We start from the raw sequence: 71,658 nt of genomic DNA on the forward strand, positions 1-71,658 counted from the left end.
CTGCGGTGGGTCATGAATATTTCAGCATTCTCTTCCATCCGTGTGTGCCTGCAGCACCAGCTGATTGCAGCATGAAAAATTCAAAGTGCAGCAATCCCGGGCTGGGCTGATGGAGACCTGGGCTCCACTGAGGCGCCTCTTCTCACGAGCTGCAGCACCATGGAAACGGCCCCAAATTGCGCCATTGTGCCAGTTTTTTAGGGGAAAATCCATTGTGGAAAGGTTTGGCCAGCCCTGGCAGTGGAGTCACTGCAGATGGAGGAAAAGTGGGGTGAAGGAGGGTGAGAAATTGCAAAATTGGGTTATCCCAGAGAGGTTGTGGATTCCCCATCCCTGGCAGTGCCCAAGGCCAGGCTGGACAGGGCTTGGAACACCCTGGGATAGTGGGAGCTGTTGGGCTTGGAATTGGATCCTTCAGGGCCCTTCCAACCCAAACCATTCCAGGATTCTGGGGTTCTGTGAATTCAGAGATTGAAAAGAAACAGGAAAAAAGACATTTTTGTTTTCCCATGGAGTGAGGGAGGAGGAGGAGTGGAATATTCACTCAAACCAAACAAACCTGTCAATAAATGGCTTTTTGGGGGGCTGAGAGCAGGGAAACGTGCAGCCCACAGCTGCTGGCCAGCAAATTCCAGCTGATTTGGGGATTTGTTCCTCCTGCAGTGGGAGAGATTGAAATCCTGTGGATGTGGCACTGGGGACACAGGTGGCACTGCTGGGGATGGGTGACTCAATGGGCTTTGAGGGCTTTTCCAGCCTCAGTGATTTTATAATTCTCTCTCTTTCCCCCTTTTTGAGGGCTGGGCTCTGCAGAGTCCTTGGAGCTGGGCAGGTTCTTGGTTTCCCATTGCAGGGATCACTTCAGGGGTGCTCAAAGATCAAATCCAGCAAAGCACCAGGTACTGGCTGAGCTGTGGACATGAGGGGGTTAATGAATGTGCTTTGGGGCTGTTCCTGTGAGTCCTTCTTGCTGTTACAGCCTAAAAACCACAACCATGGGCCCCTATCATGGGATCACTGAGTTACTGAGGCTGGAAAAGCCCTCCAGGGTCAGCAAATCCAGGTTGGGCCAAATCCCACCATGTCCATAACCCACATCCCAACCAGACTCTGGCACTGCCCAGGGAAGGGAGGGGGGCCCACAGAGGTTCCCCCAGGACAGGGATCAAAGAAATCAACCCAAAAATGGGGCCTGAGCATCCCATGTGCAGCCAGAGCAGCCCAGCGAGGGCTCTGAGATCTGGGACATTGTCAGGGGCAGAGGAGCCCAAATCCTCCCTGTGGACACTCCAAGGTGAATCCTACGGAGCTGAGGCTGGGATGGAGCTCCCAGATTCCAGGGGAGTGTGCTGAACGTGCTGGGGCGTGGGAATTGCTGGGTTCATGTGCCAATCCAGGCCTTGCTGGCAGCTGCCAGGGATGGGAGCCCTGGAAAATGGGAGTCAGCCCCTCCCGTGGCACCATCCCACCAGGGAAAAGGGATTGTGGCCTTTTGTCTGGCCACAGGAGCAATGTCCCTTGGGCAGGGGGGGTTCCTGCTGTTCCCAGGTGTGTTTGGGGAGGGAAGACCTCCTGAAGGGCTGAATTGTGTCCTGACGGGAATCATGTCCCAAAGGGGATCGTGTCATGAAGGGAATCATGTCCTGAAGGGTGTGAATCATGTCCTGAAGGGCATGAATTGTGTTCTGAAGGGAATTGTATCCTAAAGGGAATTGCGTCCTGGAGGGGATCGTGTCCTGAAGGGTGTAAATTGTGTCCTGAAGGGAATGGTGTCCTGATGGGAATCATGTCCTGAAGGGAATGGTGTCCTGCTGGGAATGGTGTCCTGAAGGATATGAATTGTGTCCTGAAGGGAATTGTGTCCCAAAGGGAATTGTGTCCTGAATGGAATGATATCCTGAAGGAAATTGTGTCCTGAAGGGTGTGAATTGTGTCCTGAAGGGAACCATGTCCTGAAGGGAATGGTGTCCTAAAGGGGATAGGTCCTGAAGGGGATTGTGTCCCAAAGGGGATCGTGTCCGAAGGGAACCATGTCCTGAAGGGAATGGTGTCCTGAAAGGAATTGTGTCCCAAAGGGAATTGTGTCCCAAAGGGAACTGTGTTCCAAAGAGAATTATGTCCTGAAGGGAATGCTGTCCTGGAGGGAATCATGTCCTGAAAGGAATTGTGTCCTCAAGGGAATTGTGTCCCAAAGGGAATTGTGTCCTGAAGGAAATCATGTCCTGGAGGGAATGGTGTCCCGGAGGGAATCATGTCCCAGAGGGAATTGTGTCCCAAACGGGATCGTGTCCCAAAGGGGATCATGTCCCAAAGGGAATGGTGTCCCAAGGGGAATCGTGTCCCAAAGGGGATCATGTCCTGTCCCAGTACTTCACTGGCAGACCCCACCACGGGGTTTTTCATTCTCTGTTAAATCACCTCATGCTCTGAGCCCCATCACGCTCTGGAGATGGGCAGGAGGGGTTTTTGGGGTGACCTAATTGAGGAGCACGTTCAGGAATTCTCAGCAGCTCTCTACCATGCCTTTCCCACCGCTGGGATCCTGGGATTTTCCTCTCCGTGATGGCTGCAAAATGGAACATGGAAAGCACATTACTGCAGAGCACTCCAGGACAGGCAAAAATAGATCCTGATGTGGAGCAGCTCATCCCTGTCTCCATGTAAGAACAGCTGTAACAGGGATGTTCTGTGAGGCTGCAGCCCCAAGCAGGCACCTGAGCTCTGTCCTCACGTGCTCTGGATGGAAATCTCCTCCAGGCTTTCCCAGCACCTCTTTCCCCGCTGGAGGAGCAGCTTTTTTATTCCATTTCTAAATTCCTGCTGAAATTGTGTGGGGTTTGTAATTTCTCCTGTTACCTGGGGCTGGGCACTCAGATGTGTTTTCTCCTCCCGGTGCCTTGGCTCAGCCCAGCCCCATGGAACCACTTTCCCTTCCCTAATGGCTCCTGCAGACACATCCATCAATATTTCAGCCTCTACTATTTTGCCCTGAGACCTTCTAAAGGCTGGGGCCACGCTTTTTGTGGAATTATTTATGGATCTCGTGTCAGGAGCAGCCTGTTAATCTCTGCCACTCTTCTGAGGGTGGCTTTGGAGGGATGCAGGGCCTGGAGGAACGCTGGGGCCTCCTGTGTGCTCAGCCCCAGAGGAGGCTGGAAGCATCCAGCAGTGCCATACCGGGGAAATTATCATTAAAGGGATGATTAATGGCACTTCTCAGCTGTTATTAAAGAAATTGGAGTGGCTGAGGTTCACATTTCAGCACAGGGGGGGTTCTTGGGGTGTCTGTGCTGGGCCAGGAGCTGGTTGATGATCCTGGTGGGTCCTTTCCAGCCCAGGATATTCCATGATTCCCTGGTTACTGATATTATTGTTACTGACATTATTATTAGTGATATTAATTATTAATACTGATATCATTTCTGATGTTACCAGCACAAGCTGGCGTGGTTAGAACCATTTTTTGGCAGCACTTTTTGGAACCATTTTTTAGCAGCATTTTTTGGGGACCATGAAGCCCAGTTTGGTGGCAGACAACCAGCAAGGTGTAAGTTCAGGGAATAAACCTTCCCTGTGAATTTTCCCCGTGAGTTTTCACATCAGTGGGCTCATCCTGCTGCCTTTTATCTCCTCCTTTGTGCAGAAGGTGATGATTTATGCATTGCTGCAAGGCTGCAGAAAATCTGCTGGCACAGGGAAGCAAAATCCTTCATTTCAGGTTGCTACTACATGAATTATTCACCTGAACAAGGGCTGCTAGGAAAAGACTTGGGTTAAACCTGACTCAGTTAGAGCTGGCTCTGGCTGTGAGGAGCTCTGAGCCTGGCCTGGAGTCACGTTTGGAGGGCTGGGATCAGTTCATTCCCTGTCTGGTGCCTCCGTGTCTGCAGACCCAACGTTCCCTGGACTCAGCCCGAGGGCAGGTGGTGCTGGCAGTGCAGAATTGATCCCCCAGCTCCTCCTTCCCCACATCCCATTGCCCTCTAACGGCCAGCACCGAATGTGCATGGCAAGAAGGGGCCAAAATCCTCAGAAACCATTTAAAGAACAACAAAAGAGGGAGGAAACCCCACCAGAGTGGCTGGAAAAATTGAGGAAAAATATGAGGCAATACTCAAGAAAGATTGAGGGAAAACATGAGGCAATATTCAAATATTGACCCTGAAACAGCAGCCAGACAAACCTTAATAAAACCATATTTTGTCACCCAGGTGTGGTTTGATATACAGGGAAAATTGGAGAAATGAGACAATTGGCAAGAAAGGGGATTGGAGGATTTCTTGAGAGAAGCACAGAAAATATACACCAGGAGGGATGAAAAGAAAGCAAAAGAAAAGGCCAGAGTGATGTTAACTGCCATTAGAGAAGGACAAATTTGGTTTTATTGTAAGAAAAATGGACATTTCAAGAGAAATTGCCGCCAAAGGGAAGGGGACCTCACAGTTTTTAAGAGGGAAGGTAGAACACTAAAGATGCCAAGGGCTCTGCCTCCTGGGGACAGAATATTATCAAAAACCCTTTATAAAATAAGTCCTCGAGAAGAAGAATTTAAAAAGTGAGCAATTCTGAGGGTGGGAGAGGAATTCCAGAGGAATTCACTCTGTTGGGATGCTCTGGATTTCCAGAACTCCCTAAAAACCTTCACAGAAAGGTTGGGTTTGGGGTGCAAGGAGAAAAGGTGCTGGGAGCATCAGTCTCAGGTGCAGATGGAGGAAAAGTGGGGAGAAGAAGGGTGGGAAATTGGAAAATTGGGTTATCCCAGAGAGGTTGTGGATTCCCCATCCCTGGCAGTGCCCAAGGCCAGGCTGGACAGGGCTTGGAGCACCCTGGGATAGTGGGAGCTGTTGGGCTTGGAATTGGATCCTTCAGGGCCCTTCCAGCCCAAACCATTCCAGGATTCTGTGAATTCAGAGGTTGAAAAGAAACAGGAAAAAAGACATTTTTGTTTTCCCATGGAGTGAGGGAGGAGGAGGAGTGGAATATTCACTCAAACTAAAAAAACCTGTCAATAAATGGCTTTTTTGGGGGGCTGAGAGCAGGGAAAGGTGCAGCCCCCGGCTCCTGGCCAGAAAATTCCAGCTGATCTGGGGATTTGTTCCTCCTGCAGTGGAGCCTTTTGAGCAGCAGATGTCACATTTGTACAACACAACGAGAGGTTGTAGCTACACACGGAGTAACCATGGGTGTCCTGGGGCAAGAGGGGCTGGAAATCAGAAACTGCTCTGGGTGGAATAAATCAGATAAGAAATGATAGAGGAATTATAGAGAAATATGGTATTTATCTGAAGTTTCTACTCCTGGTCACTCTGAAGGAGGATTTTTGATCTCAGTCCAGGGCTCACCCCCTGCTCAGGGCTGGGAATGGAGGAGTTCAGGTATGAGCAGGTGAGGATTTGGTTTTCTGCAGAAAAAAGGCAGCCCAGGCTCCCAGTTTGGAGCTGAATCTCAGAAGATAATTAAGAAAAAAACAATTCTTTAGTTTGCTTCAAATCTCACAATTCTTGGGAAATTCTGGCATACTCCCAAAGGTTGGAAATCAGGAAGAAATAGATTTGAAGGTGGCAGAAATGCTGTGTTGGAATATCCTGTCAAGCCTCATTACAAATGGAATTCAGCTTTCCTGGCTGACTTGGCAGGGCTGACAACACCTGGGAATCATCTTTTTGCTGCAAATTGGGAATTTTAGGGCTCTGGCAATGTCAGAAATGACTCCACTTCACCCTGGTTTTCCTGTGCTTCATGATGGGTTTGAAAGAACACAACAATTGCTTCCTGTTCAGACAGAACTTTAATACAGAAATCTCTGTAAATACATTAATTACAGCTCATAAAAAATAACTTCTGGATTTTTACACCCCAGTCAAACCCAGGTGGAGATTCCCATCTGTTCCTGGCTCAAATAAAGCAGCAATTATCCAAAGAGGAAGGAAGCTCTGCTTGTCCAGTAACATCCATCCTCATCCAACACAACCTCAAAGGAAGAACTGAAATTCCATCACATCCATGTTTTGCAGGGAATGGCATCCTCAACGGGGAATTTAAGGACTGTGGAGAGAATCCAGTGCAAAGGATCTTGCCAGAACCATTCCCAGTGTGTCTCATTGCTTATTCCATGTCCAGCTCAGACCCTGGGGACACACCTTCTCTCCCCAGGGCAGAGAGAATTTGTTTTTCTCCATGACTTGCAGTTGAGGGAGAAATCTTTGTATTGCTGAGGGCAGAGAGGGCTGGAAAAGATCCAGAAATGGAGCAAAAAAAAATTGTAATTCCCAAACCTGGAGCAGCCACACTGTCCCTGCTGCCCTCAGCTCTGGCCCCAGAGGAGCAGAGGAGGAGCAGCCTCATCCACAGTGCTGGGGGTGTTCAGCAGCTGTTGTAACTTACTCCCAGTTTACACCTCAGTGCAAGTGGTGGCTCTGCTCTGCTTCCCTTGGACGGCAGCTCCATGTCACCACCAGGGCTCCTCACTGCCTGAAATCCCAAATCTCCCCAGGCAGCTCTCAGTCAGTTCTCAAGGAGGAGAGGGAGATGGTCCAGGATGCCTTTGCCAGAAGTGGAGGAATCGAGGGATGAACTGTCCCTGGAAACTTCAGGTGGCCCAGCCAGCTCTGCTTGGGAAGCCTCAGACTCTGGGGTTCATGGGGGGCTTTAAAGCCTGCAGGGAAAAGCAACAGTTAAATCCCAGCAGTGAAGGAATTCCATCCCCAGGGAGCTGATGGGAATTCCATCCCCAGGGAACTGATGGGAATTCCATCTCCATAGAACTGATGGGAATTCCATCCCCAGGGAACTGATGGGAATTCCATCCCCAGGGCACTGATGGGAATTCCATCCCCAGGGAGCTGATGGGAATTCCATCCCCAGGGAACTGATGGGAATTCCATCCCCAGAGAATGGATGGGAATTCCATCCTCAGACCATTGATGGGAATTCCATCCCCAGGGAACTGATAGGAATTCCATCCCCAGAGAAGGGATGGGAATTCCATCCTCAGAGAATTTATGGGAATTCCATCCCCAGGGAACTGATGGGAATTCCAACCCCAGATAATGGATGGGAATTCCATCCCCAGAGAATTGAGGGGAATTCCACCCTGAGGGAATTGATGGGAATTCCATTGCCAGGGAGCTCATAGGAATTCCATCCTCAGAGAACTGATGGGAATTCCATCCCCAGGGAACTGATGGGAATTCCATCCCGAGGGAACTGATGGGAATTCCATCCTCAGACCATTGATGGGAATTCCATCTCTAGAGAATGGATGGGAATTCCATCTCTAGAGAATGGATGGGAATTCCATCTCCAGGAAACTGATGGGAATTCCAATCCCAGAGAATGGATGGGAATTCCATCCCCAGAGAATGGATGGGAATTCCATCCCCAGGGAATTTATCGGAATTCCATGCCCAGGGAACTGTTATTCCCACCTGAATTACCTGGGGTGGAGGAGGGGGTTTGCCTTTGGGAACGGGCACAGGAGGAGCTGTTCTCTCTGGAGCCTGGAACAAAATGGGGTTTCAATGCCACTGGGGTTCTCTGAGCAGCTGCAGAACCTCCCCAGCCCCAGCCACCCTCACCCTGCAGCGTTTTCCTGCTGCAAAATCCCAGGAATTCCCACCTGTCCATGTGCAAGGGGGCAACAAAATACAAATACAAGGGGGCCAGGTCTGTTTCAGAAGACACTGAGCTATTCCCAATATTTAAATATTGATATCCAAGCTCACAGAGTGGGATTTAAATGTGGTTTATAACTGATACATGAGGATATTTTATATCTTATACTTTATATTTTACATTTTATATTGTCCTGACCCAGTGTTTGTGCAGGCAGCATCCCACAGTTGTGTGACCAGAGTGAAGATGGATTTTACACCGTCCTGCCAGGGGGGCAGGGGCCTCAGATGCTGAGATGGTGAACATCTGGGGCAGGTATTTCCTTTTAATTAGGATGGTTTGGGTTTATTAATGAGAAATAGAACCATTCCTCTGGGTTCTTACAAATGTAAGACCCAGCACATCTCTGCCACACAGGGACCCTCACAGGCACCTGCAGCAGCAGAGTTACTCATCATTTACTTTGTGTTTACACCTGAAATGCCTCTTGGGTCAAACTCCAGCTACTGAGTTTGCTTCTGCTGCCTTGGAGGACTCCCTGGCTGATGAGGAATATTTGTGCAGTTTAGGATTACAGGGCCAAAAAGTGATTCCTACCCTAAAAACCTGTGCTCTGAACAGCTGTGATTTTAAATTTTCACTTTAAATCAGAAACTGCAAATATGAATAGGGATCTGATAGGGATGTGTGAAGCTGCAGGGTTGTACTCACAAACTTCTCCTCGGGGTGGGAAGAGCCGGGTTTGGGGGCAGGAACGGGAGGTGGGGGACCCTTGGGCCTCAGGGCAGGCTGGAAAAAACAGAACGTGAACCATTTAACCCTCTGTGTGCATCCACGTGTTCCTTGGGGATGTGCAGCCTGGAGCTGGACATGAGAATGCTTTACGGGGCTGGGAGTGCAGGGATGGTGTCTGAGAAAACAGAGCCCCTCTGCAGCTCGGGGATGTCCCTTTGGGAGCAGGGGTTTGTGATGTTCCCAAACCCCGCAGGAAAGCAGGGACATTCCCAGAAATACTCACACTCTGAAGGTGCGGTTTGTTCTCCTGAGGTGGAGGCACGGGAAGAACTCTCTTATCAATTACCTGCGGACGGGAACGGTCACAAATGGGGCGGAGACCTTATCTCACCTCCTGCCTTATCTCCTGCCTTATCTCCGGCTGTCCCTGCCCTGCCCCGGCTCATTGGGGACCCCATGCCGGCATTCCCAGCCCTGTCCCTCCTCTCAGCATTTTTGGGAATTCGTGCTGGAGTTCCCGGGGCTGTCCCCTCAGGATTTCGGAAATTCGTGCTGAGATTCCTCCCCTCACAATTTTGGGAATCTCGTGCCAGCATTCCCAGTGCTGTCCCTCCCCTGAGCATTTTGGGAATCTCATGCTGGGATCCCCAGCACTGACCCCTCAGCATTTTGGGAATCTCATGCTGGGATTCCTCCCCTCAGCATTTTGGGAATTCCATGCCGGCATTCCCAGCGCTGTCCCTCCCCTCAGCATTTTGGGAATCTCATGCTGGGATCCCCAGCCTTGTCCCCTCAGCATTTTGGGAATTCATGCTGGCATTCCCAGCACCGTCCCCTCATAATTTTTGTAATCTTGTGCTGGGATCCCCACCGCTGTCCCCTCAGCATTTTGGGAATCTCATGCTGGGATTCCTCCCCTCATAATTTTGGGAATCTCATGTTGGCATTCCCAGCACTGTCCCTCCCCTCAGCATTTTGGGAATCTCATGCTGGCATTCCCAGCACTGTCCCTCTCCTCAGCAATTTGAGAATCTTGTGCTGGGACTCTGGGATTATTCTTGTGCTGGGATTATGTCTCCTCATAATTTTGGGAATCTTGTGCTGGGATCCCCAGCGTTGCCCCGTCAGCATTTTGGGAATCTCATGCTGGGATTTCTCCCCTGATAATTTTGGGAATCTTGTGCTGGCATTCCTCCCCTCAGCATTTTGGCAATCTTGTGCTGGGATCCCCAGCACTGTCCCTCCCCTCAGCATTTTGGGAATCTCATGCTGGTATTCCTCCCCTCATAATTTTGGGAATCTTCTGCGGGAATCCCCAGCAGTGTCCCTCCCCTCAGCAATTTGGGAATTCGTGCAGGAATTCCTCCCCTCAGCATTTTGGGAATCCCGTGGAAGTGCAGTCCCTTGGGCTGATGGTTTGAGCCCTGGGGACAGTCCCCAGCTGTCCCTGCTCTCACCTTCTGGGCAGGTGGCACCAGCACAGGCTGTTCCCTGCAGCTCTGCTCCTGATCCACAAACACCTGGTTGGTGGCTCCGGGTCCCCTCCTGCTCTGGTGGCTGTCAAAGATTTCAAATCATGCTCAATTTTAGTTAACTGAAAAAAGAAACCAATTGAAGCCCTGCCTTACTCCTGCTGATGTTTTGTACCCATGTCCTTGATTTCTTTCTTCCCTTTATTCATTTGGAATTATTAAGGATTTATCAAGAGCTCCATTTCAACTCTTCCATCCCCTCCCAGCCATGGGATTTCTGATGCCTCCACAAATCTCATGGACCATCTTCCTTCCCTTCCCGAGTCAAATTCTCCCCACCCCCATTGCAAACTCTGCAGGGATTTCCTGGCTGTGGTTTGTGGGTTTTAGGTGGATGTGGGAAGGGTTTACCTCTTGTGGGAGCCTCGGAAGCGGGTGAGCAGCACGGCTGCAACTGCAGTGACAGCCAGGACAGCCAGCACGCCAGCAGCCACAGCAATGCCTGCCAGGGACAGAAACAGTTCTGAAACATCAGGGATCACTGAGGGCAGGGACAGAAACAGTTCTGAAACATCAGGGATCACTGAGGGCAGGGACAGAAACAGCCCTTAAACACCAGGGAATCACTGAGGGCAGGAACAGAAACAGTTCTGAAACATCAGGGATCACTGAGGGCAAAGAGAGAAAGAATCCTAAAACACCAGGGATCACTGAAGGCAGGGACAGAAACAGTTCTGAAACATCAGGGATCACTGAGGGCAGGGACAGAAACAGCCCTTAAACACCAGGGATCACTGAGGCCAGGGATAGAAACAGTTCTGAAACATCAGGGATCACTGAGGCCAGGGACAGAAACAGTTCTGAAACATCAGGGATCACTGAGGGCAAAGAGAGAAAGAATCCTAAAACACCAGGGATCACTGAAGGCAGGGACAGAAAGAATCCTAAAACATCAGGGATCACTGAAGGCAGGGACAGAAACAGTTCCTAAACATCAGCAGGGACACAAACAGTTCTTAGAACATCCCAGAACCACTGAGGGTGGGAGACACCCAACAAGATCCACCACTATTAAGAAGTTTCCCATCACCATTGATGAAGGAATTTTATTATCTCTGTTTTCATTCTATGAGTTCTTCTCCTGCCACAAATGGTGATGGAAAGGGGTGAACTCCTGCTGGTTTTGCCATGTCTGAAGTCAGTTGTTCCCTGAGCTGTCCTTGGGCTAAACAAACCCTGAACAAACCCTAAACCATCCCTGCCCTTTCCAGTGACCCTCAAAGATCCTTCCCTGTCCTTCCTCTCCTCTGTCCCAGAGGCTGTTACCCACAGAAGGGTGCAGACCTTCAAACTGCCCTCAAATAAAGTTTCTTTCACAATTTTCAACAAAACTACTCCAAAACCTCAACCAAGCCAGAGGTTCAGAGCTAACAGCTCTGGAGATGGTGAAGAGAGGACTAAAATATTCCATATTATAAATTAAATAAAGGCTGTTTTTTCCCCCTAACACATGAAAATCTGGACACAAATAATTTTCCCTCAGAGGTGGATCAGTTAAGGACCATGCTGATGATAAGTGAACTTGTCCAGCTCCCTCACAGCAAAGCCTCTGGGATCCTGGCTCCACTTTGAAGGGACAGAGAACTCGTTATTCCAAGAATCAACAGGAGAAGCCTGTTGCTCTCATCTCCAGAGGGAACCACTTGCCAGCTTAGAGAGGAAAACACCTCCTCTACTCCTCCCTGAAGGGCTGAGGGGTGCTCAGAAATCAGCTCCCCGGAATACAGTGTTGGGATCTAGGCTGGATATGAACAAAATTTTCTTCATGGAAGGGATTGTGCAGTTCTGGGACAGGCTGGAGCTCCCAGCCCTGGAATTGTTCAAACCTGTGCCTGTGCCTGAGGACATGATTCAGTGCTGCTGGGCTTGATGAGCTTAATTATTCCAATTAACAATTGTATGAGCCACTCTGGTGCTGGGCTGTTCCCCTGGAGCCCCCCAGCTCCTCTGGTGCCTTTTGGGGCAGATTCCCAGAATTCACAGAATCACTGGGTTGGAAGAGACCTCAAAGATCATCGAGCCAGCCCAGCACCTCAACTCAACCCTGGCACCCAGTGCTGCATCCAGGCTGGTTTTGAACCCCCAAAATGGATGATGGGGCATGGCTTTTCACATTTTTACAAATTTGACCCATATGCATACTGGGGTTGATCTTCCAATTACAGCTGCAGGTAATGAAGTCATTGACCCCAAGTTTGCTGCCCCCAACTCCCTTTTGTTCCCATCTCTGGGCCCTGAGGCAGTGAGGTGTCCTTGGATCCCTGGCCTGGAGAGGAATTGTTGTGTGTGCCCAAAATGGGAGAGCAGCAGCTCACACTGGGTGTGGAGTTCAGAGTTATGCACTAAAGAACTGCAGGTTACAAATATATGAAAATGTAAAAGCTGAAATCCTGGAGAGGAATTGTTGTGTCTGCCCCAAATGGGAGAGCAGCAGCTCACACTGGGTGTGGAGTTTAGAGTTATACGTTAAAGAAATGCAGGATTACAGATAGATGGAAAATAGAAAAGCTGAAATCTTGGAGAGAAATTGTTGTGTCTGCCCAAAATGGGAAAACAGCAGCTCACATGGATATGGAGTTCAGAGTTAAACACTAAAGAACTGCAGGATAACAGATAGATGGAAAATAGAAAAGCTGAAATGCTCAGGGATCCCTTGCAGGCAGGAAAGGACACATTCCAAGGTGTGGCACTCACTGGTGAGGGCTGAGGAGCTGTCACAGTTGGGGGGTGCCCACCCCTCCTCACACTGGCACTGCAGCTCGTGGTCACACACCTGGGGGCACAAACAGGGACACCAGTGAGTTTGGGGGCTCAGAAAGTTTCTGAGCGAGGATGCTGAGAGGTTTTTTTAATCTCTTCACTTATCTGAGCTAAAATTTAGCACAAAAAGGAGCAGTTTGAGGTGTTAAAGGACAGTCCTGATATCATGCACCTTTTGCTTCTGCAGGGAAAGCTTCACTACAGAGTTAATCTATTTATCTGTAGGTCTCTGAATGGTCAAATGTGAGCAGAATTCTCCTCCCCAAACCAAAATAACCTAAAAGAGGAGAGCTGTGATACCATGGCTCAGGGGCTGTGTCCATCTCCGGGGCAAAAACATTGATGTTCCCTCAGGGGAGATGTGTTTTCATAAAAATTTTTAAAGTTTCTGACTCCTCAAATTTGACAGATTTGTATCAATGACTTAAACACTGTCAGCAAGGAGGCCTGAGCCTGATCTGCATCATTTTCTTGGGGTTTTAAAGTGAATAACATCAAATGCTGGTGTCTTACAGCATGGCCAGGGCACTTGGCAGAGCAGTTGGTGGATCTGAAGACGTCCTCAGCCTGGACACACTCCCCACGGCTGCACACCTGAAATGAGAGCAAACCACAGGGATTTGGAGCTTCCAGGACAGGCAGAGTTTGCACTTTATTCTGTGAGGGGATGGAGAACAGCTCTGGAAATCCCTCAGACCCCTTTAGGAGTGGGAGATGAGGGGCTGATTTTCCATTTGGGTGTTTTGTACAAAAGGGAGTGACAGAGATGTGCAGACATCACTGCTTCCCACTCAATCCCTCATCCCTCCCTTCCAGGCAGGAATATTCAAGGGAGTGACTGGAAACAGCACCCACTGATGAGGGACAGCCATTATGGAAATAATTAAATGCAATAATTAACATTAACGATCTCCTAACTTCTCAGACAAAGCTGTGTTTCTGCTGCCACACATCTTTGTGTCAATAAAGGGAATGAGGCAGCAGCCAAGCCTGAGGAAATGGGAATGCTGCCAATTCCTGTTTGCTTTGCTGCTGGGTTGGGATAAAAGTTGGGAAAACAGAGCAGCAGAAGTTTGGGGTCCACTGTTTAAAATCTTCCCTGTACAGGACAGAATTATATCAGCAAGGCTGAAAGAGGGGGAAGAGAAAGGAAGAGGTGATTCTCCACTCACCATCCCATTGCCGCACTTGGTTCCATCCAGGATCATCCCTGGGTCGTCCCCCCCACCCCTGGAGAAGCTGCCTTTGCAGGCCCTGAAGGACAGCAGGCTCCCGTCCCGAGGCATCTCCCTGCCTCCAGAGCAGAACAGCTTCCCACACAGCTTGTCTCTGCAAGGACAACAGGAGCTGTTACCCCAAGGACAAGGCCCAGCAAACCCCCTGAGCTGGGCTCTCCTGCAGCCTGAATTCCAAGGAAATGCTGCAGCAGGGAATGCTGGTGTGGCAGCTTGGCTTGAGCTGGTGACAGGTTCTTAAATCCTGCTGAGCTTAGCAGGGAACACAAATTCATTCACAGAAATGAGGATTTAACTGATATTCCTTCACTTCTGAGGCTCAAATTCCCTATCCCAAAATCCCAGGAGTTCCCTGCACACCCTCACATTCATCCTCCCAAGCAGCCCTGCACAGATGATTATAATATAATATAATAATATATAATGTTACATAATGTAATAATATGTAATGTAATGTAATGTAATACAATACAATATAATATAATTATATATAATATAATGTAAATAATATAATGTAATATAATGTAACACAATGTAACATTATATTACATAATATAACATTATATTACATTATATAACATAATATAACATTATATTACATTATATTACCTTATATTGCATTATATTACATTATATCACATTATACAACATAATATTACATTATGTTACATTATATTGCATTATATTACATTATATTGCATTATATTACATTATATTATATTATGCAATGTGCACACCTTTCCTCTCACACCTCATGATTTAAATCCACTTTTCTTAGAAATTACTTCCCCCAGTTTTCAGACAGAACAAGAAGGAACACAGGGCTGTGCCATTCCTTGTTTCTGTCTCCTGATGAGAGTAGGAATGGCCTCTCTTCCCAAATCCCAGCACACCCCACAGCCCAGTGCTTACTTTCTCTTGCAGGGGAGGTAAGTGCCCTGCTCCTTCCTGCAGTACCCGAAGTACTTCCCCATCTCGTTCACATTGTAGCAGGAGGCTTCGCCCTCGGTGGCCTCTGCAGGAGGAAAACAATAAATAGGGTGAGTTTGGGATCCCAAACCAGAACTGGGAATATTCCAGCTCCTTCCTTTGCTCTGGAAATGGCCTTTCCCAGCCGTCATGGGCATAAATGAGCTTCTGGAGAAGAGAAAGTTCCAGGGACACCTCAGAGCTCCTTCCAGAGCCTAAAGTGGCTCCAGGAGAGCTTGGAAAGGACTGGGGACAAGGATGGAGGGACAGGACACAGGGAATGGTGTCCCACTGGGAAAAGTGAGATTGGGGTGGGATTTTGGGAAGGAATGAGCATGGGGAGGGGCTGGGATGGAATTCCAGAGGAGCTGTAGCTGCCCCTAGATCCCTGGAGGTGCCCAAGGGAAAGGAGAAGGCTCCACGGAGAGCTCAGAGCCTGAAGGGGCTCCAGGAGAGCCAGGAAAGGACTGGGGACAAGGGATGGAAGGACAGGACACAGGGAATGGCTCCCACTGCCACAGGGCAGGGATGGATGGGTTATTGGGAAGGAATTGTTCCCTGTTGTGATATATGTTATAAAATAATTCGTGCTGAAGGAAATTAAAAACCACAGCATTTTGTGTACTAAAGGCAGTGTCGGGCACCAAGCAGTAATAGGCTAAGTGATGAGGATGGAGATTCCAACACCAGGAGGACACTGTCTCCAGGGATGGATATTTCAAGGGATTTTTCATCTGACAACACCCCAGCAAGAAGCATTTGATAGGTATCATCAATAAGATAATATTCGACACCAGAAGTTTATTCCAGAAGATTTTCACCTGACAGGATTTCAGCTATTATTCACCAGTTCCAAGAAATGCAGCAGCAAGAAAGAAAAGCTATGATACCATGATAAAGAAGGGCTCCTTCTAGAGCCCAAAAGACTGTACAAAACAAACTCTTTAGAAATAAATGACATTTGGAGACCCATGGGGACTTTGGCGCCATAGAGACTAAACCTGGGTTTCCCTGACTCTGATCACCTGTCTCAGAGTCAAATTGCTTGTGGTTTTTACCAAAATTCTACTTTGATTATTTAATGAATTTCCGTAATTATTAAATTGGAGTATTCATTTATAACACCATGAAGGGGGAAGGGGCTGGGGTGGCATTCCCAGGGAGCTGTGGCTCCCCTGGATCCCTGGCAGTGCCCAAGGCCAGGCTGGAGCCCCCTGGGACAGTGGGAGGTGTCCCTGCCAGGGCAGGGGTGGCGCTGGATGGGATTTAAGTCCCCTTTCAGCCCAAGCCATTCCCCAGCTCTATGAAATGCTGCTTTCAGAAGCACCAGATGTGCCAAATCTGGCTGTTAATTTGAAGGACAGTCATTTCCTCTTCCTATCTGGCCAAAACCACTTCCCCAGCTCCATTCCAACTAACTCAGACGGGTTCTGCAAAAGAGGAATGTGCTCCCCACTTCCCGTTTCCCTAAAAGCACAGAGCACGCCATGCCCTGAGGTCTGGCTCATGAGCTACAACTACTGACAATGGGAAATATAAAAATCATCATTAATTATGCTACAAACTGGAGTTTATTTTTATGGATGGGTTGTCACTGTCATATTTTCTGAAAAATCCCTTCGCCAGGATTTCTTCTCCTGGGAAGATGAGCAGCCTCAGAGAAAAACAATATTATCTCATTTGCTTCTCCTGTGTTTTGCTGCTTTGGAATGTGGCTGGAGATTGTTTACCAACAGGTGCATGTTTGATTGGTTTCATGTGAATTGTTTTTCATTAATGACCAATCACAGCCAGCTGTGTCAGACTCTGAGGAGTCAGTAATGAATTTTTCATTATCATTCTTTGTAGACTTCTGTCTGTATCCTTTCTCTATTCTGTAGTGTAGTTTAGTATAGTATAATATATAACATAACATAGCATAACATAACATATTATTATATTCTAATATAAATGTTATGTTATGTTATTACATTATACTAATTAATTTAATAATAATATAGATGTTGTTATATATTATATATTATTATAATACATATTATATGTGTTAGATATTATATATTATTATATATAATATATTATAAATTATTAATAAGTTACTAATGTAATATAATATATAATATAATATATAATATAATATAATATAATATAATATAATATAATATAATATAATATAATACAATATAATGTTATGTAATGTAATGTTATATGATATGATATAACATAATGTGATATGATTGATGTGATATGATATGATGGTGTGATATGATATGATATGATATGATGTAACATAACATAATGTGATATCATATGATGTAATGTAATATAATGTAATGTAATGTAATGTAATGTGATATAACAATAAATTAGCCTTCTAAGAACATGGAGTCACATTCACTCATCTCTCACCTCGTCCTGGGGACCCCTGCAAACACCACAAAGCCTGAGCTGAAGAGCAGACCCTCAGTTCCTGAGGTGCAGTGGATCTGAGGATGTGATGTGAATTCCCTCCCCTGCCTCTAGGCCCAAGCCAAGCTGATTTTTCGGTGCCACAGTGAACTCACCTGGCCCAAAGACAAGTTTGCACTGGCTGTCACGGGTGGGACAGGTGCCCATGTAGCAGTAGCCCTCTCCAAATCTGCAGGGGTGCCCGTTGACACGGAAGCGATCCTCGGGGCAGCTGGGGGAGCGCCCCGTGCACATCTCAGCCAGGTCACACTCGTCCTTCCCCGGCCGGCACACCGAGCCCGACTTCTTGAACTGCGCAGGGAGAAAATGCCACACTCAGCACCCAGCTCCTCCACACTGCCCAAACCACCCAGCTGAGGGCTGGAACAGGCAGGAAAACCTCACTGCACAGGGGTGGGGGCAACAGCCTGGTAGGAGTGAGAAAACGGCTTTGTGTGCTCACAGTGGGCTTGGGAGACTTTTTAGGGAGTTGTAGAAGAACAATGATAACTTGTTAGTATAAACAACCTGTGTTTTCCTACTCTTTCTGTTCTTCTTCAGGACTGTTTGTGAGAGAGTTTTTGTTAATTAGCCAATCAAGTAGAATGTGTTGAACCTATCTATAAAAGAAGAGAATTTTCATATTAAAGCTGCTCTTTTGCAAACCAGCCTTGCAGTGAATCTGTCATTTCTTGCTCAATGGTGACACACAGGCTGTGTAAGGAGCAGGATCCATATCTCCCTTCGTGTTGGATCTCTCAGTTCTCAGGGTGTGCCTCTTGTGCCACAGCTTTTATTGCCAGGAGAAAATGGCCAACCAAAGGGCTCATTTCTGCAGGGTGGTGGGAGATGGAGGGAGTTGATGGTTTGGGGTGGGCTGGTGGGCAGTGACAGCCCCTGAGGGAATGTGAGGGAATGGCTGGAGCTGTACCAGGGAGGGAATGGCTGGGGATCAGGGAAAGGCTGGATTTTGGGAAAGGCTCTTCCCCCAGAGGGTGCTGGCATTGCCCCGAGGCTGACAGCTCCAGGAGAGTTTGGACACTGCTCCAGGGATACCCAGGGTGGGATTTTGGGGTGTCTGTGCAGGGCCTGGGTTGGATCAGTGATCCCATATGTCCCTCCCAGCCCAGGCCATTCCATGACTCCATGACAGTGCCCTTGGCAGTGCTGTTAAACACGGGGACCAGTTCTGGTGCAAGGTGAGTTCCTGCTTTGTTCCAGCAGGGGTGAGGATCTGCAGAGGGGGGTTTCTCACCCGGGAGTTCTCACAGGGGAGAGGAGGGGTCTCACCTGGCAGTTCTTCCAGGAGAGGGGAGGGGTCTCACCTGGAGGTTCTCTGAGGTGAGGGGTCTCACCTGGCAGTTTTTACAGGGGAGGGGTCTCACCTGGCAGTTCTCTGAGGGCAGGGGGTCTCACCTGGCAGTTTTTACAGGGGAGGGGTCTCACCTGGCAGTTCTCACAGCACTCCCCGGCGGCACAGGCAGCTCCCGAGCTCAGCTTGCAGGTCTCAGGGTCACAGCAGTCGTTGGTGCACTCCTAGGACAGAAGCAGAAAATCAGAGCTGGGGACAGGGACCCCACACCACTGTCCCTGGCTGGGATGGAAGTCTGGCACCTGCCCTTGGCTTTGTTGGGCAGCACCTTCCCTAAAGTGCCTGGGTTTGGAGGTGGAAGCTGTGCAGGGAACTGGGGGTTTGTGCCGAGCTGTGGGGACGGCTTTGTCTACTCTCAGTTCCTCTGTCACCCTCCTGACAAAGCAGGGCTTCATCCTTCCCAGCACTCAGCACATCCCCAGCCACCCCAGCTCTGCAGTTTGATGACCGCAATTTCTGCTTCAGCAAGAGCTTTCAGATTACAAGGAATTCATTTAGAATAATGAGAGACTGTGTAGAGTTTAAGCTTTCTAACTCCTTTGCCTGGCACTGTTTTTATATACCCCAAAGGGTCTTGCCAGCGATTCTGGATTTTCTGAGCAATGGCTCAATAGCAATTAGCAATGGCTCAATAGCAGGGTTAATTGAGTAGCTGTGAATCCTGCTGTTAATGTCCATTTTACCAGGCTGGCATTGACTGCTGGCCATGGGATCATGGTGCTATTAATGGCATTGAGATCCACACACAACAGAGAGTAGTCATGAGCCTACTGAGTTTAGAAAAGAGAAAGATGACTTAACATTTACTTGAGCAGGAACTTTCATTCCAAGTCTGTATTTTTTATTTGAAGCATTGTGCTCAGCTCCAAATCACATGCATTAACATGTGAACCCAAAATTCAGCCTGTTTTAGTTTTACTGGTGAGAAAAATGCATGTATATTATGATTGGCTTTTTGCAAATATTAAGAATATTATATGTGTTGTGTTAGAAAATAATGCTGTATTACATTTCTTAAGTACTGTCTTAAATATAGTTTTAGGTTATAAAAATTGTTAAAATAGAAACTATGCTATGTAAGATGCTTTGTTTGACAAGAAGGGCTTGCAGCAAGATAGCAGCCACAGGACACCTAGATCTTTCAGAGAAAAATATTTTATTGCCTTCTTATCAGAAGAAACGAACTTCTCCTGCCTTGGAGGCGCTGTTAGGATTAGAAGGAAGAAGCTGACACTGACCAGACAGAATCCTGTGTTTGAATGGAATTTATGCATCATGTATGAAGTGTATGAATATGCAACGGGCTATTGTTCTTAATGGTTAATCCTTTGTTAATGGGGGTCCTTTTTCGGGCTCGTGATGCCCAGAAAAAGGTACCAGGAGGTCCATAACTCTTTGTTTTTATTGTCTCATATTGTCCTAATTCAATTTGTCCAAATTATTATTAGTCTAATTGTGTTACTATTCTTTTTAACTATTACTATTAAACTTTTAAAAATTTTAAAAACAAGTGATTGGCGTTTTTCACACTGGGACGCAAATTTTGCAGCAACAGTTTGAAGTCCTCACTCCAAAATCTGATGATTAGAAGAGCTCACTGAAACAATATATTTTATGTTCATCATTGGACTTAAATTGCTTCAGGGATACACCAGGTTTGCCAAACAGCAGTGTCCACCCCAGGGGCCGACAGCAGGCAGCAGCCCAGCGTGGGCAGAGCCCCGTGCCCCCGCAGGTACCTCAGGGGTGCCGCAGTCGCACTCCTCGCCGCGCTCCACGAAGCCGTTCCCGCAGGAGGCGGGGGCGATGATGCTGCCCTGCTCGGGGACGTTGCTCAGGCACCGGGGCATGTCGGCCAGCATGAAGGACTCGAAGCTCTGCAGGCTGCACGAGCTGAACTCCTTGGGGATCACCGAGCTGGGGGAGCACAGGAGGGGTTATGGTGGGATGGGCACAGGCAGGGAGTGGAACACCCTTGGGAGAGAACTGGACACCTGACTGTCCCCACAGCTCTTGGGGAAAACATTGTTCTAAACACACATTTAACATTTAATGTTTTGTATATATATATTATATATATAACATTATATATCTATTATATCTGTATCTATATCTGTATCTATATCTATATCTATATATCTATACACACATACATATACATATACATATACATATACATATACATAACATTATATATCTATATCTATCTATCTATCTATCTGTCTATCTATCTATCCATCTATTTAATAATATATATTTAATTATATATAAAAGTAATATTTAATATATATTTCTATATTAAATATATCATATATACTATAAAAATTATTTATATATGAATGTAATCGTTTATATCCATTATATATAAAAATTAATATTGAATAACATATTTATATATAGAATATCTATATTATATTATATATAGTATATATTATATATGATTATATCTATATTATATATAGAATTATATATAATTATTATATATATTATATATAGAATATATATAATATAATATATATAAAAATATATTATATATTATTTATTTATAACAATTATTTTATATATATATTATATTTAGATATATGAAAATGCAAATATATATAATTATATATAAAAATAATATTTAATAATATATTTATAAATTAAAATATATACTGCATTTATTATATACATACAAATTACTTTTAGATCTATATCTCTAAATGTATAATATATATATTTAATAATATATATTTAATTATATAAAGATTATTATTTAATAATATATTTATATATAAAATATATTATATATAGAAATTATTTTAGATATAGATATCTAAGTATATATAATATATATATTTAGAGAGATATATCTAAATAATAGTTTAACATTTTAATGTTAAATGGACATAAATAAATGTAAATATATATAAAATAAACAATAGAAATTTAAATATATATAAAATAAACAATATAAAAATAAATATAAAATATATATTTAGAGATACATATATCTAAATAATAATTTAACATTTTAAATATTAAATGTACATAAATAAATGTAAAAATAAAGATATATATATAAATCAATAAATGCAAATAAATATACGCATAAACATTTCTCTAAATATACAGGGTCTAAAGTAGTTTTGGGTTGGGTTTTTTTGTAGGATTTCTATCTGGGAATATCTGACAATGGCCAGGGATTTCATCCATTTTTTAAAATTGATTAGTTTGAATAATTGAATGGGACAATCTCCCTGGACAGAAGCCGTGTCCCAGTCTGGGGCTGGCAGCCTGCCCAGAGCCCCATTGCAGCCCCACTGTGCCCCAGCCCCACCTGACAGTGTCGGTCATGATGCAGATGTCATCGTTGCACGAGCAGGCCTTGGTGTCGTGGCTCATGCCCAAGTTGTGCCCCATCTCGTGGGCCATCGTGGCTGCCACCGCAACCTCATTCCTGTTGTGGTCCTGGGGAGCAAGGAAAGCTCTTTGTTATTCCCATGTGTGTTTTACAGCACCAGCAACAACAGAGAAAACAAAAAATGTGGTATTCATATACCCTGTGAACAGAGAGAAGCTGTGAGACAAGCAGAGAAGAAGGAAAACCCAATTCTGATCTGGCTGTGCCTGTGTTGTGCTAAAGTAGAATGCAATGTGGAGATGGTTTACCCACAGTGAGGATGCTTTTATTCCCTTGGCCTGTCAGGGCCAGGTGTGTGTGTGGGTGTGTGTCCGTGTGTGTGTGTGGGTCTGTATGTGTGTGTGTGTGTGTGTATGTCTCTGTGTGTGTGTGTCTGTGTGCACGTGTGTGTGTGTCTGTGTGTGTCTGTGTGTGTGTCTCTGTGTGTGTCTCTGTGTGTGTGTCTGTGTGTGTCTGTGTGTCTGTGTGTGTCTGTGTGTGTCTGTGTGTCTGTGTCTGTGTGGGTGTGTGTGGGTGTGTGTATGTCTGTGTGTGGGGGTGTGTGTGGGTGTGTGTATGTATGTGTGTGTGTCTGTGTGTCTGTGTGTGTCTGTGTGACTGTGTGTGTGTGTCTGTGCGTGCGTCTGTGTGTCTGTGTGTATGTGTGTATGTGTCTGTGCATGTGTGTCTGTGTGTGTCTCTGTGTGTGTGTGTCTGTGTCTGTGTGTGTCTCTGTGTGTGTCTCTGTGTGTGTGTCTGTGTGTGTCTGTGTGTCTGTGTGTCTGTGTGTGTCTGTGTGTGTCTGTGTGTCTGTGTCTGTGTGGGTGTGTGTGGGTGTGTGTATGTCTGTGTGTGGGGGTGTGTGTGGGTGTGTGTATGTATGTGTGTGTGTCTGTGTGTGTGTGTGTGTCTGTGTGACTGTGTGTGTGTGTCTGTGCGTGCGTCTGTGTGTCTGTGTGTATGTGTGTATGTGTCTGTGTGTGCATGTGTGTCTGTGTGTGTCTCTGTGTGTGTGTGTCTGTGTGTGTCTGTGTCTGTGTGTGTCTGTGTGTGTGTGTGTGTCTCTGTGCGTGTGTCTGTGTGTGTGTCTCTGTGTGTGTGTCTGTGTGTGTCTGTGTGTGTCTGTGTGTCTGTGTGTGTCAGACTGTCACGGGACAGTCAGGAGAGAATCAGAGATGAGTTCTGTTCTGAGCAGTTGCGAGCAAGAGTGAGGGCATGGCAGTTTCAGTTTAGATACAGTGTACATAGTTTAGTATAATAAAGTAATAAATGAGCCTTCTGATGATGGAGTCAGATGCATCATTCTCTCTCATCACCAATGTCAGAGGTCAGAGTCACCTTTCATTTACAATAAAAAACACGACAGTTTTTCTTTTACCTCTAGCCTATCATAACTACTGTAATTACCATATTCATGTTATTGTTCTCCAATCACTCAAAGTCAGTACATTACAGTTTAAGCTAGAAGTTGTTTTCAGTTTTCTTGCAGTGGAAAATTCTGAGACTTTTTCTACTTGCCACATTTGCTGCCTTGTTTGCCTGTGCTATCTTTGTGCTTGGTAAAAACATCTTGTCTGAGGTGGGTTTATCCTTTGCTCTAAGCCATAAAAACCCTTCTAACACACCCTTTGCCTCCAGTAAGACTGGCTCAGCAATTCTTTTCTTCTATATCAAAACTTGCTTTCATTTTATTCCATCTTCAGATTCCACATTTAAAAATCTTTCTGCCAAGCAGAAATCTCTACATATCTGTGAGACTTTCTTGTCAAACTTTCATCCTTCCCAACACAAGCAGAATTATCCTCATGATGCACGAGGGGTCATGTGATGCTCACCCCATTTGTGCATCTATTTGGATTATATCTTATTATTTAATATTTAAAGATATTTATACATAGAAATATATTTATTAAAAATATATGTATTTAAAAAATAGACACCATGGAGGTGTGTACATCATGTGTTTGCTTTCTTTACCCACCCCTGCACTTCATTTACAATAAAATCTCAGAATCCCAAATGGTTTGGGCTGGAGGGGACCTTAAATCCCATCCAGTTCCAGGGCAGGGACACTTTCCTCTATCCCAGGCTGCTCCAAGCCCTGTCCAGCCTGGCCTTGGACACTTCCAGGGCTCTGATTTTGAATTTTTACAGTCCAATAATGAACCAGAGAACTGAAAGTGCCCTAAACCCAACAATATTCACAAAGGTTCTTCACTGGCAGAGTGAAAAAACATAGGAAAGGCTTTAAAAAATGAAATAAAAATGAATCAGACCTGAATAATACCTGCAGAAAATGCATCACTGCATATGGATTTCATGAAGGCCAATCCAATCGTGGTGCCCTCAAAGTCCAGGCCTCTGGAAGGAAGCACAAAGACACAGTGAGATCAGAGGGTGCCCAGGAGGGGCTCTGAACTCAGGGATCTTCTCCAAACCAGGCTGGAGGCTCCATCTCCACCTCCAGATGGATTCTCACATCTAATCAAATATATAATATCCCTGCAAATAAAAAAACCCAAAACAATTGAAGCACTTTTTGTATTAATATTTACTTAAATTCCGTAGTGGTTCATCAGATTTAAAGCATTTGTTGGGGTGTAAAGAGCTCCAAAAGCAGCAAAGGGCTGGGATGAGTCAGGACCTCTGGACACAAGACAGAAAAGTGAGGTCAATGCTGGTTTAATTTGGCATTCCCTACATTTTTGGGAAAATTTAATTCATCATCTTTTGGTAAACTTCAGGTTGTGACTCTTTTAAGTTGTCAGACTTTGCTGCAGTCCCCAGGACACTCAGCTTTACTGAGTGAGCAAAACCAGAAGAGTCTTAGATAAGGGAAAAGTTCCCCTTCCCTGTTTTTGCAGGGATTCTGTTGGAAGGATTGGATGCTGTGTCCTGGCAGGAATTTATTTTCACTCCATGACAAAAAAAAAAAAAAAAAAAAAAAAAAAGAAAAGAAAAAATAGAGAGAGAGACAGCTTGGATTTATTTTTATTTTTTTGTCCTGGAATTGGTACAAGCCAGTCTTGGAATGGGTGAAATGGGTGAAATCTGGGTCAGGAGTGTGCCACTGACTGGTGACAAAAGAATAAAAAATGCCTTGATTGTGTTTGGTGAGCGATTTTTAAGGAATAAAATGTGCCCGGAATGTGTTTGGTGACCATTTTTTAAGGAATAAAAAGGGTCTTGAATGAGTTTGGTGAGTGATTTTTAAGTAATAAAAACGACCTTGAATGCGTTGTTGACCAATTTTTAAGGAATAAAAAAAGGGGAAGGGAAGGGAAGGGAAGGGAAGGGAAGGGAAGGGAAGGGAAGGGAAGGGAAGGGAAGGGAAGGGAAGGGAAGGGAAGGGAAGGGAAGGGAAGGGAAGGGAAGGGAAGGGAAGGGAAGGGAAGGGAAGGGAAGGGACCCACGTGATGAGCTGAGCGTTGTCGTTCCTTTTCCTCTTGAGCAGATCCGACCGGCGCCACTTGGAGAAGGCCTCCAGGGTGAAGCCTGCATTCCTGGTCAGGGGACACTTGTCCCCATCTGTCCACACCTCCAGGCCAACCAGAGCCACGTGGGTGTTGATGGCTTTATAAACCTGCAGCAGAGAATTAATTAAAAATTAATAAAAATTAAACAAAGCCTCGTCCTGGTACTTGGTCACTTTTCCACTCCAATATCCACTCCAGACCTAACAAAGCCTTTCCAAGCTCTGAATTCCAAAAAAGTCTCACCAAATAAACTGAAAATCTGATTTCCCATCACATTTCAACTTTAAAATGGGGTTAAAAATAATTGACTTGCAAAAGAAATGAAGAATCAATTTATTCTTTTGCAACAACCTTTCACTTGAGAAGTGATTAAAAAGCATCTTAAAGTATTGGTAGAAATAATTGAAGTAGGAGTATAAATAATTAAAGTACGAGTAGAAATAATTCTTATTAAAAATCTCATATCTGAAGGCAAAGAACAGGAGAATAAATTACCATGAAGTGGAGCTTTCATTCATTCCTACATGTAATAATGGGAATTTATGATGCTTACAATAGAAAGAATTTTTAAACCACTTGGATTCTGTGGTTTCCAATAGAAAAGTATTTTAAATAATTTGGATTTCAATGGCTTTCAATAGAAAAAAATATAAATCATTTGTATTTCAATCTTTTTCAACAGAAAAAAATTACAAACCACTTGGATTTCATTGCCACTTGTTTGCTCTCACCGTGTTGATGTAGTTGACTATTCCAAATATCCTTTGTCTTATATTTTTAGCATCTTCATCGTATTTCTTGTACTGAAAAGGCAAATACAGCATGTCAGGAAAAGGAGAGGGAAAAGGGGATTTATCAGGAAATAAATATCCCACAGAAGTTTGGTTTGCAAACCATGCCATGTATAAAAATTCATGCTTTATTTTATGTTTGGTGTAGGATTTTATCAGGTATTGGGTTTCAGTATCAGCCCCTTCCAAAATGTGAATTTCTGTGCAGGGTGCAGAGAAGGAGTTGGGCTCAATGATCCCTGTGGGTCCCTTCAAGTTCACGATTATCCGTCAATTTACGATATTCCCTTCAAATCAGGATATCCCCTTCAATTCAGGATATTCCCTTCCAAATCAGGATATTCCCTTCAAATCAGGTTATTCCCTTCCAAATCAGGATATTCCCTTCTATTCAGGATATTCCCTTCCAAATCAGGATATTCCCTTCTATTCAGGATATTCCCTTCAATTCAGGATATTCTCTTCAATTCATGATATTCCAGCAGGACAAGCACTGCAAAGTCTTTTCTGAATTCCTGTCATCTCCAGGTGGGAATTTCAAATGGAATCCCCTTTAGAAATCCCATTTCCCAGCCAGGCCCTCATAGCTCTTGTAGGAGCCCAGGAATACGAGTTGGGATGCCCTGGGAAGCTCCTGTGGGGCTGATCAAACATGAAATAATAATTCCAAAACTCACCAAAGCATTGTCTGCAACAACATAGAGCTCCAGGTACTTCTTTGATTTCAGATAGGCTTTCATCTAAAGGAATCATGGATTAAAAATTACTTTTAAGAGCTTTTCCTATCCCAACCTCTGCAGTTTCAAAGCTGTTTGTTAATTACTGAGGGGATTTCTTGGGCCAGGTCATTCAGAAGGGACTGGTTTGGGTTTAAATGATAAGAAGTAGGTTGGATATTTAAATTTTTATTCAGATTTGGAAGGTAAAATAGATATTAATGGGGATTTAGGTGTTAAAGGTGCACTGGGCACCTGTTAATAAAGGCAGGAAGGTTTAACTCAGATGGTGACTCTGAAATCTCAGATCTGGAACATTTTGTTCAGGTTTTTAAGATCTAATCCCACTTCCCTTGTTTATCTCTCCACAAAGGGTGTGGAGTGTTAAAATTGGGGATCTCGGTTCCAAGAGGCCTGAAATATTCCTGGGATTGCTGCACAAGGACACACTTGAGGCCTGTGCAGAGAGATCTGAAAAGTAGCAGATTTTTTTGGAAAATAAACATAATTGGTTGCTTAAAAAAACCCATTTTTAAATGTGTTTAAACAGCTCCTTTGTGAAGGTGCCACCAGACCAAGTGGGATTTGGGCTATTTAGTGTTTTCCAATGGCCACAAATTCCATTTTTGTGGTGGGACAGCCATGTCCTTACCTCTGGGCTGTTGCTGGACCTGAAGATGGCTTTGATGGGGTCACTGGAGTCCTGTTCCCAGGAGTTGTTGACCAGCCCACAGGTTTTGATGGGCTCTTGTTTCAGGGCCTCGTATTTATAAACCACGTGCTCATCCCTGTCCGAGGCTCCCAGGGGCTCAATGAGGAACTTCTGGCCACGGGTCTCAAAATAGCCACTAAAAAATGGGTAGGAATGTGAGGGTTTGGATCAAGGGAGCATTTAGCCCAAGCATAGAGACCCTTGGAATATTCCAGCAGCCTGAGGCAGCATGCAACACTTTAGAAAGAGAAATTAATTATGGAAGATTTGAGTGCTCTCAGTGAAAGAGAAGCTGGGTTTGGAATTAATTTGATTTATTAATTTTATCAAATTAATTTATTAATTTTATCAACTTTTATTAATTTGATTTAAATTTTGGGGGGGGGGGGGGGGGGCGGAAGGTTGAGCTGACAGAAGTGGTTGAAAAGTGGATTTCATTCCAGTGGGAAATTCAAAGATGTTTTCATCCTGATTTGAGGTGAAAAGCCGAAACATTGTAAGGATCTAAGAGTAATTATTTTTCTCCCTTCTCCCTCTGTTTTTCTTTGGGAAACAAGTTTCCCAAGCCTGAATAAAAGCTCACATGGCTTCTTTCCATGCTGACTCTCTTCTATTGGAACATTTATCCCAGAAGCTGCACATTCTGCTCCTGGGACCCAGCCCCTCTCACCTGAGCCCTGTGCAGGTGCTGATGCTCGCCACAGACTCAGCATCACCCACCACGTGGCCTCCATAGTAACAGTGATCCTGGTGGGAAAAAATCCTCAGAGTCAGCTTGGGGTGTCCATGGGCTCCATTGGATCCAAGGGTTTCAGAAAACAAATTAAACTACCTACAAATTACAATGAAGTGCACTACTTGAAGAAGTCACCCATTAGGAAATGCTTAAAAGGAATTTTAACACTTCATGACCATTTCCATGTTGTCTGTGGACTCATTATTTTTATCCTTCAACATACAAATTGTGACAAAAACAAACAATTCTGGACTCTGGGCAAAGCACAGCACAGAAAAATAAGAATATTCCCACTCCCTGCTCCAAATTAAGAACACACTGCTGGGCTCTGCTCAGTTACAGTCCACACCAAATTATTTCCTTGAGTCCAAATTTCAAGGAAAGGCTTTTTAATTACCCATCAATTAAATGCATTAATTTCAGTGAGATTAAAATACAGGTATTATATTAAACATGGGTAGGAGAAACTGTTTTGGGACTTAATTGGCTTAAGGATTTATGGTTTCTGTTCCTGTGTTCAAAGAGACTTCAAAGTCACTGAGGGCTTGAGGAGAATTTTACCCCCAGTGTTTTCCTGAATGGAATTCTTAAGAATCTGTATCCAAGCCTTCATTCCCCGTGCCTTTTGCTTTCTTGTGTGGATTTTGGTTTAACTTTGTAATTTATTTGTCTTCCACCACGAAATTCCAACTTTGTTACAGGGAAAAAGACATCCTCAAAAGGAAAGTTACTGGGGAAAAGAGGAGGATTTATCTCTATCCTTTGGGGATACAAGCGGAAAAATTCCTGACCACAATCCAACATCCCCAGGGTAGGAATTCCCTGTTCAGCACAGGTAGGGCTCTTCGAGTTTGTCTTTATCCAGATTTTTCACTGGATTCGTTCAGGGAGTGGAAAAAATTGGAGCACTCAGAAAAAAATAACCCAAAATAATCAACCCAGAGTTATTTATGCACATTTATTTCATTCAGAACCCTCCTAATTGCACCTAACAGAGAAAATTGAGCTTTGAATTCCATATTGTGCTGTCAAAACCCATCTCATGAGCTTGGAGGAGAACTTCAGGTGGGAGCTTTGGGGAAGATCAGTGTGCAGTGAATTAAAAAATCTGTTCTGTAGAAAATGCTGTTAGTGTGCAGGTGCAGAAGTGATTTGTCAGGGCTCAGAGGAGGCAGCTGGGCTTGCAGAGCGTGGCTGGAAACGTGAGCCAGGAGGAAATGGGGCCTTATCGGGCTGGGATCTCCCTGGGATCGGGGCGGAAATGGAGTCACGGGGCTGGGCAGGTGGAGCAGAGTGTGCGTGGCAGAGTCGGGAGCTTGAAAGCTTTGGGATGGCCCTGGCTCCCATCAAAGGCTGGAATTCGACCCAGCCATGGTCCAGCAGCCACGGGGGTGGTGCCTTCTTGGAAGCCAAACCGTGGAGCTGATTCCCAACAGGCACCAGTGACCAACCCCAACTTCCCCATCCCTTCACCCTAAATGCCTTCAAACCTGGATTTCAAACCTTTCCTTTCTGTCTCACGTCTCCCATTATTTCACAGATCTATGAATCTCATGTGGCCCTCAAGACTGGAAGCAAAAGGGAGAAATCCTTCCTGTATTACCTTGATGTGAGGAGTTGTCGTTATTTGTCGGCCGTCAGCAGAATAAAGAGTTTCAGAATAATCCCCAGCCAGGAGATCCCTGCAAGAGCCAAGCAGTCATTATTCCAAGGAAATAAATTGTTGCCATGTAGAAATGAGGTGATGACACAGCACAGCGAGTATGTGGGGAATTCAAACAATTACTCAGGTTATTCTTAGTATCGGAGAAACTCGGGAAGCAAAAGCTGCAGGGAGGGGAATTCTGCTTGCTCATAATCCTTACTCAAACAAAAAGACTTTCCTAAAAGAAGAAAGCAATTAAAGTGTGCTGATTGCATTGGGATGAATTCATCTCCTGGCAGATCTGGATACAAATGTATAATTACATATTGATTTGTTTTTAGCCCTTTTTACATCTTCCTAAAAGCAGCACATCTGCAGTGACTCCTGTTTGGGCAACTCTCTTCCACTGCCACAATCCCATTTCTCTTCAAAGAACAGAATTTAGTACAACACATTTCCCTCCCTCCCCCCACTCCAAATATTTGGATTAGATTAAAACAGGGGCGAGCAGTTAATTATAGACTATCTTTAACATGGACTGATTATGGCACTACTGTATTTGCACAGCCTCTGGAAAAGCACCCATTAACCCAGACTTGTTGGAGTGTGTGTTAATGTTCTGCTGGAGCCAGACTTTCAATTTCCAGGAGGATTCGGTCAATGCCAGGTTATATTTGGTAACTCCAGGTTCAAGAGAAGCAGTGCTAAGGTAAATATCTGTATCAGTTTATCTATTTATCTGTCTATCTATCTATCTATCTATCTATCTATCTATCTACCCATCTATAATTTATCTATCTCTATATCTGTCTAAAATATAGGGATATATAAATATAGAGCCACAGAATGATTAAAGTTGGAGAACACCTCCAAGATCATTGAGTCTCTCCTAGAATCATGGAATGGTTTGAGTGGGAAGGCACCTGAAAGCTCTTCCACTTCCATGGGCAGGGAACCTTCCACTGTCCCAAATTGCTCCAGCCTGGCCTTGGACACTTCCAGGGATCCAGGGCAGCCCCATCTCCTCTGGGAATTCCATCTCAGCCACTCCCCACCCTCACAGGGAGGAATTCCTTGCTAATATCCAGTTTAAACTCTCTCTCACTCAGTTTAAAACCATCCCCCTTGTCCTGTCACTCCAGGCCACAATTCTATAACCCACAGACTTTTCATGGTCACAGAGAACTTGTGAAATAATATAAATATATGGAATATGAATTGGATTTAACAATTTAGGAAGGAAATGGGGGAGCAGAGGTAGCAGGAGGGGAAGTCCCTCCATCATGGCAATGTCTCATCCCAAGCACTTCTTCCACATTCCCGAAACAGTGACAGGATTCTTTCTCTCCCCTTTTCTTTCCTTGCCATTGAAATGTTGCATTTACCAACCCCCTTCTGTTTCACAGGGCCCTGATTGCTGGTTTTTGGCAGGAACACCCTGCAGTGGCTCCCAGTGAGGAATGAGGGCAGAGCTGAGCTGAACCTACCGATTTTTTTGGAGCTGCAGCACCACTTCCTCTCCATTGGCTTTGATCCCATACTTCACTATGTCCTCATATTTGCTCTGTAAACAGATTTAAGTGTCAGAAAATGCTCTGCTGCAGCTCCTGGCCTCACCAGTGGTGTTATTGGAATGCCAGCCGTGTTCTTTTCCTCCTCTCCTCACCAAAAACAAGGATTCTGCCAGGAGCAGGATAAGCAGGAGGTCGCTCTGTTTGAGGGGTTTTAATTAGAGGAGCAAATTTGACTTTGCAAATTCATTTCTGCCTCCATAAGCACAAATCCTGCGTGCTTGGGAAAGGGCTGAGAGTTCAGACACTTCCACAACACCTTCTGGAATTGCACAGAATTGCTGCTTTTAATTACTGGTTTCATTTAAGCCAAATTCAAGTGTCCACAGGTAATTAAAACTCTGAGTAGTATCAAGCCCCACATCTTTGCAGAGACACAAGTTCAGAGATGGCCTTAGGGGTTCTCTTCTCTGAGGACACCTCAGCTCCTCTTCACTGAACACCGCATCGCTTCTCCGTGTTCGTCTTTTGGAAGAGCAAATGTTTGTCCAAATTCTCTTACCCTTGAATCCCAAGGGTGTTTTAGTTCCAGAAATCCTTCCCCATCTCCCAGAATCACCCAAAATTTGATCTCCTACCTCTGAGCTGGTTCCTGCAGCTCTCCTGTGCACCGCGTGCAGTTTCTGCGGGTAAACGACTTCATACTGCTCGGCTCCAGAGAACTTCTCTCTGCTGCTCCCTGGGGATTGATGAAAACACCATTTTAATTTATTAAACACCCAATTTCATGGCTGGCCAGGTGATTCTTTGGGTTCCTGCAGCACCTCGTGCTCCCCTGCTTTGCTCCATCACCTGATCCAACACCATTTTGGTGCATTTTGGAGGAGTTGCCCTCCCTGTCAACTTCCAGGTGTCCAAACATTTCTTGCAATTCTCTTTGTGTTTCTTCCCCCAGCTCTGAGCAGTTCAAGTCCCAACAGGCCAGCCCAGCCATGCCGGGGCAGCCTTTCCCTCTGCATTTCCCAGTGACATGAATGGATGGATTTGGGTTTGTGGAATGAGCAAACTCCAAACCTCAGCACGTGACAGACAGGCCCAGACTGCCTCTGCACCAGCAAATAAACTTACACAATGCCAGGTCTGCAACAAGAATCCTGCTTTGGAAGGCTCTGGCACGTAAATAACTGTGGCAGAACTCTAAAAGAGGGTGGTAATAAATAATTGCAACTTTTACCTCTTTTATTGGGTTGAAGGAGGGACAGCAGAAGGTTGGGGGACACATTTGGACATGGCCAGGTAAAATAATGGGAGACAGGGAGGAAATCAGGAAAATCTTGATGGTGCAAGGAATCCAGGAGGTTTCTTAACTCATTTTGAGTGGTCTCATAAGGTCTGGAGGGGCTGTAAAGAGCTGGGTGAGGAAATGCAAGGCTGATATAAAGAATTTCTTTTTGTTTTCTGCTCTGAAGCTCAGCAAATGTGGAGCAAAGCTAATTTGGGGCCTGCCCTGGGTACACCCTGCAGTCCATCCTGGCAGCTGGGGCCAGGATTTGGTAAAACAGAGTCAGGCAAGGGATGTGTTGGTTTGCACAAGGCAACAGCAGCTTTTGGATACCCCTGAACTCTTTAATCTCCTACAAACAGGAATTTCATCTGAATTGGTGAATCCTTGAGGGCCCGTATTTGAAAAATAAACCAACAACAACAAAAACCCCCCTCAGCTGCCCAGAAAGCCAATGAAATCCCACATAAACAAAGGAGCAGAGCACCTCCCATGCTAATTCCTGCCCCAGGGCCAGGTTTTTCCAGGAGAGAGGCCTCCAATTACTGTAATTTTCTCTCTGGAACAGGAGAGCACATCCTCGTGCAAATTGTGGCAGTAAAACAAACTGATCCATTCTTTTATCACTGATTTATTTGATTCAACCCTTTCCAAAAGTAATTGCAGAGCAAACCTGGTTGTATCTTGATAAAGCTGTTGATTTAATGGTGCACAGGGATCCTGTGGCAGCTGAGCTGTTGCACCAAGCACGTGCTGGGAGCAGCTACCAGGTGTAACTTTACTCCTGCCACTCACAACGGTGGTTTATGGTTTTTTTAAGCAACTAATTATGTTTATTTTCCAAAAAAAACCTGCTGTTTTTCAGATTTCTCTGCACAAGCTTCAAGTGTGTCCTTGTGCAGCAATCCCAGGAATATTTCAGGCCTCTTGGGACAGATATCCCCAATTTTATCTCTCCACACCCTTTGTGCAACTCCAGCCCAGAGAGTTCAAGTTAAGGCAAGGTTTAAAGGGAGGCTCAGGACTAAAGTCATCCCGTCCCTGCAGTCTGATCCAGACAGAATTTCGAGGAAAACTGGTTGGTTTTGTTTGGAATGAATCCTTTCTTCGAGGGAGTTTCTTAATCAGTGCATTGTCTTTGCTGCCTTCAGGCTTTGTCTCGAGCTTGAAGAAGGAAGGAAATTCCTTGGGTCTCCTTACAACAACTTGTAATAAGGAACAAATAATTGTGTGCTTTTCCAAGGGCTTCAACCAGCACAAAAAATCATTAGGGAGGATTTTATTGACAATGAAATTGTGGTTTTGTCAAGGTAAAAAAGGTAACACCTTAATGGTGTGCACATTTTCAGATATTCTGTGTAAAAAACCAAATTATAGATTTGTGCCTGAATGCCAATTCTATGTTTAATTATGGATATAAATGCTGTACATGTTTGTGCAGGCCAAGCCCTGAAAAATTCCATTCCCTGTTGACAGAAATTAAAAGAAATTGTTGAGGAATAAAAGTGGGATCTGCTCAGGTGGAGTCACTTGAATTTAACCTGAAGTATCATGCAGATAAATAAAGGGTGATCAATACTTTAAATCAGGTAATTGTAATTGAATTCATACAGAAATCTGTCATTTTATGGCCAAAATGCTGATAAATTGGTGTGATTGGGTAAATTGGCCTCTCACTTTCAGGGTAAGTATTGCTTTAGTGGCTCACAAAACCAACCAGTTGTGTGTCTGCAGGCAATTTATGGCCACTTTTCAAACAAGTAAATGCTTCTCTAAGTAAAGAATTACAGTGAATTGCTATGAGCAGAAAATCCCAAATATCCCTAACTCCATTTCCCAAAGTCTTTAACTCTCCATTGCTCCCTATTATCTCCCAGTTAATAATTAAAATTTCATACAGCAAAACTGGTGAAGGGTTAAAACAAAAAGTGCAGTACCTTGTTGGAGGAGATGCAGCAGAAGAGCAGAAATGAGGAGGATTTTCATGCTCTGGGGCTCCTTGGGGTGGGGATGTGGCGATCCCAGCGTGGCCCTGTCCGGAGCTGCTCTGGGCTGGGAGTGAGAGGCAGGGACGGGCTCAGCTTTATTCCTGCTCCTGCAGGAGGAAGTGTTTGCTCAAGGTGTTGCACAACACCCAAGGCACAGAGTGTTACGGCAAGGGGAGTTCCTGCTGCTGGGTCCCTGCCCCAAACATCGGGACAGGGATCGGCCGCTGCCTTGGGTTGGCTTCCCTGAAAATGGGGAAAAGGAAATGATTAACACCGATCAATCAATAAATCAATAAGTAGGGAGATAGGAGCTGTCATTGAGTTATAGAATGGTTGGGCTGGTCCTAATTCCATCTATTCATGGTCTGGCTGGTAAAAGCTGAAATAAAACCAGTGGAATGCCAAGGAATGGGAGAGTTCCCAGGATGTTTGGGGTAAAATAGGTCAGCAGGGCTGGGGGCAAAGCTGTGCTTTATTTCTGGGTATTTACCCCTGAATCTGCTCAGTGAATCACTGACAGAATAAACATTGAGCAGAGCCTCTGCTGCCCTGTCACCTCTGTTAGTAATGTTTGCTTCAGGCTCAGGTGAGTCAGTGGAGGAGGCAGAGCAGTGAATGATCCAGGTGAGCTCTGTCCAATAATAATCCAAAAATCTCTGCCAGAAAACGACCCCACTGACTCAGTCAGATGTAATAAAGGAGTAACAAAATTGCTCAGGCTACAAGTGTCAATGCAGAACTGCTTTAGAGAAGTTGAACTTTTCCTGGGTTAAAATAGGGGTTACAGAGTACAGAGAACTGGAGTGGATCATCTCGATATAAATTTATATTCATACATGGCAGTGCCAGCAATAAACATGACAAGGTAATTTATATATTCATAATTTATGTTAGTTAATAAATGGGTAAATATATCTGCTTAAATCTGCAGGGGAATTAAATCCGCAGGAGAATTTTACTGCCATTACTCTTGTCGCATAAGCATTAGTAAATAACTATTTCTCTGTTGAAAAGTTCTGATTTTTTGAACATTTTTAAGCCAAACTTTCCCCTCAGAATTTTGCCGGATCTCCAGACGTTCTGAGACAGATTGGGAGCTGCAAACAGATGGGTTTGGGCTTTTATTAAGTGTAGGATGGTGCTAATTGATAACAATTTTTGGCAGCTGCTTGTTTGCGACACTTCAGTCAAATATTTCAACTCATGTTGGCACCCCAGGTTAGGAAAGAGGCCTCCAGGGAAAGAATTCATGCAAGATTTGGACATCTCCCTGCCCAGGTGCTCATCTGAGCTGCTTAAAATCAGACAGAAGCTCTGTCATTAAATTTAGGTCGGTGCCTTTTAAATTCTGTGGAGATGAAAGGAGGACAATTCAGCGTTTTAAATGTTCTATGAATAAAAATAAGCTGGGCATTCTTGGACTGCATCCCTGCCTCACAAAAAAATAAATAATTAAGAGAAATAACTGTGAACAATTGGTTTTAAAAACAAGTGGCTGCTAGCCAAGCGTTGATCTCAGCTCATTCTCTCAGCATGACGCACGTGAAAATGATGTGTGACCCCTCCATCTCCAGAGTTAATGCTCTTAATAAACTCTGCTTTCCAGCAGGATGGAAGAGAGAGTTCCATCCCAACAAAGGGCTGGCAGGAAGAAGGGAATGTGAGGGGATGAAGGTCTTGGGGAGACTTGAAAGGGAATGGGATGTAATTTCCTTTAGTGACTGGAGAAGCTTTTGATGTTTCTGCCCTCGCTTCAGCGATTCTGGAATAATCTGATCCTGGCTTCTTCCCCTGGAGGTGCTCACAGAGGTGTCCTTGAGGTCTCGGATGGCTTGGGAATTTTTGAATCCACTAAACAACTGGGCAAAGTCCAAGTGAACAGTTTTCATGTTCCTAGGGGGTAAAACTGGATGGCAAGTTTGTCTCAACATTTAGTAGTTGAATATTGGTGGGTTTAACACAAGCGCTCCCAGGGCAATTAAAGAAAAAAGCAGCAAAAAGTGAATGTCAGCCCTACACTGAGGATCTGCACTGCATGAGTCCTGCCTGGATTGGAAGGAAAAGGAGAGTTGTGTGGGCAGCACTTGGCAGAGCTCAGGACAAATCCAGGCCTGAATCACTGCTCTGCTTCTGCCTTGTCCCAAAGTTCGTGGTGAAGGAGATTTGGCAAGGTACCGAGGCACCAAACAGGGATTTTCAGGAGTAACCAGAGTCTCCTCCAGCACACCCGCATCCAGCCACCCTGAGACAGAGCTGAGCAGCTGAGGGCCAGGACTGTGCCTGGTTCTGTGCCTGGTTCTGCTGCCCCCATCCACCCCAGCACCACACCCTGTTCCTCTGGGAGCAAGGAAGGGATGGGGGATTGCACAGGCAGCCATGGCTCTATTGCATCACTGCTCAGTCACCTGCCTCCCTCCTGCCTCCATTCCCCTCTCCCAAGCCCTCCTGCAGGTTATTTTTCTCCAGAATACAAATAAAAGCACACGGCTTCACCTCTGTGTTCCAGCCCTTCGCTCCCCTTGGCTTCCTCCATCTATTCCCAGCTGCATCCCAGTGTCCCCACAGCCTGCCTCTCCCTGGAGCCTCATCCCTTCCTCTCCGCTTCCAGAGTGATCCAAAACCCATTGGAGTCAACAGAACACTTTCTGTGGCCTTCCAGGACCTTGGATCCACTCTTGGATAAGCTCCGTTCCTCTTTAAAAGCTCTTCTTTGCATAAAGCTTTCCCTTGTGCTTGCCTCTGTTGTCTCACACATTCCCAAAGTGAATAATCCTCCTCTTCCTCAATGACCAGCCCTCAATGTTTTGCTTTCTGGTGTTTTGTTGAAGGAAATGATCCAATGGTTGCTTTTGACCTGAATGTTTGGAAAAGTTCTCCCTTGCAGCTGTTCATTACCAGCTCCTCAGCTTAAATGCAATGTTTGTACTACCAGGCTTTAATATAAAGTAAATATAATCTTTTCTCACTGAAATGATGATTGAAACTACCTTAGTAAGCAGCAGCTGAGTTGTTTTTGCTGTGTATTTAATCAGGTCACAGTCTGTCATCTGAGCCTGACTAATGAAACCTCATCACAAATATTTTACATCTTGGCAGCACTTTTTGCTATAAGATCACAGACATATTTGGTGTTACAAGTGTGTGGCTTCCTTCCTTCCTTCCCTTTTCTTTGAAATGAAAGGCCAAAAATCAGTTACTTCATCTTCCCCCTTCGTTAGCTGGGTTTTGCTTAATTAGCCTGCCCCAGGGTGATGGAGGCTGTGCAGCTCCAACCACTGCGGGGAGTTAACTGAAGGCACGGGACCTTGTCAAGGATTTCTCAAGAGTCACGAACTTCTTGTAAGTCCTTAACTGGATTAAAGTGATTTTTGAAGGTTGAATTCTCCTCAGAACACACCTGCAGCCCATTTCTGGCCGTGGCTCCTGTTGTGTAATTGTGTGCACACGTCCAAGCTGTTTAATGTTCTCCACAGCACGAGTGACAAAGCAGATCATGGTGAATTAAGGAGCCTTTTTGTTTTTTTGCAGGTGTTGCTTCTGGTATTGTTTATCCTGGTCCTACGTGAGGGCTGGCTCCCTTTTCCCAAGGGACAGGGAATTCCTCCTGCTCCTTCGTGGGGTTGAGCACAATTCTCTGCTGGCTGGAGTCCACCAGGGCTCTGCTGGCCAGGCACGAGGGCTCCGTCCTCAGAGCTCAGAGGGGTGTGGGCAGACCCAGAATCATGGAACGGCCTGGACTGGAAGGGACTTTAACCATCATCCTGCCCCAAACCCCTTTCCATGGGCAGGGAGCCTTCCACTGACACAGATTGCTCCAGCCTGGCCTTGGACACTTCAGGGATCCAGGGGCAGCCACAGCTTCTCTGGGAATTCCATCCCAGCCCTCCCCACCCTCACAGGGAGGAATTCCTTCCCAATATCCCATCTAAACCTACTTTCTATCAGCTGGAGGTCATTTCCCCTTCTCCTGCCCTCCAGGGCCTTGTCAGTAGTCTCTCCTCACCCTGTAGGCCCCTACAGTTAATCATGGGAGGCCACAGTGAGGCCACCTCAAAGCTGCTCCTCTCCAGGCTGGACAATCCCAGCTCTCCCAGCAGAGCTGCTCCATCCCTCTGATCACCCTGGTGCCTCCTCTGGACCTTCTCCAACACCTCCAGGTCCCTCCTATGCTGGGCCCAGGGCTGGGACAGCTCTGCAGGTGAGGCCTCACCTGAGTGGATCCAACCCTCGGCCTCCATGAGGAGAATCTGCCCAGGCTGGACAGGGTTTGGAGCACCCTGGGACAGTGGAGGTGTCCCTGCCCATGGCAGGGGTGGAATGGGATGGACTTTGAGGTCCCTTCCAACCCAAACCACCCCATAATTCTGTTTTCACATCTCTCTGCAGATGCTGCAGGAACAGCCCTGAACTCTGGGAATCTGCTGGGCAGGGAGGGCTGGAGGGACAAGACACAGGGAATCACCTGAGTGGATCCAACCTTCGGCCTCCATGAGGTGAATCTGGCCATGCTGGACAGGCTTGGAGCACCCTGGGACAGTGGAGGTGTCCCTGGCATGGTAGGGAGTGGCACTAGATGGGCTTTAATGTCACCCCAACCCAAATTATTCCACCATTCTGCCCATCCTCTCCCTCTCTCACCCCCACATTGCCATGGAAGGCTTTGCAGCTGCTTTTTCCCCTCATGTGGCTCTGCCTCAGCCAGGCACTGAGCTCCTCTCTGACCCCTCACAGGAGCTCAGGCAGGGCAGCCCAGGGTGTTTTGTGTCCTGGCAAACAAGAAAGGGGAAGCAGAACCCTCTCACCTGGATAATCTCAGTCTCCAGCCCGATGGACTCTGCTCTTCCCACACAGAGAGCAAACAGAGATCACCTCACTGAGTCGTCCCTGCCCATGCTCAAGGCCAGAGCAGAACAAAGGAGCGACTGTCCAGCCTGGGCTCCTCTGCAGCACAGGCTCTGCCTGCCATGGCAATCAGTGACCAAAACCTGGGGCTCTGCCATGGCAATCAGTGACCAAAACCTGGGGCTCTGCCATGGCCATCAGTGACCAAAACCTGGGGCTCTGCCATGGCCATCAGTGACCAAAACCTGGGGCTCTGCCATGGCAATCAGTGACCAAAACCTGGGGCTCTGCCATGGCCATCAGTGACCAAAACCTGGGGCTCTGCCTGCCATGGCAATCAGTGACCAAAACCTGGGGCTCTGCCATGGCCATCAGTGACCAAAACCTGGGGCTCTGCCATGGCAATCAGTGAACAAAACTCCGTGTGCACAGGGAGCCACCAGCCAGGCTCTGCTTGGACCAGCTGAGAAGGTGCTTGAGGAAAACAACCCCTAAAGTCCAGGTCTCCATGGTGGGGTGGGACAGCCCCTGAGTGGCTCTGGGGATTCCTTGACACCGTCCTGTGAGATCTTGGCAACAGCTTGTCCAGAGCAGCTGAGGCTGGCCCTGGATCTATGGAGGTGTCCAAGGCCAGGTTGGACAGGGCTTGGAGCACCCTGGGATGGTGGAAGGTGTCCCTGCCCATGGCACAGGGTGGAATGAGATGATGTTAAAGTCCCTTCCAACCCAAATGTTCCAGGATTTCAAGATCATTTGCACTGAGCAGGCGCAAATGCAGTTAGGCCTCCCTTGCACCTCCCTCTTATTAATAAAAATCAGACCCAGACTAACAGTACCCACCTTTAATTTCAAGTTTTATACACTTAACAGCAACACTTAAGCCACTTGGACAATGGGGTGAATTTGAATATTTTGGCCTGTTGGAACATTCCCACCTTAGGAGTGAGTGAACTGGAGTTCAGATGGGGTGGGGTCCTCTGCAGTGCCCACCCAGCCTGGTGGAAATCCTGAAGGAGAGCTTTGGGCTATGTGGAACAGAGCTCAGGATGAGCTTCACCCCTTGAGAGGGGACACGGACTCAGGGAGGCCTTTCCCAGCTGGGTTTGCTGGTTTGCCACTTTACTGAGCTGCTGGTTTGATGTTTCAGTGAGAGCAATTGTAATGAAAGCAAAATAAATGTTGAAAAAACCATGAGAAATGTAAAACTGAGAAAGCAAAGAGAAAAATCCCAAATTGATTGATTATTTATTTATCTATTTATTTGAATCTCCTGGTCCTTATTATTTTTGAGGCCTGGTTGACAGCTGAAGACTGGGAGTTGGCAGTCCTGAGTCCTGACCTGAATATTTCTTTTCCCAAAGAGGCTGCAAGCTGTCTGAAGGCAGGAAGGGAATTAAAGCAGGTTTGCTGAGTGAGTGAGTTAATCCTGGTTTACTGTAACAGGACTTTGGAGAGCTCAGCACTAAAGCCTCAAAGCCTCCCAGGAAGTTTGTAGAGGCATAAGAAATTGTTCTCAGGCCTAAAGTCTTCTCTTCAATGAAGCAGCCTAAGGCCTCCTCTGATGATGTTGTGTTGCTTCTGGACACCTGAGAGAAAACTGGTTATAAAGGAAAAAGGAAAAATGAAAGGAAAAAAAGAAAGAGAGAAAGAAAGGGAGAGAAAGAGAGAATGTAAGAGAAAAAGAAAGAGAGAAAGGGAGAAAGAGAGAAAGAGAAGAAAGAGAAGAAATAGAGAAAGAGAGAGAGAAAGAAAGAAAGAGAGAAGGAGAGGAAGGAAGGAAGGAAGGAAGGAAGGAAGGAAGGAAGGAAGGAAGGAAGGAAGGAAGGAAGGAAGGAAGGAAGGAAGGAAGGAAGGAAGGAAGGAAGGAAGGAAGGAAGGAAGGAAGGAAGGAAGGAAGGAAGGAAGGAAGGAAGGAAGGAAGGAAGGAAGGAAGGAAGGAAGGAAGGAAATCCTTGAGTGGAATAGCTGAGAAATGAAGGTAAGTGGGTAGAGCCCAGAGATTTGGCCGTGGAGGGCTCAGTTGTACAGGGACAGCTCCTGGACTCCAAACTCCCACAGAAAGTGATCCCTCACCTTGTGATCAGAACTGGTTTCTGTGGCTCACGTTCCTGGGCCACCTCCCCGTGCCCTGGAGCAGGACAGGCCCCGGGCACCAGAGGAGGAACAAAGGCCAAGCTCAGCCCTGTTTGCTCACTCCACGCACTGTTGTCTTCCATCAGATAAGCCCCTGGCCAGAGGATGGAATATTTCCAGATCCAAATCAGGCAGAAAAGAAGTGAGACTGCCAGACAAACAGCAGAGCTCTCGAGTTTCATCTGTCTGAGGAATGTTCCTGTCATATGATGGGGACCAGGCTGCCATTCCCAGGCACTGGGAGCCTTCTGGTTCCATCCTGCTCCAGGCTGTGCCTCTTGCTGCAGGTGCATTTTCCTGCAGCAGGATTTTGCCCATGAAACAGCACAAGCAAGGGAAACAGCAAGGGAAATTTAGGTTGGATGTTAGGAAAAAGTTTTTTACTGAAAAAGTGATAAAGTTCTGGAAAGTTCTGCCTGGGGAGGTGGTGGAGGCACCATCCCTGGTGTGTTTAACAAAGCCTGGATGTGGCACTGGGTGCCAGGGTATAGTTGAGGTGTTGGGGCTGGGTTGGACTGGATGATCTTGAAGGTCTCTTCCAACCCAGTGATTCTGTGAATTCTGATTTTGTGATTCTGTGAAGCTGGCAAAGGGAGATGAAGAAATCAGGTGCTGGGAGGAAAAGCCACCCCTGCCCTGTTGTGGCTCTGGAACTGCCATGACAGGAGATGTGGGAGGGCTACAGGTGACAGGAGCCAGCCCTGAGGGGACACTCTGGGGGCTGGAGACTGGCAGGTGACAAAATCCTGTGGTGGCTCTTCACAGCCACACATCCAGAGAGGAGCAGGAGGTTATTCCATTCACCTGCCCTGTCAGAGAAAAAAAAACTTTGCAGCTTTTGCCTTTATTTTGCTTTCTAAGCTGGAACAAAGCCAGGATTTAATGGATGTCATTCAGCCAAAATATATTTACCAGCTTTTCCTGCTTTCCCTGTGACTTTTGGCCAGTTGGAGTATTTTAATTGGAGGCAAAGCAAAGACTGCTTTAAAGTGCTGTGGGTACAGGAGCAGTTTTTAACCAGCCTGTCCAAAGAGTGCCTGTGCTGAGAGCCAGCCCAAGTGTGCACAGGGACCTTCCAAAGAAAATCTCCTCCCCAGTTATTACCTGCAGAAGGCAACACTCTGAAAATTAAGTGGAGTAAAACAAACTTTTAAAAGCCTTTAATTGAATTTGGCCAGTTTTATAGAATACCACATTTATTATCTGGTTGCTTTTGAGCTGCAAATCCATTTTTTCCTGTTATTTTTGCTGTTTCACTGGAGAAAACAATGAACACCATTTTTAGAGGGCAGAGTTAATGAAGAATTTCAAAGAGAAGGCAGTGCACAGCAGGAATTTCTCTCCAGCATTGCTTCACACATCTCACCAGCACTGCAGGGGATATTCCATGTGCTCCATGGCAGGAATTCCAAGGTCAGTGGCTCGTGCTGTCATTGTCTTTCCTTGTTTTATCCCAGCTCATGGCTGTGGCTTTGTAAAGCCACCACTCTCCCTCAGCTCGTTTGTTTGAGGCTCTGACAGCAGCAGGAAAGGTTCCCAAATCCCTGCTCTGGATGAAGGTGCTGTCAGCAAGCACTGGGCTTGGCAAAAGTGGCAAAGTTCTTGGGGTGTTTGCTAATCCTGGTCTAACACAGCCATAAAAGCATTAATGAAAAGCAGAGAGAAAACCTCAGGAATTCCTTTCCTGCTGCTCCCAGTCCAAAGCAGGGATGGCTTTGAATTTGCACCGCTCTGAAGGAGGAACAACAGAGGCTGTGCTGGATGTGGAACTTTGAATCAAATCAAAGAGGTTGGAAAGGACCTCCAAGCCCATCAAATCCAACCTTCAACCAAATTCCAACCTTCAACCAAATCCCACCATTTCTGAGAACTTTGCTTGAGTTTTGGACACTTTTTGGACACTTTCTGGACACTTGTTCCCTTGGTGCCACCGCTGTCCCTAAACTGAGCTTTTTAAGGGTTTCCTGCTGCCAAGGATGAATTTCTCACATCCACAAAGAACATTTTTCACACCCAGCCTATGAACTGGTTCTGTTGGCATTGCCCCTTCAGGGGAAGGATTATGGAGAACATTCCAGGGGAAGGGTGGGACCAGGCTCGTTCCCAGGAAACAGTGTCAGGGTAAGAGGAAATGGCCTCAAGTTGCCCCAGGATAGATATTAGGGGAAATTTCTTCATGAAAAGGGCTGGAAAGCCCTGGAATGGGTGGTAGAGTCCCCATCCCTGGAGAAGCTACAAAAAATGTGTGGATGTGGCGCTGGGGGATGTGGTGCTGGACTTGATCATCTTAGTGGTCTTTCCCAGCCTCAGTAATTCCATGATTCAATGGGCTTTGACTTGTACAGAAAGACAGAATGAAATATCAAAAGAAACCAAAGAAATATCAAAAGAAACCAAAGAAATAACAAAAGAAACCAAAGAAATAACAAAACCAACCAAAGAAACTTTAAAACAAACCCCAAAAACACCCCTGAATTTCTGCTGTGAACTTGAACCTGTGGCTTCTCACCTGACTCTTGGTTTCGTTGGATGCAGAGCCAACATTTGGAGCCTTCCTGGTGTGTCTGTGTTGATAAGAGAGGAGGAGAATGGCCTGAGAGGATTAAACCCCTGAGCAAATACCCCGGGCAGTCTCTGCCTTTGTGCCTCTGGCCATTCTGGGTTAAACATTTCCAAGCTCCTTTCTTGAAATAAATCAGGAAGAGATTTCTGAGCTCGGATCTGATTCCCACCAAAATTAATGTGGGTTTTTTTTTCCTCTTGTTTTCAATCATAAAAATGTGAGAAGGGCAAGGTGACCTTGGAAGCTTTTCAAGTTGTAAATCTGAAGCCAGATTTTTTATTTTTTTAAATTTCATAAAACTTCCGGCAAATATTTTTTAAAAAGAATATTTTGGTTTTCTTCTGAGCATCTTGGCCTTGGGCAGTCCTGGGCTAAAGAGTGCCAGAATGCTCCAAGAAAAGCTGATTTTGTTGTATTTCCACATTTACTGGTGCCATGAAATGGTAAAACAGAGTTAATGAGAAAGAAATATTAAGGAACAAGATGTTTGGAGATGCAATTGCCCAAGTACTTACTAAATCAACCCTGTAACTTTTAAGGACTCTTGTCAGCTATGGAACACAAAAAAAAGGAATAAAAATTTTATACTGTTTATTGATGTTACAGGCACCCAATTTCCTGATAGATTCCAGGGTGAGTCCAATAAGGACATGAATAAAAGTAGAAAAATATCAGAGGAAATTCTATTTTCTTGAATTGCAATGGGTTCTTACTCTTTACATAAATAACTCCTAGGATTTTATTCCTCACTATAGGCTTTGATTTATTTTGCACTTAATTTTATATTTATATTTCATTTAACTTTTTGTATTTTTATTGCATTTTAAAAGCAAATAAACCCCACTTTTTAAATTTCCTGAGTATGAAATTTTACTGCATGTAATGAAACAGCATCAGCAAAAGTTCCTCTGTGTGTTTAACCATCGTGGCTGCCAACATTCAGGAGAATTTGCAATCAAAGGTTGGGATTTGTTATGGCAGTTCCTCAGAAACTGGGATGTGGCACTGGGATCCTTCAGGGGAATTGCTGTGGCTGAGCTCAGAGATAACCCAGCACCAAGAACAGGACTTTGGTCATGTTGGAAAAGGGGCCGCGTCTGGGTCAGGCCCTGAGGAGGGGCCAGGATGGAACTGAAGTGGGGAAAGCCAAGGGATGGTGGGAAAGATGGATCTTCTGGGTAATTTATATCCATATTTGGGAAAACCGGTGTGAGTTTTCATCCCCAACTCCCACTCGTTTCTGCGACAGCCAGATGTGTCACTCCCAACCACAGAGTTCTCCAAAATCTCTGGTTTCTGCTCTTTGAGGTGTTTTAGTCACTGTTGGAGGAGCAGTTTGGGGTCACGGATTCACCAAGGCTGGAAATGACCTCCAGGATCCCATCCCATCCAAACTTTGCCAAATCCCAGTTCCAAAGCTCCACATCTGCTCCTTTTGGTGACTCCAGCACCACCCTGGACCAGGCCTAACCCTTCCTCAGTGAGGAGATTTTTCCCAATACCCAGCCTGAACTCCCCTGGCACAGCTGGAGGCTGCTTCTTGTTGGACTAAGCCCTTTTCTGACCCAGAGATGGGGCAACTGAGAGGCATTTTAAAAACTTTTATTCCATTTTCAGTCTCACGAGAAGGATGAAACGGTACAGATGTTATAATTCAACTATTTCCTAATTCATCTCCTAGAAGAGCCTGACCCCCACCTCAGGACAAAATCTGGTTGCAGGGAGCAGCCTGGATCAATCCAGAGCTCTCAGGACATTCCTGCTTCCAGGGAATAGGGAATGAACCTGAACTGATAATTAATTTCTATTGGATTTGCTGGGGGATGCCCTGGTGAAGGCAGGAATGATGAATCTGACTCCATGTTCCCAGAAGGCTAATTTATTATTTTATGATACTATATTATATTAAAGAATACTATACTAAACTATACTAAAGAATACAGAGATGCTAAAAAGATAATAATGAAAACTCATGACCCTTTCCAGAATCTTGACACAGCTTGGCCCTGATTGGCCAAAGAGTGAAAACAACTCACAGCAGAATCCAATGGAACAATCCCCTGTGGGTGAACAATCTCCAAACACATTCCACATGAACACAACACAGGAGAAGCAAATGAGATAAGAATTGTTTTCCTTATCTCTGAGGCTTCTCAGCTTCCCGGGAGAGAAATCCTGTGTGAAGGGATTTTTTTCAGAAAATGTGAATGCCACAGATTTCTCTGTCATTATCCAGGGAATGGGGAATGAAGCTGAATTAAGAGTTGATTTCTCTCTTGTTATTCCAGGGAAGGGAGAATGAACCTGAATTAAGAGTTGATTCCTTTCTTGTTATTCCAGGGAATGAACCTGAATTAAGAATTGATTTCTATCTTGTTATTCCAGGGAATGAACCTGAACTATGAGTTGATTTCTCTCTCTTTATTCCAGGGAATGAACCTGAATTAAGAGTTGATTTCTTTCTTGTCATTCCAGGGAATGAACCTGAACTATGAGTTGATTTCTTTCTTGTCATTCCAGGGAATGAACCTGAACTACGAGTTGATTTCTCTGTTGTTATTCCAGGGAATGAACCTGAACTACGAGTTGATTTCTCTGTTGTCATTCCCTGACCAACAGAGACACAGAGGGGAAAGAGCCCAGGGTTAAACATTTCCCTTTAACCTCACATAATGAGCTTTTTTTTGGTGTTACTGTCATGTTCTGAGTAATCTCCTGTCCTGGCACCCCACCTTTATCCTGAGGAAAGGAAAAGCCTCTCCTTGGAAGAACAGGAGCTCGAGTGAACAATGCCAAGCGCTGTCTGTGCTCAGCATCTCCGTAAGGGCTGGAAAATTCCAACAAAAGCTTTTGTGTGAGGGGTGTGGGAAAGCCCTGTGCTCGTGGTGACATCTGGAGAGTGAGCCCGTGGCAGTTTATCCCATAACAAAGCAGGAACATCCCTGCAGTGACTCTGGCTGCTTCTGGTCCTTTTTTGCACCCATTAGGGCAGAAATGTCAGGGAATCCTGTGTGGTATTTGCTGGGGTGCCCAGGACAAGGGAGGAATTGAGAATCTGATTCCATGTTCTTAGAAGGCTAATTTATTATTTTGTGTACTTATATTATATTAAAGAATGCTATACTAAACTATACTAAAGTAAAGAGAAATGATGCAGACAGAAAGCTTAACAAGATACCAACTAAAAACTCAAGACTGACTCCTCAGAGTCCGATACAGCTGATGGTGATTGGTAATTAAGTAAAAACAATTCACATGAAACAACTCAAACAAGCACCTGTTGGATAAACAATCTCCAGGCCACATTCCAAAGCAGCAAATACAGGAGATAAAAACAAGATAATACTGTTTTTCATTTTTCTCTGAAGCTTCTCAGCTTCCCAGGAGAAGAAATCCTCTCAAAGGGATTTTTCCAGAAAATATGACAGTGACAATCCTGGAATGGTTTGGGCTGGAAGGGGCCTCAAAGCCCATCCAATGCCACCCCTGCCAGGGGCAGGGACACCTCCCACTGGCCCAGGGTGCTCCAAGCTCCAGCCTGACCTGAACATCACCTCAGATTGGGGCAGGTTGGGCACTATTGATCATTTTTCCCCCATTCTTGACCTTGTGCAGCTGGATCTGGTGTGGGAAATCCAGGACTCCCGAACAACTGACCAACAGAATGAAGCAGAAGCCATTTATTGTTTACATTATGCACATTTTTAATAGGTTCGACAAACTACTAAGATCACAACTGCGGCATTCACATTTTGTGAAAAATCCCTTTACCCAGGATTTTTTTCTCTAGGGAGCTGAGAAGCCTCAGAGAAAAGGAAAACAATTCTTATCTCATTTGCTTCTCCTGTGTTTTGCTGCTTTGGAATGTGTTTGGAGATGGTTTAGCCACAGGTGATTGTTCCATTGGATTCTGCTGTGTTTTCACTCTTTGGCCAATCAAGGCCAAGCTGTGTCAGGACTCTGGAAAGAGTCAGGAGTTTTCATTATTATCTTTTTAGCATTCTGTCTGTATCCTTTCTGCATTCCGTAGTATAGTATAGTATGGTATAGTTTAGTATAGCATTCTTTAATATAGTATAGTATTATAAAGTAATTAATTAGCCTTCTGAGAACATGGAGTCAGATTCATCATTCCTCCCTGCCACATGGATCCCTGCAAATACAACACACACTTCCTGATCCCTGCCTTTGCCTCGCTCCCTCGTTCTCTGCCTCCATTTCTCAGCATCTGTGATTGGTCACAGTCCAGGTCTTTCACAGGCCTCTGTTATCCAGTTCTTGCAGTCCTGGTATTTGGTTTCTCAGCTTCTTCATTCTTATTTTAGCACAGATTCTGTCTTAGTAACCTTGATGAACTCCACAGAGCCCTGAGAAGATTCTGATAAGAACAATCACAGACAGTATTGTTGAATTTGCAGGCAACCCCCGACGAGGGGAGAGAGAATGATGCATCTGACTTCATTTTATCAGAAGTTAATTAATTACTTTATCATACTATAATATTCTATACTATATTACATTTTAACTGAATCTTCCAAGCACTCCACTCTGCTCACACTGCCCAGAATCTCATGACTGTCAGCTGACAGTCCCAACACACACACACACACACACACACACACACACACACTTGGCCTTGATAGGCCAAAGAAACCAAACACCATCACTTTGGGTAAACAATCTCCATATTGCATTCTACTTTCGCACAAACACAGGCACAGCAAATCATAAGAATTGCTTTTTCTTTCTCTGATGTTCAGGAAATGCGAATCCCAGAAATATTCTTGGGAAGAATTGTGCCTTGTTTTTGCCTGTGAAGAGAAATGTGGCAACATGGAATGGCAGGTGCACACTGAGTTGTTCAGATGCATTGCTGCAGTCTGGCATTCCAGGGAGTGCTGCAGCCCTCAGTGGCTTTTCTTGGAGCATTCTGGCACTTTTTACTTACACCAGTGCCTGTCCTGAGCCATGGACAGGCAGTGGAACTCACCAAGCCTGGAGTTATCCTAGAAACCTCATTTCCACTGTCAGCTTTCCCTGATAAACCCCCTTGCAATGGCAGCCAGCCTGTGATGGGAGGGAAATGAGCAGCCAGGTCACCCAGAGAGCTGCCAAGATAAGGATTTCTCCAAACAGTTCTGTTTGTCCTGCAATTTATCAGCAAATTGCCCTGTCTGAATGGATGTGATGGGATATGGATCACAGCTTGCAGCGTGTCCCCAGCTGCCATGGGTACCCCTGGTTGAACCAGAGCAAACCTGAGCCTCAGGAAGTGATATTTGAAATATCTGGAATTTATTCAGCACAGCTCAGAAAATCAGTGCTGAGAGCAAACTGCCATGACAGCGGCATTGGCCAAAAATTTGGGCCACGACTTCTCTGCCACCTTGTGGGATTTCTGGGCTGTTCAGATGGTCTGGGGAAAAGCCCAAAGATGGCCTTGGGCCCCCGGGTTCGAAAGGACGAGAGGAAGCTTCGGATTTGTTCTCGGTCTCGGTGTTTATTAATTGCTTATCTAAAAGATTTTCTCTTGGCCTGACAGAGTTCTGCTCAGCAGTCAGCCATGGGCACACACTGAAAGCCCCTGGAGCGGTCACCTATCTTTATACCCGGAGTTACGTATACAATATTTATCATTTTTCTCCAATACCCTCTACCCTTATTAACCAGTGTTCCCCTAGTAAGGTCCAATCCCGGAGTGCCAACATCACCACAGAAGATGGAGGTCTAGAGGAAGAAGAAGAAGGAGAAGGGCACGCCCCAATTCCTCCATCTTACTTCTCTAGACCCCCCTGTACAGAAATCTTAAGCCCTGTATCTCACACTCCAATTAACTTGTCCCTTCACCATTCACCCCAGTGAAATCCTCCCGTCCTCATACTGATGTCATCTCCCATGTGGGATCAAAGTCCAGCCACCAGACATCTCTGGCAGCATTCCAGGACTCCCGAGCCCCCCAGGGGGGGTCTTGTTCACCCTGCACCCCAGTTCTGAGAGACTGAGATCCCACACCACCTCGTTGTTATTTGCACTTGTTAGAGTTTCTTTGGTTTCATAATTCCCTGGAGAGGTTTTGTCAAGAAATAGTGAGGTCATGGAGGTCAATGTCTGTCATTCTTTTCGTTAAAATCTTATACGTTAACCCCCACTTCTGTGCCCTTTTGAAACTGAATCTCAGGATTTTATCCTTCAAAACTTTAAAGAATGGGTGGAGTTATTATAGGGGATGAAGCATTAAAGAACTTTTTGTTCCAGTCTGGTGTCCTGCGCTCCTGCCTTGTCCTCACAATCACTGCCCGTGGGCACACCCACCCAGATGGCAACCACAGGTCCCTAAAAATCCATTTTTGGGGGCTGGGATGCATTTCCTGAATGTTTCCTTCCCAGTCCTTACTCCCATACATGGCAGGGACACACAAAGGCACCTTCCCAACTTTCCTCACTCACACTCTGCTCTGTTTCTCACATAAACTGGGCTTTTTTCAGTGAGAGGAAATATCTGAATTACATCAATTTTTTTCTGGCACAGAGCTGAGGTGGCAGGGAACCTTGGGGACACACAGGGGACACACACCTGGGCTTGGAGGTGCCCAGGGACAAGAACAGGTGCACACAGAGAAGGGATTCATCATTTTCAACCTGAAAGCTCTCATTTCTAGGGCAAAAACAGAATAAATAGCATTTTTCTTCTGATCAGGAATGTGTGTTTAATCCTTTCTGTGAGCATTTCTGAATCTCTCCCTGACCCATCCATGTTTTTCATCCAAGATTAACCAGCAGAGCATCAAACTCCATGTTTTACCCAGGAGACTCCAAATGTGAGGCTTTGGTACCAGGCTGCAGCTTTTAAAGACCTTTAAAGCAGTTTTGGAGACATTGACATTTTCCCTGTGACACCAGAGCGCTCAGGCTGAGCTGCCTCAATTAGCAGTTTAGTAAATGATTAATTGCATGAGGCTGGCCAAGGCATTTTAAAAGCTGCATAAATATTAATAAACCTGTTTTACAAGGTGGGAAACAGAAGAGCCAAGCAATGTCAGAGCTCCAGGGATTGGTGCTGAATTCGGGGGCAGGTCCTGGGGGGATCTGGGGGTGAGGATCAGCAGAGATCACTCCCCAGCTTCCCTGGGAATACAGAGCCTAAAAGGAAGAACAAGTTTTGTGAGTTGGGGGAGGAATTAGGAGAATCAGGAATGATTCAGAGGCCACATCATCCCTCTCGTGCCTCAAAGTGGAAGTGGCATTTCAGCTTCTCAGCACATCACGCTGTTAAAAATTTAGAAATTATTGTAATTTGAGGATTTCAGTGTGGCTGAAGCACTTCAGAGAAATTTTGCAAAGCTGAAATTGCATGAGGCTGGCCAAGGCATTTTAAAAACTGCATAAATATTAATAAATCTGTTTTACAAGGTGGGAAACAGAAGAGCCAAGCAATGGCAGAGCTCCAGGGATTGGTGCTGAATTCCAGGGGCAGGTCCCAGGGGAATACAGAAAGGATACTTACAGAAGGCTAAAAAGATAATAATGAAAACTCGTGACTCTCTCCAGCTTCTCAACACAGCTTGGGCTTGAGTGAAAACAACTCACCAGAATCTAATGAAACAATCACCTGTTGGTAAACAATCCCTTGCAGATATTTTGAACATCAGCCTGGAGTCCAACTTCCCTTTCACACAGGGCTTTGTCCACCATGGACCAGGACAAGGTGAAACAGAGGAAAACGGAGGTTTGTCGTTACCCAGGGGGATCTAAAGCGCCTGGAAAGGTCTCTCCTCCCTGGGATATTTCAGGCACGGAGGGAGGGATTCATTGGCTGAGGGCAAACTTTGGTTCATTTCATATCAGCCTAAAACTGAAGCAGAGGAAGTTGAATTTGCAAACTTCAATGGTTTTGTGGAGAGTGGATTTACCTTGAAGCATAAATTAGGAGAATTAGGAGTGATTCAGAGGCCACTTCATCCTTCTCATGCCTCAAAGTGGAAGTGGCATTTCAGCACATCATGCTGTTAAAAACTTTAAAATTAACGTAATTTGAGGATTTCAGTGTGGCTGAGGCACTTCAGAGAAGTTTTGCTAAACTGAAATTTACCCTTTTGAACAGCACTCTGGACTCCAATTTCCCTTTGTTCACCATGGACCAGGCCAAGGCGAAACCGAGGAAAAGCCCAGGGGGAGAAGCTGAAGCGATGGCACAGAGTGAACGAAGCCAGGCCCCCACTCTCCACAGCTCCAAACATTTTTATCAAGTCCTTAAGATAAGGATTGATTGCAGCCCGGGCTGTGGGCTGAGCTGTGCCAGCTCTCACGTTGCTGACTAATTCCCCTGGCTGGTTCCAAGCCAGTGGCTCCAGATTTGCGTCACCGAAGGCGCTGAGTCCCAACGAGCGTGGAGGAACCGCGGCCGGAACGTTCCCTGTGTCAGGACAGGGCGCTGCTGCTCTCACCTCTATTTATCTGCCCCCACTCCCACACCCACGGGCCCAGACCCACCTCCAGCCCCAGGATTGTCCCTGCTGAGAGGAGAACAAGGGACACCTCTGTGCTCCTGGAACATCTCCATTCCTCTGGAGCAGAGACGAGGAACTGGCCTTGAATGGCTCCTTTAATACCCTTTGAAGTCAGCACTTATGGCAAGAGGAATCTTGTTTACTTTACCCTCCCTGCATCTTGGGCAATTGTCTCTGGTTTCCTCATTTTGGGTGTCTGACAGTGCTGCCCGTTTTCCTGGGGGGGCAGGAAAGAGGTACGGGACATTTCATTCTCTTCTTTGTCATCCTGCTGTCCTGCAGTGAGAAATTCTGCTGTTGACAACTCAGCTGTGCTGCTCTTGATGCAGGAGATCCCACTGCTGTTGTTTGCCAACTAACTGTGCTCAATTTCCTCTGTCACTTTCAACAGATGCCAGGTTTTAACCCTTTATTCATACTTTTCCTTTCAGAAAAGCAGATTTCATGCACATCCCACTCTTAAATACTGCAGATTTTCTGATAGTAAACTCTAGGAGTGTTAGGTATTGCAAAGATGAGAGAACAAAAGTAATTGTGCTCCACTGTATCCATAACTCTCGACAAATGCCAGATTTTTAACCCTTGATTCATATTTTTCCTTTCAGAAAAGCCGATTTCATGCACATCTCACTCTTAAACATTGCAGATTTTCTGATAGCAAACTCTAGGAGTGTCAGTTATTGCAAGGATGAGGGAACAAAAGTAATTGTGCTCCACTGTACCCATAATTCTCAACAGATGCTAGGTTTTTAACCCTTGAGTCATATTTTTTGTTTCAGAAAAGCAGATTTCCTGCACAACTCACATGTAAATATTGCAAATTTTCTGACACCAAACCTTAAAATTTTCACCTATTTCAAGGATGAGAGAACAACATTCTGCTCCATTATATTCATAATTCTCAATAGATGCCAGGGTTTTAACCCTTGATTCATATTTTGCCTTTCAGAAAAGCCGATTTCATGCACATCTCACCATTAAGTATTGCAGATTTTCTGATAGTAAACTCTAGGAGTGTCAGTTATTGCAAGGATGAGAGAACAAAGTTGCAATTATACCAGTACCCATTACCAAGTAATTGTACTCCACTGTATCCATAACTCTCAACAGATGCCAGGTTTTTAACCCTTGATTCTTATTTTATGTGGCACTTTCAGAAAAGCAGATTTCATGCACATCTCTTAAATATTAAACTCTTAAATATTGCAGATTTTCTGATAGCAAACTCTAGTCAGTTATTGCAAGGATGAGAGAACAAAATTGTAATTGTTCTCCACTGTATCCATAATTCTCAATGGATGCCAGGTTTTAACCCTTGATTCATATTTTTTGTGGTACTTTCAGAAAAGCAGATTTCTTGCACATCTCACTTTTAAATATTGCAGATTTTCTGATAGCAAACTCTAGGAGTGTCAGTTATTGCAAGGATGAGAGAACAAAATTGCAATTATACCAGCACCAATTACCAAATAATTGTACTCCACTGTATCCAAAATTCTCAATGGATGCCAGGTTTTTAACCCTTGATTCATATTTTTGTGGCACTTCCAGAAAATCAGATCTCATGCACATTTCATCCTTAAATATGCAAATTTTCTGACACCAAACCCATTGCAGGGCTGAGAGAACAGAACAGGAACACTGAGAAATGACTGCTAAAAATAGAGCAGTCGGGAGAGAGGAAGGATGTGGGAGGAAAGGAGATGAAGGAGAGATTATTTCAAAGCTTTTAGTGAGGCTTTGAGAGCAAGCTGTAAAAACCCTGCACAACAGAAGGTGAGAGCACCTCCTGGATGAGTCAATCCAAGGGAGATTTGTGCCCTCAGGTTTGGAGAGAGGTGAATCAGTTCCGTTAGAAAAAGTCACGGAGCCACGAAATGATGCCTGAGGATTTCAGCTTTTGTATTTTCCCTCAGATCCTGTCCCTGCCCACCAAACCATCATCTGCCTCAATCTCCCACCATGCTGGAGAAATGACCCCTTTGGGTGGCCATTTTCTCCTGGAAATAAAATGGTTTTCCCATTTGGGGCAGACACAACAATTCCTTGCCAGGATTTCAGCTTTTCTATTTTCCAACTATCTGTAATTCTGTGGATCTTTAGGGCATAACTCTGAACTCCACACCCAGTGTGAGCTGCTGCTCTCCCATTTGGGGCAGACACAACAATTCCTCTCCAGGCCTGGGAACCAAGAACACCTCACTGCCTCAGTGTGACGGTGTTCACAGGGGTCTGAGGATGAGGGAAGAGACGAGGGTCTGACTCCATGTTTCAGAAGGCTTGATTTATTATTTTATTATATATGTTATATTAAAACTATACTAAAAGAATAGAAGAAAAGATTTCATCAGAAGGCTGGCTAAGAACAGAAAAAGAAAGAATGATAACAAAGGTTTGTGGCTTGGACAGAGAGTCTGAGCCAGCTGGCTGGGATTGGCCATTAATTAGAAACAACCACATGAGACCAATCACAGATGCACCTGTTGCATTCCACAGCAGCAGATAACCATTGTTTGCATTTTGTTCCTGAGGCCTCCCAGCTTCTCAGGAGGAAAAATCCTAAGGAAAGGATTTTTCATAAAATATGTCCATGACACAGCTCCTGTTGTTTTGATTTTTTAAGGTTTTTTAAGCTCTTTGATGTTTACATTCTTGTAACAAACTTTTTTACACACTTTATGTAAATAACTTATTGTTTTGTATTTTTTTATGGAGGAGGAGAAATTTGATAGACTGTTTTTTAGTGTCATTGGAGAGGTGGCACTGTCACCCTCCAATCTACTGTTACTTTTAGAAATTTATACATGTTAGAATCACAAATTAAAAATTCTCTTTTTACCTTGAAAGAGCTGTGTCATGTTATTTGGTATCCTGCAACTCCAAGGGCCCATAAATCAGAGATAAAGGAGAGCACAGGGCAGAGATCAGGACCCAGCCCTCACTCTGGACCGTTGTGTCCCACATGGGAGTGTCCCATGTCACTGTCCCTGCAGTTCCAACTGCATCTTTATTACCTGCTAATTAGGGCTAGACAGGAAATGCTGTTCCTGATAATCCATGTTTCACAGACCCTCCCTGCAACAGCCGTTGAAGTATGTTTGGGAAACGTGTGAAAAAAATAAATTAATAATATAAAATAAATTACATAAATAAATATAAAATAATAATATTAAATTAATACTATAAAATAAATTACATAAATAAATTAATATAAAATAATAATATCAAATTAAATTGCTAATAATAAATAATTTCTTTTTTGTGTTTGGCTCAGCTGCCTCGAGGAACAGGGGATACTGGAGCAGAGAAAATCTCCTTTGAGCAATTAGTGTGTAATTACTGTACAAACCCCTTCAAGGTCTTTTTCAACCTCAATAATTCCATTTTTCTGTGTTAGTTTTGGTAGATTGGGACAGGTGAGGTGCTTGGGAGGGGAGCACTGGAGCTCCTACTTTCAGACATGCCTTGAAAATGCATTTTTCTGTCTGTCCATGCCTGTGGAAGGGAATTGAAGGGGTGCAGGCTGCCCTCACTGTCAGGTCTGGTTTTGATGGATTAATTAATGAATATGTGGATCAATTAATGAGGGTATGGATTAATTATTGAGGGTATGGATTAATGAATCCACCTGCTGCTGGTGTCTTCCAGCAGGTCTGGAAGAACAGGAAAAATAACAAAGTGAAACCTCCTCTGTCCATTGGCCCTTCAGGGTCAGAGAGGTGGCCCAGGGTGTGTGCAGGGCAGGGCAGGGCACAGCTGGGTCCCCTTGGTGTCCCTGTGCTGGGGACCTGTCCTGCCATTGTCCCCTCTGTGTCCCTGTGCCAGGTCGTTGTCCTGCCATTGTCCCCTTGGTGTCTCTGTGCTGGGGACGTGGCCCAGCATTGTCCCCATCATTGTCCCCATGCCAGGTATCTGTCCTGTTGTTGTCCCTGCATTGTCCCCATGTCAAGTATCTGTTCCAGTCTTGTCCCAGCATTGTCCCCAGGCTGTCCCCGTGCCAGGTCTATGTCCCAGCATTGTCCCCAGGTTATCCCCATGCTGGGGACCTGTCCCAGCATTGTTCCCAGGTTATCCCCATGCAGGGTACCTGTCCCAGCATTGTTCCCAGGCTGTCCATACGCCAGGTCCTTGTCCCAGCATTGTCCCCTTGGTCTCCCCGTGCCAGGTGTCTGTCCCAGCATTGTCCCCTCGGTGTCCCTGTGCTGGGGACCTGTCCTGCCATTGTTCCCAGGCTGTCCCTGTGCTGGGTCCCTGTCCTGCTGCTGTCCCCAGGTTATCCCCATGCTGGGTACCTGTCCCAGCCTTGTCCCCAGGCTGTCCCGTGCCGGGTCCCTGTCCCTGTCGCTGTCCCTGTCCCTGTCCCATGGGCAGGGAAGGAGGGATGGAATCCCCCCGAGCTGTGCGCTGGGCGCTGCTGCCATCCAGAGCCTGCTCAGCTCAGCTGCACTCGGGCTCTGCTGCTGCTGCACCTCCAGGTAAAGGCAGGGAATAGGAGATGCTGTAAATGAGGGTGAGGTCCCAAAAAGCTCCAGTTCCCAGCCACAGCTGGAGCAGGAATGGTTTCATTTTGTATTTTCTGTCCTCCCCCAGTCTGGCTTCAATGAGGGCAACGTGATCTCATCAAAGAGCTGAAGGAGATCCCTGCTCACAGAGTTGAATTTTTATAACCTTATTATTAAATGTCTCGTTATTATAAAACCTATTATTAAATGTAAATTAAATGTCTCTTCTTATGAAATGTATGAAAAGCAGGATTAATTGTGGCTGCTGGGAAGGTTCCGGGAAGGTTCCGGGAAGGGAAGGGAAGGGAAGGGAAGGGAAGGGAAGGGAAGGGAAGGGAAGGGAAGGGAAGGGAAGGGAAGGGAAGGGAAGCCCAGAGTTACTGTTGGTGTCATTCCACGACACTTCTGTGCTTTGCTCCATCCCTGCATGTGCCCCTGCCCTCACGGTGCCCTGTGCACGTTCCTGTGGCATTCCTGGCAATCCTGGAGCTCAGGAAATCCCTGTGGGCCCAGCGAGCCCCGGCTCTGCCAAGGAGGGGGATCCAGCAGTAGCTGCTCCTCCTGCCGTGTCTAATCAATGTTGGGGAATTCGCAACGCCAGAGCCACAGGAGGGAGCCAAATACTTTGTTCTCAAGGAAGAAGAACATCACCTTTGTGTTCGGTGTCTTCATCGCGTGTTGAGAGGTGAAAAGAAGGGAAAAATGATGGCAACGTTTAAAAACATCGGGGGAGCTTCATGTGGAGGGAATTCAGATTTCTCCTGGAGATTCAGATTTAACCTGAAAGAATTCGGGGACAAAAGATCATCCTGAGATATTTTATACAATCCCATCATGGAACCATGGAATCCCAGGATGGTTTGGGTGGGAAGGGACCTTAAACCTGCTGAGTGCCACCCCTGCCATGGGCAGGGACACCTCCCCTGTGCCAGGGGCAGGGAAAGCAGCCTGGGATCTGGGAACCTCCTCCTGGGCCTTGTTTGGATTTTTGCCTTCTAAACAAAGCTCCGGTTTGGTTTGTGGCTGTTGCTGGATGGGGAAAGTACAAAGCAAGGAAAGCTTTCAGCAGGCTAAAAATAAACTCTGTTATTGTCATTTTTAATGAATATTTCACAGAAGGATGGGATTTCTTCAGCTTCACTGGAAACACTGGGCACAACTTTTCCATATTAAAAGAAATCCACAATTTTTTTTTTTTAATTTGCTGAATGCCTTGAGCTTTTCAGCTCTTTGCTGATATCTGACATTGCTTTGGGATCTTCAGCAAGAGCTTGGGCACACATTTGGTTTTGCTTTGGGATGGAGGGACCTTCCCAGCTCAAGAGCTGATCCCTTTTATCTGCATCCCAAAGTGATAACACCAAGGGACAATCCATCCATCCATCCCTCAGCCCCAGCTGGGATAACCACAAGGAATGACCTGTTCTTTTTTGCTGTCACCATTAAAGAGGTGGTTGGAGCTGGAAGCTGACAAATCTCCCCCTTCCCTCCCATCTCCCTGAGTAATGCCAGTGGGATTGAATTCCAAATCCATATTTCCTGAAGTGGATGGAAAATGGGATTGTGACTCTCACTGGAGAGCAGCAAAAGCATCCCAGCTCCTCCAGGAACATCCACGGGATGCTGGGGAGACAAAACAAAGGGTGTTTCATCCATTTGATCAGTGATAATGAACTCATTTGGGACAGCCAAAGTACCCCCACACAAAAATGCACCAGAACAAACAACCAGGGAATATTCTGTACATAATTCAGAACAGCCACGGGATGGAAAAGAAAATAGACATGTCCTGGGCAATGTTTTTTCATATGTACAAGGAATACATTCCTTTCCCCTGTGCTGGAGTTATGAATTTGTCAGGGTTCACGTTTTTCCTTTTATTATTTCTCATCCTTAAAGGTCATCAGGCTCTAAAAGCCGAGCCTGGCTGTGCCTGTGCTCTGATCCAGCAAACCCCACAGGGCCAAGGATTCAATCCCCTGAAAGGGATCAGGGGGATCCCCCTGCTGTGCCCTCAGGTTTTGGGGTGAGGATTCAGTCTCCTGAACAGTACCAGGGGGATCCTCCTGCTCTGCCCACAGGTTCTGGGGTGGGGATTCAAACCCCTGAATGGGCTCTGATGGATCCTCCTGCCCTGCCCTCAGCTTGTGGGGTGAGGATTCAACTCCCTGAAAGGAATCGGGGGGATCTTCCTGCTGTGCCCTCAGCTTCTGGGATGGGGATTCAATCCTGAACAGGACCAGAGGGATCCTCCTGCTCTGCCCACAGGTTCTGGCGTGAAGGTTCAATCCTCTGAATGGGAAAAGATGGATCCTCCTGCTGTGCCCTCAGAATCTGAGTGAGGATTCCATCCCCCTGAACAGGCCAAGATGGATCCTCCTGCTCTGCCCTCACATTCTGAGGTGAGGATTCAAACCCCTGAAAGGGATCAGGGGGATCCTCCTGCTGTGCCCTCAGCTTCCGGGGTGGGGATTCAATCCTCAACAGGACCAGAGGGATCCTCCTGCTCTGCCCACAGATTCTGGCATGAAGGTTCAATCCTCTGAATGGGAAAAGATGGATCCTCCTGCTGTGCCCTCAGAATCTGAGTGAGGATTCCATCCCCCTGAACAGGCCAAGATGGATCCCCCTGCTGCACCCACAGGATGTGGGGTGAGGATTCAGTTCCCCGAACAGGACAAAATGGATCCTCCTGCTCTGCCCTTTCCTCAGGCTCTGGAGTGAGGATTCAATCCCCTGAATAGGAAAAGATGGATCCTCCTGCTCTGCCCTCAGGATCTGAGCAAGGATTCAATCCCCAGGAACAGGACAAAATGGATCCTCCTGCTCTGCTTCAGGTTCTGGGGTGGGGATTCAATCCCCTGAACAGGACAAGATGGATCCCCCTGCTCTGCCCTCTCCTCAGCTTGTGGGGTGAGGATTCAATCCCATGAATGGGAAAAGATGGATCCTCCTGCTCTGCCCTCAGGATCTGAGCAAGGATTCAATCCTCTGAACAGGACCTGATGGATCTTTCAGCCCTGCCCTCAGCTTGTGGAGTGAGGATTCAATCCCCTGAAAGGGACAAGATGGATCCTCCTGCTCTGCCCTCCCCTCAAGTTCTGAGGTGAGGATTCAATCCCCTGAATGGAACAAGATGGATCCTCCTGCTGTGCCTCAGGTTCTGGGGTGAGGATTCAATCCCCTCAAAGGGACAAGGGGGATCCTCCTGCTGTGCCCACAGGATCTGGGTGAGGACTCAGCCCCCTGAGCAGGATCTGATGGATCCTCCTGCTCTGCCCTCAGCTTCTGGATCGGGAATCAACCCTGAACAGGACCAGGAGGATCCTCCTGCTGTGCCCTCAGGTTCTGGGGTGAGGATTCAATCCCCTGAACAGGACAAGATGGATCCTCCTGCTCTACCCTCCCCTCAGGTTCTGGGGTAAGGTTTCAATCCCCTGAAAGGGACCAGGGGGATCCTCCTGCTCTGCCCTCAGCTTCTGGGGTGAGGATTCAATCTCCTGAACAGAACCTCATGGATCCTCCTGCTGTGCCCTCAGGTTCTGGAGTGAGGGTTCAGCCCCCTGAACAGGACAAGATGGATCCTCCTGCTGTGCCCTCAGCTTCTGGAGTGAGGATTCAATCCCCTAAAAGGGACCAGGGGGATTCTCCTGCCCTGCCCTCAGGTTCTGGGTGAATGGCAGGATGGATTCTGGGAACAGCAGGGCTGGGATTTCATGGAACACATGGCATCATTCATAGCAGAACTGTGAGATATCCTGAGCTGGAAGGGACCCCTGGGATCACTGATCCTGCATAGACACCCCAAAATCCCACCCTGGGCATCCCTAGAGTGCTGTCCAAGCTCTCCTGGAGCTGTGGCAGCCTCGGGGCCGTGCCCATTCCCTGGGGAGCCTGGGCAGTGCCAGCACCCTCTGGGGGAAGAGCCTTTCCCAAAATCCAGCCTGACCCTCCCTGGCACATTCCCAGCCCTCCCTGGGCCCTGTCCCTGCCCCACAGAAGGAATCCCTTGGCTGCTCCAAGGCCTCCCATGGCTGGGGCTCTCAGCAGGGTGGGGAAGGAGCTCTCATGTGCCAAATCCCTGAGCACAGAGTCCCCTCAGCAGTGTCACAAGCTGGCACTGCAGGGATCTGAGGACTGTCCTGCAGCAGGTGCTTCTTGCTCAAAGAAATGAGTCCACAGGGAATTGCTTTATTTTAAAGACACATTAAAGAGTCAAATTTGATTTTTCTCTGAGCAGTAACGAGTTCAGCCTGCACAAAATGTGCTCCAACACTTTAATTAAGAAGAGGGAGTGAGTTGAAATGAGCTCTAATCACCCAGTGCACCCAGAGCAAGTTTTCCTATTGGAAATTTCACCAGGCCCCTCTAAGGGAAGAGCCTTTCCCAAAATCCAACCTAAAACCCCCTGGCACAGCTCCAGCCATTCCTTCACATTCCCTCAGGTGCTGTCACTGCCCACCCCAAACCATCAACTCCCTCCATCTCCCACCACCCTGCAGAAATGAGCCCTTTGGTTGGCCATTTTCTCCTGGCAATAAAAGCTGTGGCACAAGAGGCACACCCTGAGAACTGAGAGATCCAACACGAAGGGAGATATGGATCCTGCTCCTGACACAGCCTGTGTGTCACCATTGAGCAAGAAATTACACAGATTCACTGCAAGGCTGGTTTGCAAAAGAGCAGCTTCAATACAAAATTTCTCTTCTTTTATAGATAGATTCTACACATTCTACTTGATTGGCCAATTAACAAAAACTCTCTCACAAACAGTCCTGGAGAAGAACAGAAAGAGTAGGAAAACACAACCTGCAGGTTGTTTATACTAACAAGTTATCATTGTTCTTCTACAACTCCCTAAAAAGTCTCCCAAGCCCTCTGGGAGCACACAAAGCCGTTTTCTCACTCTCTGACCAGGCTGTTGCCCCCACCCCTGTGTGCAGTGATGTTTTCCTGCCTGTTCCAGCCCTCAGCTGGGTGGTTTGGGCAGTGTGGAGGAGCTGGGTGCTGAGTGTGGCGTTTTCTACTTCCCTCAGTTCCAGAATTCGAGCTGGGTGGTGAAACTTCACTATCACCTGGCTGAGATGTGCACGGGGCACTCCCCCAGTTGCCCCAGGATCCATCCCAGGTGAGAAGGGAGCTGTGTAAATCCAGGCCTTGCTGCTGCTCCAGGGAAAGCCCTGGATTCACCAGATTTTACCAATTCAGTGCTGCCCAAGGGTGATTTGCTGTAGATGAGGTTCCTTTGCTGAGACTAAAAGAGGTTCCAGGCTGCCCCATCCTTCCCCAAGTGCCTCAATCTACAGCTCCAGCCAGGGGATGTCACACAGGTGGTGGCTTTGCCTTGGAGCCCCATCTCCACTCTTTATATCCCACTCTGACACCAGCACTTGGCCACTGATTTATTGTTTTAAACATTCCCAATGGACATTAAAGACAATTAATGAACATTGATGGACAATTTTTAGGAAAATGTGGGTGCTCTGAGCATCTCCACAAAGGCCAGACCTCCCAGCTTGCTCAGGTCCCCTGTGCTGCTTCTGTTTGTAGCTTTATCCTGGGGTAAACCCTCTTTACTAAAGCTTTTGTGAGCCCCAAAGTCCTCCCCTCTGGCTGGGAGGGAGGAAAAGGGGTTTTAACCACCTTGCATGCTTTGGTTGTACTTTTTTCCTAAATCTCATTGATTTTGTTTCAGCTGTTCTGTGCTGAGGGTGGCACAGGTAGGGTTGATCTGCAGATACTTCCAGCCATCCCCAGCAGTGCAAGATCCATCCCTGTGCCCCTGGAGTTTGCTCTGTGGTGCTGGAGGGTGAATCCACAATTTCCAGCAAGGTCTGGATGCACCCCTGGGCTAAAATCCCCTCTGGAGAGAAATCTGTGTTGTGCTGCCCCTCACTTGTTATTAATCATCTGCCTGAGTCAGAACAGTAACCCTGAGTCTCTGCTCTGACAGCAGATAGGGTGAGCAGCCTTACAAGAAGGAGCTTGTGTAAGAGGAGGAGGGATTTGGGAACCTTTTGGCCGAGTTGATTTGTCCAAACAACGCTTTGGACCAGAAGGTTTCAGGGAAATGGCACCTTCTGGCCCAAAAAAGCTCAAATCCCTCAGCTGGCTCTGAAATCCCATCCCAAACTCTGGGATGGCTGAGCTCAGGTTTGATAGTAGATCCCAGGTCCAGGAGTCTCCATCTTGTTGTGACTTCCAGGGAGACACAAATCAGAAAGGGACTCGTGTTCCTGTGAGCAGGGTCATGTTTGTTATTTGAAGCCAGCTAGAATGTGCTGTAATTCATTTGCTTCATTGTTCTGGGCTTTGTTTGCCCTCTTTTTTTCATTTTATTCTCTCCCCCCAAAGCAAAAGCAAACACTTGCACTGCTGTGTGAGGCACTGGGAACGTCCTGTCCCCTGGAGGCACCAATAAGACCAAGATTAATTTTTATCCTGACTCTACAGAGCCAGAATCCCAAAAGGCATCAGCTGGAGAGCCACACTGGGCTTTTTTCCCAGTTGAAGGAATAACAAGGTGTGTCCAGGCCTAAAATAACTCTTTTATCGCAGTTCTAGAGCACAAAACCAGGCTCAACCCTCGTTGCTTTGGTTTTGAGGCTCTCCCAGCGAAACCATGGCTGGCCCAGGTTTGGATATTGGACAGTGCAGTGTCCAATTTTTTATGGAACATCCCCATGGAAGAACTGGGGATGATAAAGGACATTAAAGCCAACTTTTGGTTGATGGCAAAATGCCCCAAGAGCTCAAGAATTGGCCCTAAATTGGTCACAGCTGAAGAAGAGATCTGAGTTGGAGCTACAGAGGGAAGGGAATTGGCTGGAAATGGGGTTTGTGCTTCCAAAGAGGGGGATCCATCCATGTGCTGAAAGGCTCTTCGCTCCTGGGAATCTCAGATATTTCAGTGGTGAGGGGGAGGCAGGGAAGCTTCTGGTCCCCCCCATCATCTGTTGGGAGACTGGGAATAAAACACAGCCAAAGTCACTCAGAAAACTGGTGACAGCAACTAAACTTGGGTTCATTTTCTCCCTTTTTGGTTTAAAACTGGTGAAGCTCTTCAGAAGTTTCTCCTCTGCTTTAGAATCTGGGGTTGGGAGGAGGTGGAAAATGGGAAGTCAGCAAGGAGAGGAAAGAGTTCTGTCTAAATCCCCCAGATTAATTGTTGGGCTTCTCTGTGGGGTTTGAGTCCGTGGTTACAACTAAAAGCTTTTCTACTGGAGGCCAAGATGTGAGATAGAAAGATGGTCCAAAGCATCAAAAGAGAGGATGGATTAAATGGAGAATAAAAAGGGAAAGAAATGAGGAACTTGTGTGGTTGCGTGCTAGGAGCTTTGGAAAATCACGCTCAAATTGGAAGCATGTGCTCTAGAAAGTTACAACATAGGTATTGCAAAAAATGCATTTTTCCCAGAGGAAGGGGAAGAATTGGGATTCAGAATTATGAAATTGTCTGGGGCACAGCTCTGGCCCTGTGCACAGGAGAGCAAAGTGTGGATGGAGATCAAGGAGGGGATGGTCCAGCACAGGGGTAACATGGGCAGCTCCAGTGGGGAGGAGGCATCACTTCCATGGAACAGGAGAGAGCTGGGATGGAGAAGGATTTGGGTTCAGGGCTCAAGGGGGCAATTCCTGGTCTAACTCAGAGTTTAGAGACATCCCCAGTGTCTGTTTGAGTCCCTGCTGAGGCTGAGAGTGGCTCCCACACAAGTGAGTTTGGAATGATTGTGGTTATTCCATTGGTTTTGGTTATTCCTTTGAAACTTCCTGCCCGTGCTCAGGGGATGTATCAGTGAGGAGAGAGGGAGCTGGGGCCTTGGGGATGCAGAATCCGTGGCTGGGAAGGGCCCTGCCCTCCTTCTTGTCAAAGAAGTGACCAAAGTCAGCATTTCCAGCTCCAAAACCAACATTGGGCTAAAATTCGGAGAGACTTGTAACAAGTTCCGAGCAGGAGGATTGGAGAAGGAGGAGAGAATCCAGAACTGGATCTGGAGATTGAAACCAAGAATTGGGAGCATCTTGGGGCTCTCCTATCCCTTCCCTATGAGCAGGGCTGGAGCAGGAGCTCCTGTCTGTGTCTCTGTCCAGCACTTCCCTCCAGCACAGATATTCCTGCTGTGCTTTGGCAGCCAGGATTCCCAGGTAATTTTTGGTGTTTAAAAACACCACAGAAATTTATGTCCATGCTATTCCCAACCTGGAAGAGGCAGCTGACTTGGGAGGAATAAGGAATGGAAAGTGGAAAGCAAAATGGAGAGATTTCCTGGAGAAATACACATTTCAGGATGTACAGGGAGCTCGTGGAACCCCAGGTTTGGGTAGGAAGGGACCTTAAATTCACCCAGTTCCACCCAGGGACACCTCCCACTGCCCCAGGCTGCTCCAAACTGAGTCCAGCCTGGCCTTGGACAGGGAATCCTGGAATGGTTGGGGTTGGAAAGGACCTTAAAACTCATCCCATTCACCCCTGCCATGGCAGGGACACCTCCCACTGTCCCAGATTGCTCCAACCTGGCCTTGGGCACTGCCAGGGATCCAGGAGCAGCCACAGCTCACCGGGAATTCCATCCCAGCCCCTCCCCACCCTCACAGGGAGGAATTCCTTCCCAAATCTCATGATCAGCTCGTACATCAGCATTTATCCAGTGGAATCACCAAACCCAGAGACCTCAGCTCAATCCCAGGCCACGTTTCCAAGCCAAAGCCTTAAAAATGGAGCTGTCTCCTAATCTGAAGGTGGTGAGTTTGATCCTCACACAGGGCACCCAATCTGCTGAAACCTCCCTTGTGGGTCCTCCTGATGGGGAGACCCCTAAAAAGTTCTGTGCCAGCAATGAGAGTCAAACAGGACTCTTGGTTTTTCTGAGCTTCAGGTTGATGTTTATTTTTCTCTTAACAGAAGTTCTGCATGCCATCTACATCTCAGACTCAGTTACAAAGAAAAGGCACCAAAAGTCACCAGACCCAGATTCGAGCTCTTTTAAAGCTGTTTTGGCCAATTAAATCTTGGGATTTATTTTATTTCCACCTCCCTACCAATAACTCATTATTTGTCTGTCCAACATCTGCTTTTGGTTCTTTCTAATGAATCCCCCTGTGCCCCCAACACTGCAGGAAATGGAGCAGATGAAGAACAAGAAGGAGATCAGACAGTGCCCAAATCCTCCAGCTTTTCTCCTGCCCACCCCCATAATAAAAACCCAAAACTTTTTCCTCCATCCTAAACTTTTTCCTCCACACTAAACTTTTTCTTCCATACTAAAACCCCCAAGTTTCTCACCCTGTGCTAAACTCCACCACAATCCATTTCACACACTCGTAGATTCCCATTCATCCCAAAGTTCTGGAGGCTTTCTCCATGGATGAAGGTTAAAAGCAGTTTTCTCCTGTTTTCAAAAGCAGTTTTCACCTCAAGACAGGCAGAGAAATCTCCCCAGTGCCCTGGGTTCCAGCATTTGGAGGTTTTTGGGGGGAAGTGACAGAGAGGGAAATGGGGAAGGAAATCCAACCCTGGGCAGGCAGTGGGAAAGGGGGAAAAGAACCAAGAGAAGAGGCAGAGACCAAAGGAAAAGGATGGAAAAAGTGGGAGATGCTCAGAATTCAAGTACAACAGCAGGAGAGGAGCTTTGCCACATGTTCAGTGGAGCTGATGCCATGAAAAAGTAAAATACTTTTAATTAGGAATCAAAATTAGAGCAATTAATAAGGAGGGAGTTCATTTAATTGGAATGCTCAAAGTTCTTAGGGTGAATTATGGTCACAGACTCTGCAGCATCCTGGCTATAAAATCATTTAAATTCTTCCACTTTATCCCTGGGAGCAAATCTACCTTGGGGGACCTTGGAATCCTTGAGGAATCCAGGAATTTGCTGTGATTCCCATTCCCCCCTGGCTGTTCCCAGCACTGCCTTCAGGATTTTCCCCCAAGCCCAAGTCCAAGGTTGGATCCAGGTCTTTCTAATTTTAGCCCAGTGGAATTCCTAGAAGCCAGAGAGAATTGACTTTCACACAAGAATCTCCTTTGTTTACACACCCGGCTTCTCTGTTCAGTCAACAAAACCTGGTTTTTATTACGTTCCCCTGGAAAAATTAAAAGAAAAAAAAGAGAGAGACATTTAAAATTAAAGGAAAAAATGCTTGGTTTGAGTGTTTGGGTGAAATCTGGGGGTGGGATGTTGGTGAGCTCAGAATGTTAATGAGAGATCAAAGCTTTTTTTTTTAATAAATTAAAGGTTATCAAATTCCATAGAGTTTTCTAGGCTGAGAGTACCAGAGGAATCCAGGTGGGAAGGGACATGTCCAGGGTTCTAATCTCACATAAAAGGATAAATAAAGAGTTGCTCAGGTGGAATTCCAAGTTCAAGTTCAAATTTGATTTTTCCTTGTTTTCTGTGACCCATGTGCGTTTTGCTCTAGCTTTAATTTATGGAGTCAATACATTCCCATTAATGGGATTTATCTGCCTCAATCCCCATTAAACAGTGGGGTTTTCTTGTGGCTCCTTCCAGATGGATAAAAAGGAAGGACAGAGGAGAATTCCCAAGGATCTGCCTGGCTGCATAAACCAGGAATTTAAATCCTGTTACACTGGGTAAATGAGCACAGATGGCAGAAATCAATGAGGGAGATCATTATGGGCTTAAAGATGATCCCATTCCAGCCCTGCCATGGCAGGGACCCCTCCCACTGTCCCAGGTGCTCCAAGCCCTTCCAGCCTGGCCTGGGACACTGCCAGGGATGGGGCACCTCTTCCATTAACCCATAGGAAGCAAGACAAGGGAAAAAAAACCCAAATCAAAATGGAATTATCATTCCCAAATACCCAGGGTGACCCTGGGATCGGCCACACCATTCCAGGGCATGGATTTGCTGTTTCCACCTCCCCTTGTGGAAGTGAAATGAGCTGGGGCAGAGCGGTGCTGGGTGGGAGGGAGGGAGGAAATAAAGCAAATAAAGCACTAAAGGAGGAGATTTCAAATCCAAACAGAGAAAATGGATTTTGGTTTAAAACTAGCAATTCCCATCTGGGCTGCTGGAGCATTACCTAAGTTCAAGTTTCACTTTCACAAATGTCCCTTTTGTGACATCAGCAGCTAAAGATCAATTACCTGAGTGTGCCTAATTGCAGGGGTCACACTCAGGGCTGGGCTTTCATTTTCCACCCAGCTGTTATTTCTGCCTCTTTTATTTCCCCTTTCTCCTTCAGCAATGGCATTTGCATTCCTTTTAGCCAAATACCAAGGTTAAACTAAAAATAATCCTGCCCATCAGTTTTAGATTAGGCCTAGGGCAGGCCCAGCTTTACAGTAAACGTGGGGGTCAGGGTTGCTCTGCTCTGCCAGGAACTGCTCCACTTTCAGCAATGACATTAATGAGCTTTTTAGCAGCATCTGAAGGCATTTCTGATTGCCAGGTGACTGTTGTTAATCGTTGCATGAATCCACCTTCTATCAGGAAAAATGAGAGTGTTTAGGAATTCTTTCCTTTCCTGAAGCTGAGGAGGGTTTGAAACTTGTGCCATTCTCAGCACACCCTCAAATCCCAGTTCCTTTGAAAACAGTGGGATAATGCTTGTGATAATGCTGGGAGTGTCCAAGGGCAGCTTGGAGCAACCTGGGACTCTGGAAAATGTCCCTGACCATGGCAGGGGAGGGGTGGGATGGTCCTTAAGGTCCCTTCCAGTCCAAACCTTTCTGGGATTCTGGGATTCTCTGATTTCGGGATTTTCTGATCCTGGGATTCTCTGATTACCTAAATCTCTGATTCTCTGATTATCTAAATCTCTGCTTCTGGGATTCTCTGATTATGTAAATCTCTGATTCTGGGATTCTCTGATTCCCTGATTCTGAGATTCTGGGATTCTCTGATTCTGGGATTCTCTGATTATCTAAATCTCTGATTCTGGGATTCTCTGATTATCTGACTTTTGGATTCTGGGATTCTCTGATTCCCTGATTCTGGGATTCTGGGATTTTCTGATTCTGGAATTTTCGGATTCTGGGATTCTCTGATTCTCTGATTATCTAAATCTCTGATTCTGGGATTCTGGGATTCTCCGATTCTGGGATTCTGGGATTTTCTGGTTCTGGAATTCTCTGATTACCTAAATCTCTGATTCTCTGATATCTGAATCTCTGATTCTGGGATTTTATGATTCTCTGAGTCTGAGATTCTCAGATTCTGGGATTCTCTGATTCTCTGATTCTGGGATTCTGAGATTCTCTGATTCTGGGATTCTCTGCTTCTCTGATTCTCTGATGATCTAAATCTCTGATTCTGGGATTCTCTGATTCTGGGATTTTCTTATTCTGGGATTCTCTGATTCCCTGATTCTGGGATTTCCTGATTCTGGGATTCTGATATTTTCTTAGTCTGGGTTTCTCTGATTCTCTGATTCTGGGATTCTGGGATTCTCTAAATCTCTGATTCTGTTTATCACCTTTGTGTTCCCAAGGTTGGAATCTCTAATCCTTGTGAATCCGAGTCACCTCCTGCAGATTTATGAACATTCTTTTGCTTTTTCCCAGTGCAAGCCCAGATTTGGTGCTTTGGAAGCTCAGCCTGCAGGGCTGGATGTTACATTTTAAATTTTCTCTACTAACAAACTCTAACTCCCAAGAGAACACCACATTTGACCTAAAACCGCAGAGAAAGCTTCCAAAATTAATTGGTAACACTAAGATTACAAGTGTATAGCTAATTAAAAATATGCAATATCAGAGAGTGAAAAAGTTAGAGTTTAAAGTTTTATAATATAGTAATATATAAAAAGCAAAATAAAAATTTTAGAGCAAAAATTAGTCCTTCTTTTCCATCTTCCTCCTTCTTCTCCTTGAGTTTGGGTGGTATTTTGTAATTAAATAAAAAAGTTTGCATTGTGGAATTCAAGTAATTAATTGTTGAGTTAAAAGTGAAAATAATTTAAATGTAATTTCTTAATTAAATAGTTTCACCTTTAAAAACCTTATAAAAATAAAAATATTTATATATGCTGTTACCAAATACTATATATACTATAACCATATATATGGTTAACTATAAAAATAGCTAACCATTTTATACCGTGTTAACAAAATACTGGAAAACGCACTATTGTGAGACTTTAACATGAATTTAAAAAATAAATATCTAAAAAATAAACAGCCAAAAAAATAATCTAACTATAAAAATAGTTAAACATTTTAAACCTTGTTAATAAAATACTAGAAAACTCACTACTGTGAGACTATAACATGAATTTTTAAAAAATAAACATCTGACTATAAAAATAGCTAACCATTTTAAACCTTGTTAAAATACTAGAAAACTCATTATTGTGAGACTATAACATAAATTTTAAAAGCATAAACAACTAACTATAAAAATAGTTAACTATTTTAAACCTTGGTAGTAAATACTAGAAAACTCACTGCTGTGAGATTTGAACATAAATTTAAAAAAAATAAACATTTAAACCTAAACACAAAATCCTATCTCAAGAACTTCAATCCCAATCTCAACAAAAATAAAAAATAGAAAATAAAAAAATTAAACATAGAAATTAAAAAGAGAAATATAAAATTAAAATTAAAATTAAAGATTAAAATAAAACTTTTAAAAAATTAAATTAAAATAAGAAATAGAAATAGAAAATAAAAATTAAATATGAAGGATAAAAAATAAAATATAGAAAATAAAATATAAAATATAAAATATAAAAAATTAAAAATTAAAAAAGAAAACATGAAAATTAAAAAAGAAAAATATACAATTAAAATAAAATTAAAGTATAAAAAACATAAAATAAAAATTAAAAAATTAAGTAAAAAATACAAAATACAAAATAAAATATAAAAAGTACAAGATAAAAATATAAATAAAATAAAATATAAATTTAAAAAAAATTTTAAAACTGAAGCCCAGCAGCTGGGCCCAGGAGATTCCATAGGGAAGTGCTAATCCCCCCTCCTGCAGAGTGCAGGGGTTCAAAGGAAGGTGTCACCAGGTGTGGCCCCACAAGGGAATTAAACCCAGCTCCAGTTCTGAAACCAGACTCTCCTTCAAAGGCCCCCAGGCCCGGAAGGCCGGAATCCCTGGGAAGGAATTGGTTTCACTGGGGCTCTTTCAAAAGGTCTCAGGATCCAAAGGATGAGATTATTTCTGATCCCTGGGGGTGAGGGAAAAGCTGAAACCTGGCTCTGGTTTAAAGGGGCTCTGTCTGTGAGGCA

At 45.4% G+C, this 71,658-nt stretch overlaps 1 protein-coding gene across 1 annotated transcript; it reads right to left on the reverse strand.

Moving 5' to 3' along the window:
- Window positions 1-6,622: 6,622 nt before the first annotated feature.
- On the reverse strand, window positions 6,623-34,899 carry ADAM28 (ADAM metallopeptidase domain 28). The gene is made up of 24 exons (XM_054270544.1): window positions 34,851-34,899; window positions 32,270-32,370; window positions 31,608-31,684; window positions 30,079-30,157; window positions 28,410-28,486; window positions 27,680-27,875; window positions 26,989-27,051; window positions 26,252-26,323; window positions 25,458-25,627; window positions 24,321-24,405; window positions 21,982-22,112; window positions 20,402-20,579; window positions 18,737-18,826; window positions 17,407-17,602; window positions 14,789-14,891; window positions 13,814-13,970; window positions 13,155-13,235; window positions 12,576-12,654; window positions 10,233-10,323; window positions 9,807-9,906; window positions 8,633-8,695; window positions 8,326-8,403; window positions 7,437-7,499; window positions 6,623-6,655 (listed from the first exon to the last, which is right to left on the reverse strand). Exons 1-24 carry the CDS (start codon window positions 34,897-34,899, stop codon window positions 6,623-6,625), a joined length of 2,412 nt encoding a protein of 803 aa, XP_054126519.1.
- Between the last annotated feature and the right edge of the window lie 36,759 nt (window positions 34,900-71,658).

This window comes from Melozone crissalis, unplaced genomic scaffold, assembly GCF_028551555.1.
Source record: "Melozone crissalis strain CALT ecotype California unplaced genomic scaffold, PUWL_Pcris_2 ptg000010l_1, whole genome shotgun sequence".
In the NCBI taxonomy this organism is placed as follows: domain Eukaryota; kingdom Metazoa; phylum Chordata; class Aves; order Passeriformes; family Passerellidae; genus Melozone; species Melozone crissalis.

Coding starts and splice junctions, on each gene's coding strand:
- ADAM28 (XM_054270544.1), bottom strand. CDS start 34,899: ATGAAAATCCTCCTCATTTCTGCTCTTCTGCTGCATCTCCTCCAACAA. Junction 27,876..28,409: donor AGCACCTGCACAGGGCTCAG/GTGAGAGGGGCT, acceptor CCCATTTTTTAG/TGGCTATTTTGAGACCCGTG. Junction 17,603..18,736: donor AGTGCTGTGAGAACTGCCAG/GTGAGACCCCTC, acceptor CTCCCTGCGCAG/TTCAAGAAGTCGGGCTCGGT.